The sequence below is a fragment of the Sorex fumeus genome, unplaced genomic scaffold (assembly GCF_029834395.1).
Source record: "Sorex fumeus unplaced genomic scaffold, SorFum_2.1 ptg000024l, whole genome shotgun sequence".
Taxonomy (NCBI): Eukaryota; Metazoa; Chordata; class Mammalia; order Eulipotyphla; family Soricidae; genus Sorex; species Sorex fumeus.
This window is the reverse complement of record NW_026606081.1, coordinates 36,993,330-37,065,418: the sequence shown is the minus strand read 5'-3', so window position 1 is coordinate 37,065,418 and position 72,089 is coordinate 36,993,330. Positions and strand designations below refer to the sequence as shown.

General features: G+C 42.5%; 1 protein-coding gene across 2 annotated transcripts; it reads left to right on the top strand.

Annotated features, from left to right (window-relative positions):
- The first annotated feature begins 30,059 nt into the window (after nucleotides 1–30,059).
- Nucleotides 30,060–62,123, top strand: AADAT (aminoadipate aminotransferase). Of its 2 annotated transcripts, none has more exons than XM_056114365.1 (13): nucleotides 30,060–30,370; nucleotides 30,637–30,805; nucleotides 32,312–32,444; nucleotides 35,153–35,227; nucleotides 40,935–41,144; nucleotides 44,397–44,462; nucleotides 46,284–46,366; nucleotides 47,444–47,540; nucleotides 50,848–50,909; nucleotides 52,848–52,912; nucleotides 55,445–55,551; nucleotides 60,921–61,022; nucleotides 61,751–62,123. In XM_056114365.1, the coding sequence occupies exons 1-13, from the start codon at nucleotides 30,226–30,228 to the stop codon at nucleotides 61,790–61,792; spliced, it is 1,356 nt and encodes a 451-aa protein (XP_055970340.1). In that variant the 5' UTR covers nucleotides 30,060–30,225; the 3' UTR covers nucleotides 61,793–62,123. The 2 variants fall into 2 exon arrangements, with proteins under 2 accessions (XP_055970340.1, XP_055970341.1); XM_056114366.1 differs by having other exon boundaries at nucleotides 30,061–30,292.
- Nucleotides 62,124–72,089: the final 9,966 nt, after the last annotated feature.

Genomic DNA, 72,089 nt, shown 5'->3' with positions numbered 1-72,089 from the left:
TAAAAGAATTGTCTGGTCTACATTCTTGGGTAGATAAAAAGACACTTTGTCCAGTCTTGGGGGATTTTCATTTTCTCTAAAGACATAAGAAACACATAAGGAAAGAAAAACATAAGGAAAGAAACGCATAAGGAAAGAAAGCTTTGTGTCTACATCAAAACATTTTGTACGCTGCATACAAAACACAAATTCAATGAATGTTCACCAGTGAATGAAGGAGCCAGAGCGATAGTACATCAGGTCATGCGTTTCCCTTGCACACTGCTGACCTGGGTTCAATCTCCAGCATCCCTGAAGGTCCCCCAAATACTGCAGGGCATAATTTCTCAGTGCAAAACCAGGAATCACCCCTAAAACAAAAAGGGAAAAAAAGAAAAAAAAACATTATATAAGCTATTCGGGAACTGGTAAAGTAAAAGAACCTGAAAGGAGGTCTAGGTCTGTTATACTGCAGAATCCTTTTCTTTAAAATGATGGGATCAAAGAGATAGTGCAGAGGGGAAGGTGCTCACTTTGCACTCAACAAACCCTGTTATATCTCTGGCACTGCACATGCCCCTCTCCAAGCACTGCCAGGGGTGATCCCTGAGCACAGAGCCTGTGAATAAGCCCTGAGTATTACCAGGTGTGACCCCAAAACGAAACAAAATCAAAAAAAGAGTTAAAAGGTGAAAAAGCAGGGTCTGGAGAAAGAGCAAGGGAGTTAAGGAGCGTTCCTTGAACGCAGCATTCCCTGTTTCCATCCCGGGCCCCACATGTGACCCCTGTCCCCAAATGATCTCTGCTCACAGCTGGGCACCGTCCTGGGGCCTTTGAGTGCTCTGGGCAATTCCCAGAGCCATAGGCTCAGTCCCTTGCCTTGAATCATGGGCTTATTTGGCCAAAAGTTGCTGGGAGGGAGTTCCAGGGAGCCCCACTTGGGAGCCCCTTCCCTTCAATCACAGTGCGGGGGCGGGGGGAAGAGCAAAAAAAGAATTTTATTTTTCAGAACAAAAATGTTGAAAAACACTAAAATGAAGAATACTAATGAATTCCTCTCCTTCAATCCTTCAATAGACAAGGAACCTGAAGCTTAGAGAATAAAGTTTAAGCAGAGATCATGGATTAGCAGGAGCTAGCAGAAACATCAGGGAAGGATGTTTCAACGCCAGGAAAAGATTCTGAAGCACTGTAATTCAAGAGCCCGGCTAAACTGGAAATAGCGGAACCTCAGAGCAAAAAGCAAGTGCAGGAGAGACACCTAGTGTTGGAGCAGAGAAGTGCTCCCATTCTGCTTCCTGAACCCTCAACAGTGAACCAGACATCTCCGCCCCTCCCCTCACAAGGGTACACATCCCGCCACTAACACCAAATCACGAATAACTTTGTCATTCCGCATCTCACTGGGATTCTATTTAAAAATGTTTAATAAAAATATAATTCAAAAAAATAAATAAATGAAGACGTCTCACCATTAAAAAAAAGTGAACCAGAATTGCGACTTCATTATTAAATACATTTCTGAGGGGTGAGCACTGTCTTTTACCTCCATACACTGAAACTAATCACCACAGCCTGTGCCACAATACAGAGTGCGGTTAAAATGATGTAGAAATTCCTCCAGGAAAAGGCTCTAGTGCAAACGGATGGCGTTCTACTCATAGTATCTACCAATTAGTAATTAAGTCCTTTCTGCATACTATACCCTGTGTAGCATGTATGAAATACATACCCTGTGTGAAAGGCTGTGCAAAGGCTTATCGCAAATCCTTTGGACATTATTATATAGAGATTCTATAAGAGGAAATGAAAGTTGGGAAGCCTACTTCTATAGCAGGCACTTTTCTCTCTCCTTTCTCTCTCTCTCTCTCTCTCTCTCTCTCTCTCTCTCTCTCTCTCTCATTATAGATTTAAACCCAGTTCTGTCCCCAAATTTTGGGGACTCTTCGTTAACACCCCTGTCTCTTGGGACCATTGAGCAAAGGAACTTTCTTGTGAAATTTCTGCATGAACCTTTAATTTACTGTTAGACAGTTCTCTTGCTCTCAAAGAGAAGGTTCTTATACTTCTCACCCTCCATTTAGCATATGCCAAACAACATTTTAACAACTTATCATTTTACCATCATTTAACTCTGTATTTATTTTCAAACAAAATATGTGATTGTTCATTCAAGTAAATCTCTTTAATTTTCCAAAGATAAATGAAAATTACTTAACATCAACTAAAGTCACAAAGTTTATTAGTGATACCACCTGGACAAAAAACACACAAGTAATCTCTTCTCTGCCTACAGATTTGTACTTCTTGCGGCTCTGCTGGGACTTTTCTGTCTATCCTCTCACCTTCTCTGTGATCCTGTCCAGCCCAACCTATGTAATTAAGTATGAAATAAGTCAAGTGTTCATTTGCCCCAGGCATATGCATATATCATTACCATGAGTTTTCTAAGACAAAGCACATTAGTTAGCTTTGGAAATAAGAGTAAAGAAATGAGTAAGACTGGCTGGTCTGAAGGATCTTAAATTTCAAGGAAAGGGGTAGCTCTGAAAATAGTGTCAAGGATGTAAAATCCCTCCAACAGCAATGGTGGGGTTTCAGTGAGAGAATTAAATCTAGACTTGAAGGACACTCATGATAAACTTCAAAGAGGCAGATGACATTTGAGCTAAATTATTACACACATGTCCTTCATCAGCTCCGGTGGGTGAGTTTTCTGATCACCTCCTTCCCTGTACTTCCTTTTGACCCCTGGGTATAATCACCCTCCAACAGCAGCTTCCTCCTCCTCATTCCCCACCCATCTGCAACAAACAGCCTCTTAGACTTCTCTGACAAGAAGTTACTCCCTAGCCATTGTAAGCTCCATTTTCTGGCACCATACTGAGTGTTTTGAGTTTTCTGCTATGTCACTCCATGGGTTTATAAGAGGCAGAATACAAAGAAGTGCGATATGAAAAGTCCCGTATGGAGTCACTCCGTGAGGTGGACGGGACTGACCAGGCTCAACTGGCATCGTGGGCCAATGTCAGCTTCCTTTTGAAAGGCCGCCTCGACACACACTAGACATTCTTTCCTTCACAGAAGTGCAGCTGATGGAGAAAGCCAAGAGCTGCTAGAAAGGAGAACACCCCAAGAGTGCTTCCAGTCAATGTCTGCCAGCACCCACACATTCAGCAACAGCCATAACAGACCCCTACAACTGCCAAGTGAAGCATTTTCCCTATTGTTCAATAAATCCCATTGTTGTCTGGGCACAAGATGTTCGCATGGACTAATGCCATCCTCATATTGCCAGTTCTCATTGGCTCTATTGCCGACATGCAGACTCACTGAGGAGTGAACAAAACCCAAACACAAGCACATCATTATACATTCGTTTATTTTTTTTTTGGCAGGAAGTGGTTTGGGGCACAATTGACAGTGCTCAGAAGCAGTTCCTGGCTCTGTGCTCAGCCGTGACCTTGGCAGAGCTTGAAGGACCACATGTAGTGCTGAGGCTCAAACCAAGGTAAGATGCATGCCAGGCAAATACTTTCCCAGATGATTCAAAAATTCCCATTTCTGCTTATAAATCTGAAGGAAATGCAATAGCAAATCTCAAAATATATAAGAATCTCATGCCCATTGTAGAATTATTTATAAAACTCAAGACATGGAAACAACCTAACTTCCCCATAACGAATGATGATAAATACATACATATATATAAGTATGTGTATATATATGTGTGTATACATATATATACATATATACATATATATGCCTTGAATATACAAGGTCACAAAATTGATCCCTGGCACCAAATACCCCCTGATGCCTAGCCAAGCACTTCCAGAGATGGCAACCCTGGGTCTGAGCAACACAGCATCACCAACCCAAGTCTTGAATAAACAATCCAGTTGTCTGAGTATTGTCAGGAGTGGCCTTCAGTTCCTCTGAGCACTGCTTTGAAGGCCCCTAAAATAGTTTTTTTTTACTAAATTTTTAGAAAAATAAAAATCCTTCATGATGATGTGGATTTTTCTTCCTCTCATGGATTTACCAAAATGAAAGCAAGTTTCCATTTTTTTTCTTAAAGAGCGTAATTGAAACTATTACTTTCATCAAATTTTTCATCAAGGGGATGGTGGAGCGATAGTACAGTGAGGAAGGCGTTTGCTTTGCACATGACCGACCCAGGTTCGATGCCCTGCATCCCATATGGTCCCCTGAGCATCTCCAGGAGTAATTCCTGAGTGCAAAGTTAGGAGTAAGGATGGAGTATTGCCGGGTGTGACCCAAAAAGAAAAAAAATTAAATCTAAAACAACTTGTGTGTAACAACTCACCTGCCGAATCAACAAGCCCTGAAAAATGGATGGCACTGGAGCATCAGGCCCATACTGGTTCGTCGCTGGCAGTTGGTGATGCAAGAGGGGGACAGGATCACCTCAAGTACGGGGCCCACCCCAGAAAAAAAATCCGCTGACGCTAAGGTGCAACAAGTAGGAAGGCCACTGCGGTGAGCCTGAAGCCTAGGGTTCAGGCCCAGGTGAAGCCACCACAGGTGTAGATCTTGGTGGTAGTAGCAAATATTCAAAGGAGAACTTTGAAGGCCGAAGTGTAGAAGGGTTCCATGTGAACAGCAGTTGAACATGGGTCAGTCGGTCCTGAGAGATGGGCGAACGCCATTCTAAGGGCAACAGGTGTTGGCACAGATGTGGCGAGAAAGGGACCCTCCTTCACTGCTGGTGGGAATGCCGACTGGTTCAGCCCTTTTGGTAAACAATATGGAAAATTCTCAAAAAATTAGAAATTGAGCTCCCACCTGACCCAGCAATACTACTCCTGGGAATATATCCCAGAAAGGCAAAAAAGTACAGTTGAAATGATATCTGCACTTCTATGTTTATTGCTGCAATGTTCACAATAACCAAAATCTGGAAAAAACCCAAATGCCCGAGAACAGATGACTGGTTAAAGAAACTTTGGTACATCTATACAATGGAGCACTATGCAGCTGTTAGAAAAGATGAAGTCACAAAATTTACATACAAGTGGTACTACATGGAAAGTACGCTAAGTGAAATGAATCAGAAAGAGAGGGACAGACGTAGAAAGATTGCATTCATCTGGGGAACATAAAGTAACAAAACAGGAGACTAACACCCAAGAATAGCCAAGATAAGTACCAAGAGGTTTACTCCATGGCTTGGAGGCCAGCCACACATGCTAGGGGAAAAGGCAACTCAGAGAAGGGAGCACCAAATAAAGGGTGTTGGGAGGATCCTCCCAGGAAGGGAGATGCATGCTGAAAGTAGACTATAGACTGAACATGATTGTCACTCAATGACTCTTTTTCAAACCACAGCACCCAAAAGGAGAGAGAGAACAAAAGGGAATGCCCTGCCACAGAGGTGGGGGGGAGAGGGGGATTGGGGGGTGGGAGGGATACTGGGATCACTGGTGGTGGAGAATGGGCACTGGTGGAGGGATGGATACTTGATCATTGTATAACTGAAACCCAAGCACAAAAAATCTGTAAGTCTACAACTGTACCTCATGGTGTTCCACTAATAAAAATTTTAAAAATAAAATAAAATCTCTCTGAAAAAAATATATAAAACAACTTTTCATCAAAAGGTATCTTACATGACAACATTAGTTACAACTCTCCAAATGTCCTGATCATTTTCCCTCCGTATCACTCGATCCTTGTTCCTCTGCTCTGGTTAACAACATACAGACAGGCTCAACCATCTGAACCCATCACCAGGCATCATGAACTGTAACTTTAGGCTGGATTCACCAATGCAGAGCCCCAGAAAAAGATCAAGAAGAATAAGGCGAGACTTTAGGGTGCCTTGCTGAATGTTTGGGCTGGCTGCCTTTTTAGCCCAACCCTGTACAGTCCCTGCTTGCCAGCCCTCTTACCCAACCATGTCTTTTCTTATTACAGAGTGAGGACTATAGAGTCATTATAGTGATTTCTCCATGTGCAAGCCAGACCTTTAGAAATACTGCAGATATTTTAGTATTCCGTTTACTTTTTAAAATATTTACACCTGAATTATACCTGAGGGGCCGGAACGACAGTAGAGCAGGTAGGGCATTTGCCTTGCGTCTGAGCCAGGTTTGATCTCCTACATCTCATACGGTCCCTCAAGGAACACCAGGAGTAATTCCTGTGTGCAGAGCCATGAGTGATCCCTGAGCATTTCTGGGTCTGAAATTCTCCCCAAAAAATCATAAAATAAAGAATTCTATCTGATATAACAAAGATGGGTTCCAACTTAGCATACTTTTGTTGCCACTATCAGATGGTTGTTAATATTGTGTGACTCTGCTAAAAAGGCAAAACAGAGACAGTGATCTGATGGACAGATTTCTGAGGTAGCTATCATAATTCCTTCATTTGGTTCAGTTGTCAAGTCTCTACAGGGCTTTGGACATGGATCATTGGGGTCGGAGAGAAGGGTGGACTCCCAGTAGCACTCAGGAGTTACTCCTGGCTCTGAATTCAGGAATTACTCCTGGCAATACTCAGGGACCATATAGGATATTAGGGATTGAACTTAGGTCAGTCACGTGCAAAGCGGAAACAATAGATCTGGCCTTGGACCCAGGTCATTTTTGAACCATTAGCCCCAACTTTGTGATAGAATTACCCACTTTTCACTGGTGAAGGGGTGGGTGTTGGAACACTGTATGACTGAAACCCAGTCATGAACAACTTCATAACTATGAACAACTTTGTAACTATATGTCTCACGGTGATTCAATTTTTTAAAAAATAGAATTCTCACTTTCTTTTTTCACATAGTTGTGTAAAGATGGAATAGTAAAGTTGGCTTTTAGCTAGGCTTTAGGCAGAAAGGAACATCGAGTACTGGTCAGTGCCATTTAAAAGACATAACAAACATTCATGATAGACAGGAAATGGCGTTGTCAATACAACAGTTTGTGGGACAGTCCCTTCTGGTTTTTTGTCTGATGCTCATAAGATCTCCTGACATCTCTTTAGACCAAACACTGGAGCTATTTTCCTTGTTGCAAATCATGGTTAATGTACTAGCTTAATCATGAAGGGCAGTTGCCAAGTTCTGGGAGTATTTGTTACTATATGCCAAGCATTTGAAAGAGGGTGCACTGATTATTTACACTTAGTTGAGGCTTTATACCTGCACATATTTGTGTTTCTCTCACTCTTTCTTCTTCAGAAATCAGAGATCAGATATCAAAATAAGAGAACTTGAACCCTAGTAGGAGAGATGCTTTCCAATTTTCAGAGATTCAAGCAGATCTATGTTAAACCATGGCCAGGCTTCTATACAACAGAAGTTACTGTCTAGAGCAGGAGGAAGAACCACCATTAACAAAGTGAACTCTGCTGTGAGGGGTGATGTGACCCTACGCAAAATGTAGGACTTCTCTACATGGCCCACACTGACCTCTGTGGGGCCTGCCACATGGTCCACGCATGGTGAAAAGACATTCAAGGAATATTTCTGCCTGGAACAAGACAACGGCCTCCTGCCTTCCCAATTCTCAGAATCAGTATATTTATAATTTGTGCGTTGTGCTTAATCTATACGTTTAGTCTCAGGAGTTCTAGGAATATGACGAATGGAGACTCAGCCCATGTAAAGCACACAGCAGGAAATAACCAATTAGGTCAGTAAGGAAATTTATGAATGGCTTACAGAAATATGAGCAGATAGACAGAAGCCCCAAATATATTAAGCAATTTGAATACAAAGTAGACACAGGGAAAGCCCTACCTGGGCCCTGAGTTGGGAGAAGTGCTGTACACACCATGATGACTAAAATATGACCCTGCTTAAATGATTAATATAAAAATATTAAATATTTAAAATATTAAAATATTACCCACACAGAGGGAAAGTATAAACAGTCCCTGACAAGCCTTGACCCTTAACCAGGACATACGGCCCAGGGGGAAACAAGTATGTAGAAATAAATGGAAAGCATATAGAAAATGACACACTGAACCTTTGGCAAAGGATAAGGTGCAGCAGGCCATTGTGGTGTTGGTGAAATACAAAACAAAAAGTTGATCTTATCAGGCAAATTAGAACCTGGAATCAGTGTTGAAAAAAGAGTTGATTACAATTTAACGAGAAAGAATGATGGGACTCAGATATTCTGAAAACCTTAAAAAGGATCTTAGGATATAGAATAAAAAATATTATTGAAAATATAGTTAGATATAAATCAATGTCTAATGAACCCTTGGTGCTAATTTGACGCAATTTATGAGTTGTATTTGTGACCCGTGCATGCTATGCTTGAGTAACTATTTTTTTTTCCTTTTTGCTCTTTGGGTCACACCCGGCAATGCACAGGGGTTACTCCTGGTTCTGTACTCAGTAACTACTCCTAGCAGTGCTCGGGGGACCATATGGGATGCTGGGAATCAAACCTGAGTCGGCCACGTGCAAGGCAAACACCCTACCTCACTATGCTATCGCTCCAGCCCCAGCAAATTATTTTTAATTCTGTGCAACCACAACAAGCAAGAGTGAAAGCATCTTGCCTAATCTCCTTCTGTAATGAAGTCATAATTCAGATGCATATGTAGAAAATGGATATAAATATAGAAATGAAATGGAATGAAACAGATCTCCTTCAACACCTGAAAAAGTTTGTTCATGTTCTTTCGCAGACTCCACCAGCCCAACTTCAGGGGTCCTAAACCTTTGCACAGCTGGCCTGTGGCAGGGCCTCACCTGCCATTGATACATCCTATCCTTTACACCATTTGCTATGTTTTACACCAAGTCAAAGCCAAATCACGATGCACTAAATAAATTGTTTTCCCATATTTTAAATCCAAGTCAGATTTTTTTAAAACCTGATGTAATTTGGGAACTAAAGTGAACTGGAATTGAAACTGTCATGGTCTCTTCGAAACAGACTAAGATTTTAATCCCAATTCTACTATTTACCAGCAGCATTACGGGTCAGAGCATTTCACTTTACTGAGCCTTAAATTTATGATTGTGAAAACAAGACAAAATAAAATGTACTTAGGGAGCCAGAGTGAAAAGTAGGTAGGGCACTTGTCCTGTACCTGGTCACCTGGTTCGATCCCCAGGATCCCACATGGTCTTCTGAGCTTTACAGGAGTCATTCAAGAGTGCAGAGCCAAGAGTAAGTTCTGAGCACCACTGGACGTAACCAAAAAATAAATAACATTTTAAAAAATAAAATGTACTTAATTTCCAATCACAATGCCTGGTGTATTATAAGCAAGCTATAAAAATCAATCACCACTTGTTTTATTATATTTATAATGCTCAGCAAAAACTGATAATACCAATACCAGATCCAGAGAAATGATTTTTGCATTATAAATGCAGCAGATGCTTTGAAGCCCCTTGAAGAACTTCTTTTATGCTTTAAACCCATCCCCAAAAAAATGAGGATCAAGAGATCAATTTTACATAAATTCTTGCATAACATTCCCAAGAATATCAGCAAAGTCCATCTGACTCACTAGAATTTAATACTTGTGCCAATTACATTGGACAAGTCAGATATTGTGTTTCATAAGATAATGGGGAAAAAACAGAAACCAAAGAAATAGTCCTCAATAGATTATTTAATCAAAAACCTTAAGTGAAAATAATTTATTCTGCACTGTGTATAAAAATAATTAAAAAAAAAACTTGTGTAGAAAGAATTTAAATATGCTTGTTAGAATTCCCTTAGCTTCAAATATTCAAATGCATGGTGTCACCGTTTGACAGCATACTTTAAACTTTAAAAAGTAACAGAACAGGGCCAGAGAGGTAATACAGCAGGTAGGGCACTTGCCTTATATGTGGCCAAGCAGGGTTCAATCCCTGGCATTCCATATGGTACCCAGAGCCCCACCAAGAGTGATCCCTGAGCACAGAGCCAGGAGTCAGCCCTGACCACAGCCTGGTGTTGCCCAAAAAGCAAACAAACAAAAACTAATAAAACAGATTCTATTCTCCAAAGATTGCCTTGACTATATTTCCCATTCTACATATTCCTTTGCAAGGTGGTTTTACTCCATCAAGAGATCTTCATTGTCACATCTAAATGTGTCCTATGCTATTTTGATTAATTGAAATCAGAAATGATTTTGTTCTATTTTTTTAGTGTAAACATTACCTGGCCTGGAAGCTGCCATGTATAAAAATTCTAAATTTTATTGGTGAGATCATCATCCACATAAGAGATCAATGTTATATAGATTCTTTCATAATATTAATGTCCAGCATAACATTAATTCCTCCATAGCATTAATCAAAGTTGAAAATGAATCTATCTTCAGTTCCCATCAGACTACAACCCAGGAGACCCCAATAAGGAACTACCCCTTAATGCCAGTCAACCAAAGGACTATGAGGTATAATAGTAAGCTGCCTCGTAAGCCACAGTATTTTGAGTTTATTTATTAAACTTAGTGGCTAACCATATTCCACTTACAAAATGACCTTTCCCCTCTACATGACTGCATCTTACAATCTAATCACAATAAATATTTAGGAATTGTCTTAGATACTTGGCTCAAAATATGACTATTGAAAAGTCCCAATTATTTGAATGTCATTAGTCAATAATGTTATCTACATTAACTAACATGTCAGCAATTTCAGAAAGAAAAACAGCTTGATTTAATTAAAATATTCCATTAAGTGAATGAACTAAGTAATCAACAATAACAGACTAAATAAATTTAACTCCTAATTCTATAAACATAAGTAATAGGAACATGAGTAAATCATACCAGACCTATTCTCTCTGCATAATTATTGTTACACCTAGAAATTATTAATATTCTAAACATTTTCTCTCATTATAAAATCTAGTCATAAAAACATAAATAAATGTGATATTTTCTTGAAGCATAATTTCTTATGAGTTTGTTGAATAATGAATTTAGAGAAAGTACTACTCCATAGGAAGGCAAATAAACAGAAGGACTTTTTGTTGCCTGTGAGATACAAAGATTCCTTTTAGCTCCTCAAGCATTTAAATGCCACTGTGGGTATGTAAATACATTTGAAAAATGCATTTTGAACTACTTTCCATAATTCCAAAGATAAAACATAACCATTCTTTTTATCATGCCACAATTGTTATGCCTTTATCTTTGGTACTATGAGCATTGTGAGCATTTAAGAGTGCCAGACTATTTGTCATCAAAAGTAACCTGGGCTGGGGCTGAAGAGATGGTATAGCAGGTAGGGAATTTAGGAGTCCTAAGTCCTCCATTAACTTTGACCTATAAATACCGTAGAGCATTATAAAGAATAGGTTTCTGCACACAACTACTGAGAAGGTCCTAGAAATAGGGGAGATATTGATGCTATACCATCATTTAGACCTCCAATTGAAATATCCACCAGAGGTGCTCCAAGCTCAGATGATGCGAGTGACCATAACTCAAATAAAATCACCTACTACCAGGCCTGAGCCAACTGAACTGATGTTAGAGTAATTGCTTCTAAAGTTAGATAAATGGCCAGGGATATAGTACAGGATTGGTTCAAGGATATAATTGTATGAGTGGGACTCCAATTCAATGTCTAGCATCTTAAGGTCTCCCAGGAACTTCTAGGCATAGCCCTAGAGGCCGCTGAGCACTGTCACTGGATGATGCTGGTGGCCCTACAATACTGTGCCCTCAGCACACAGGACCTAAGGAGCACCATATCCTTAAGTCCACACATTTAGTCCTGCTCAGTGTGCTAGGAGTGACTCACAGATATCCTGGTCACTTCTTGGTAATATCCTCCCTCCACAATAAGAAATACTGGATAGAATGTAAAAGGTTGAGCTCTGATGTCATGAATGAGATGAAAACTTTGCAGTGGGGTTTGGGGGTGTGGTTCAGTGGCACAACATAATGTGAGGCTGTGAGTTCAAAGCTCAGCTCTGGCCCACATTGCTGAGTGAAATTCCAGAGACACTGCAGTTGAGCTCCCTGACATCAGAAGTGTGTGATCTCTCTTGCATCACAGCAAGTGTGTGGTCCCAGGGATCACAAAAATGGAAGAAAAGAGAGGGAAGAGAATGAAACATTTAAACTTTTTACGTGGCAACAGAGCCAGTAATCAAATTTAACAGAGTAAGGAAGAGGAAGGAGCTTGAAGAAAAGAAATGTATCTTACAATTATACAGCTGACTTTTTAAAAATGTGGAAGGTAGAGGAGACAGCTAGGGGTTAGGGCATATACCCTGCATTGCAACTGACTAGGATTCTATCCCTGGTACCGCATGATTTCCTGAATCTCACTAGTTTTGGCCCTGAACACAGTCAGACATGACCCTGGAACTGTGGATGGATTGGCTAAGCATTGCTGAGATCCAGGGTCCCTAAGAATGGCTTGGGAGAATCCCTCAAAGAAATAAATACATAAATTTTCTGAACATAGAGATTAAGGGAACTAACAAGCCTGAGGAGCAAAATATCTGAGGAGCCAGAGAGATAATACAGTGGGTAAGACTCTTATCTTGCCAGGTGGCTGACCCAGGTTTGATCCTGGGCATCCCATATGGTCCCCCGAGCACTGCCAGGAGTAATCCCTGAGCACAGAGCCAGGAGTTACCCCTGAGCACTGCTGGGTGTGCCCCCCAAACCAAAAATTAATTAATTAATTAAAAATAACTAAGTATAATATGACTCCACCCAAAATCGAATATATCCATAAACAGTTGATTAATAGATAGTTGTATGCTATTTTTATTCTTATTTTAAAGAAATAGAAAAGTAAAAGAGAGTAAATCCCACAGCTTCCTTCATATAAAGTTTTATATTGGTCCAGCTTTACAAATTCACAACTAAGTCTCTGAAGAGATGCAAGCCAAACCACAAAAACTTATGGGTGGGTACACTGATCTCTGGGTTGAGAACTTTGTGTACCCTCAGGAGGGAAGTGAGACAACTCCCCACACTGCTGAAACCTCAGAAGCCACACCACAATTTACAGCTGCCACCAGGCCACTGGCCTAACGCCACTCTTCTTGACTTATCTCTACAGAGACACCAAATGGATAAAAATCCCAGGGACACCAGTTTTCAGGCTGAGAATTCTGGGTAATTCTTGAGGAGAAGGGGGGGGATGCGCAACCTTCCCAAGCCTGGAACTTCTAGAAGCCCCAACAACCATCATGTAAACTCATTGACTCACTTACATAGATCATAGAGTTCCTGGGCATGCAGCTGCAAATATGGCCATATGACACCTCAAAATTCCACAATACCAACATCCCAGTAGGAGAACTAAATTAGATGAGAAAGTAACATAAAAATCAACTAAGGTCAATTAGCAAAAACCATAACACAGAAGGCTGAACTAACAACAAACAGCTCAGTAGCCCTCAGACAAGGATTTAATGACCCCATGGGGGCTGTACAAGTTTTCAAAAATTTTCTTTTACTGAAGTATTTTGGATAATTCCTTTAGCCATTTAGTTGTACAAACAATATAAAATCAGGGGACAAGAGGCTCAACAATAAATCTCTCGGAAGAGAGCACAGAACGATATGCCACAGAGATGACTCCAGACCCCCACACCAGGCTGTTTCATTCGGGGCAACCTAGAGGAGGGCGGGTGAGTTCCCTTTCCCACCCAATAGAGCCAGCCCCAGTAGCAAAAACTTCCAGTACTCAACCGCAACCTTGCTCACGGCCGGTCTCCACAGGCTCGGACAAACCTCACCCATGTGTGAATCTGCAGTAAAACCCAGGTATGCGGCATTGTGACTGAAAATTTCAGGCTCAATGGAGCTGGGAATGGGTGACCACCCCCCATGTCCCTCTGTTTCCTAAATCTTGACAGTAATGTCCACAAATGGCCTCTGGAGTCATATAATCTCATTAGCAGCCATGTACCAAGACCAATAATAAATCTCTTGGAAGACACAGACCAATATGCCACAGAGATGCCTCCAGACCCCACACCAGGCTGTTTCATTCCAGGTAACTTGGAGGGGGTGGGTGAGTTCTCACCCCACCCCAACGAAGCCAACCCCAGCAGCCAAAAACCTCTGGAACTCAATCACCACCATGCTCATGACTGCTCTCCACAAGGTCAAACTAGCCTCACTCATGATCACTTGATCACTTGACTTCCCATTAATTGTCGATTTGCTCGAGCGGGCGCCAGTAACATCTCCATTTGTCCCTGTCGCGTGCTAATGTAGTCCAATGGCATCTGTTCCTTCTAGGAACACGAATAGCCTAAAACCGATTGTTCATGATCTAGAGGAAGAAGTCTGATCATCTGATAGGTGGGCGGCCACGCGGTCTTTTGACATCCCGTGGAATCCAGTCGGTAACAGCTCTAGTCCAGCAGTCATCTTTAAATCTCATTACGTGACCAGTCAATCTGATTTTTGACGCCTTGGCAAATGAGACAGTGTCCCTGATTCTTGATCATCAAAGGAGGCCAAAATTCTGATTCTTTCTCTCATTTGAGTGAAACGTGATATTCCAAGCATAGCTCTTTCAATTCCTCTTTGGGAGACTCCAATAGCGTTCTCATCCTATTTGCATAGGGCCCAGGTCTCTGAGGCATATGTTAATGCAGGAAGAACAGTGAAATCAAAGAGATGTGCCCGGAGCCAGAGCTTCTTCATCCTCTTAGTTATTTCTTCGACGCTCTTGAAGGCATTCCAAGCCGCTCTCTTCCTCCTGTGCAGCTCGGGTACCAGGTCATTTGTCATGTTGACTTCTCGACCTAGGTACACATAACTTGCATTCAGAGATGGTCGTACTGTTGAGAGCAAATGGGGCATCAGGAATGAGGCTGTTTCTCATAAATATTGTCTTTGTAAGATTCATCTGTAGTCCGACCTTTCCACACTCACGGTCGAAGTCAGCCAGCATTTGTGCCGCTTGGCTAATGTTTGGTGTTATTAAAACAATGTCATCAGCAAAGCAGAGGTGGTGTAGTTGCCGACCATCTATCTTCATTCCTATTCCTTCCCATTCCAGTCATCTCATGATGTTCTCGATGGTGGCACTGAAGAGTTTCGGTGAAATGGTATCACCCCGCCGAACCCCTCTCTTGACATCGATGATTACTTCTTTGTAGAATGGTGAGATCCTGGTAGTGAATCCTCAATACAGCTCACAGAGGATCTTGATGTATTGGGCTTGAATGCCCTGATTGGCTAGGGCTTCAATGACCACTTCCATCTCAACAGAATCAAAGACCTTCTTTAAATCAATGAACGTTAAACAGAGCGGCATCTTGAACTCCCGAGAAACCTCAATGAGTTTGGTTATCGTGTGGATATGGTCAATGGTGCTGAATCCTTTGCGGAACCCGGCTTGCTCGCATGGTTGCCCTTCATCTAGTGTTCTGCCAATCCTATTCAGGATGACTCGAGTGAACAACTTGTAGATGACAGACAATAGGCAAATCGGGTGATAGGTGCCAATGTCATGGATATCTCCCTTCTTGTACAATAGTACAGTCCTGCTGGTTTTCCATTGGGACGGAACCTTGCATTCAGACAGGTAGCATGTGAAGAACTGAGCCAGCGTATTGATGAGTACTGACGGCAGGTTCTTCAGATGTTCAGGTCTGACCTTGTCTGGGCCAGGCGCTGTTCGTTTCTTTACTGACGAAATGGTGTGTCGAATTTCAGAAGGAAGAACATTTGGGAACAACATATCCATCCTGTGGAATTTGGTATGTTGGCAGGTGGACATGGCTATCAAAGAGATTTGAGTAGAAGTCACGGATAATCTTCTCCATTGCCCTTCTGGAAGATGTGATAGATCCATCAGGACATCAGAGGGCAGTCATCTTGGTCTTGTAGTTGGCGAAGGACAGGCGAGCATTACGAATACTTTTCCCGGCTTCTGCCGCATCTACCAGCACTTCTGCTCTTCTCTCTGAGGTCTTCCTTAATCGCATCTCTGCACTGCTTTGCGAGCTTGGACGTTCGCTTGCGGTTGCCTGAGGCATGCGCCAAAACACATTGGCGAATAAGCTCAAGAGTTTTTGAAGACAGGTGCTTTTTTGTGGCTATTTTTCTCTTGGCGTTCCTCGCACAATCATGGAGGTGCTGAACCAGTCGATTGTATTCCTCATCAATGTTGTCAGTGACGGCATCTTCCCATGTTGCCGCAATACTGCCAAAGAGCTCCCAGTTGGTGGTCATTCTGGGAGTTCTCTTCTTAAATTTTGCAGCCCTTTCTCCCTGCTCTGTGAAGTAGAATTTTGCACGAAGGAGACGGTGGTCCGATCCCGTTTGGAATTTTGGGACAACAGCGACATCGGTCAGGCAAAACCGTCAATTGAATATGATGTGGTCTATTTCCTCCACTACCTCCACTACCCAGCTGCCGCCATGCTCCAGAACACTTTCCAGACCGCGCAGCTGCAAAGCGGCTGTGCAACACATTATAAGACTCTATATACCCATCTTCCAGAATTTCCATACCATATTTGATAGGGTTCAAATATGGTTCGAACCATGGTAACACCTACAATGGTGATTAGAGGCCACCCCAAAAGCCTCTATCCCACTCGGAGATCCTGGCAAGCTACCAAGAGTATTCCACCCACATGGCAGTGCCTCACAAGCTATCGTTGTGTATTCAATATGTCAAAACCAGTAATTACAATGGGTCTCATTCACCTGACCCTGAAGGCTTCAACAATATGGCAGCATTGAGAAGGATGAAAAAGGAGAGGCCGATAAAATCTCAAGGCCAAACTAGGCTGCCACAACGAAGGAAGACAAAAATGATCATCTGTACTTTCAATGCACATATGCTAGCATCAGATGCATCCATCGAGGACCTGATGGTACAAGCGCGAATGATCAAGTACGACATCATTGGTCTGACCGAGACAAGAAGGCACCAATCTCATCACGCCGTTTTTGACACTGGAGAAGAATTTTTCCTCAGAACATGTGATAAAAGAGGTGTCGGAGGCGTTGGTGTCCTTGTCAACACAAACTTGGCCATGAGCATTGATTCATTAGAATGCCTAACAACCCGAATTGTACATTTACATTTGAATAGATGTGGCTCACTGCCAGCAGTTTCTATCTTCATTGTCTACGCACCAACATCCAATTATGATGAAGGAGAAATTGAGAAGTTCTACATGGAGCTGGAGAAATTCTATAAAGAAGACCACACCTTCTACAAGATCATTGTGGGTGATTTTAATGCCAAGATAGGACTGAGAAGATCAGCCAAAGAACTTCACATCAGGACCCATGGCCTAGAATGGAATGAACAGGGTGAGAGACTGTCTGAGTTCATCATGTTGACCAAGACCATCCATGGTAACTCAAGATTCCAGAAGGCCGAATCTAAACATTGGATGTGGATGTATCCTGGTGGACGATTCCAGCCTCATTCATGAATGAATCTATTCCTGGACTGCGGGGCCACAATTGCTTTACACCACTAATATACCAAGAGTAGCACACCACATTTGATGGGGTTTAAAGTAGAACCAATCTTAGGGGAATATATATATATATATATATGTATATATATATATATATATATATATTTGCACACAAGGCCAACCTTTAACAACATGCTAATAATCTCTTGTAGAGGGCTTAATGGAGGACCAAAGTGATAGCACAGGGGGTAGGGAATTTGCCTTGCACAAGACTGATCTGGGTTCAATCCCTGGCAACCCATATGGTCACCCAAGCACCACCAGTAGTAATTCCTGAGTGCAGAGCCAGGAGGAACCCTCGAGCACCGCTGGGTGAGACCCAAAAAGGAAAACAAAAAAGGTCTTAATAGCTCCTGGATGAAATACAACAATCTTCACACACTTTCTTCTAAGAAAAATTTTTTGGATCATTTTTAGCTGATAATTCATAAAAAGCAATACAAAATAAATTTCTTCAGTTCTGCTTTGGGGACAGGACTTGGGGATCAGGATGGAAACATTCAAAATATGGTGGTGGGGAGGTGTAATGTTGGTGGGATTGGTGTTCAAATATTAAATGAACAGTATAGGACTAAGTTCTATTATCTGTAGTCATAACAATAAAGTAAGCTATAGAAAAGAAGATGCTTATTAGAAGAAATAAACAGATAGTACCCCAACAGTATTGTAAGTATAAGTCGCCCATTCACCAAAGTCCATGTAAGTTCAAGCCCTGTTTTGTCAAAGGGTCAACTAAACATTTAAGTCTGATGCAAGAGATCTACAAAACTTCTCTGAGAAGAAAACTGCCTCAGGGAAAACCAACAAACACCAAGACACACTTAGTCCTGTATTCCTTGGTTTGAAGTCCAGACTAAAACTTTCTGAACCATTGTGCTCTCCAACCCACTCAACACTCAAATACTCACTATAACTTCTTCCTTGATCAAACGTCCCACTACCAAGCCTACGCAGAAACTCAATCACGGTTAGCTTCTTTATATTCTGCTCCATACTTGCTGGCTAAACCAAAATCTGGTTTTCTCAATCCTGGCCCCCTGAAGACATTTGTTTATCTGCAGTTCTCTTAAATAAAACCCTGTTCTTCAACTTGACTCACAGTTGGAAAATAATCGGCATGTATTTACACACACACACACACACACACACACACACAAATCTCACAGCTGCTTCCAAAAGTTCCTAGTTTCTCAAAGTCACCATCCAGTTAAAAAATTATCCCCAGGTCCTTCTCTCTGAGGCCCCTCCCCGCCCAACTGCCGCCATGAGCATGGTCACTCTCCATACACTCAGATTTGAGCCTCACCATGAAGTAAACTTATTCCTGACCATGACATTTCATACCTCATACCACTCATATTTCAAGAGAAGCACACCACATTAGATGGGATTTAAAGCAGAAGGCAACTAATCTTAGAGGGAAATATATTTTTATGAATACACACACATATATGTATATATATGTACATATATATACATATATATATACATATAAAGCTCACAAGGCTCAACCTTTAACAACATGTTAGTGATCTCTTATAGAAGGGCTGAATGGTCTCTGGGTGAAATACAACTGTCTTCACACACTCTCCCCTAAGGAAAGTTTTTTGGAGCATTTTCAGCAGTTTATTTATAACAAACAATACAAAACAATTTATTTTGGTTCTGCTTTGGGGCAGGGGTTGGGGTTCAGGAAATGACCAAAATATGGTAGTAGGAAGGTATAACGGTGATGGGATTGGTATTTGGATATTAATTCTAATAAAATATTGTAAACTACTTTATAAAAATAAAATTTTTAAAAAACTATCTCCATGCAGATCAAAACAACAATGAGATATCATTTCATACCACAGAGACTGGCCCACATCCAAAAGAACAAAAGCAACCAGTGCTGGCACAGATATGGTGAAAAAGGAACCCTCCTTCACTGCTGGTGGGAATGCCGACTGGCTCAACCCTTTTGGAAAACAGTATGGATGATTCTCAAAAAATTGGAAATTGAACTCCCATTTGACCCAGCAATACCACTTCTGGGAATATATCCCAGAGAGGCAAAAAAGTATAGTCGAAGTGACATCTGCAGTTGTTTGTTCATTGCAGCACTCTTTACAACAGCCAGAATCTGGAAAAAACCTGAGTGCCCAAGAACAGATGACTGGTTAAAGAAACTTTGTTACATCTTCACAATGGAGTACTATGCAGCTGTTAGAAAAGATGAAGTCATGAAATTTACATACAAGTGGTACTACATGGAAAGTATCATATTAAGCGAAATGAGTCAGAAAGAGAGGGATAGACATAGAAAGATTGCATTAATCTGGGGAACATAAAGTAACAAAATAGGAGACTAACACCCAAGAGTGGCCGGAATTAGTACCAGGAGGTTTGCTCCATGGCTTGGAGGCCAGCCACACATGCTAGGGGAAAAGGGAGCTCAGATAGAGAAGGGGGCACCAAATAAGGGGTGTTGGGAGGATCCTCCCAGCATGGGAGAAGCATGCTGAAAGTAGACTATAGACCAAACATGATTACCACTCATGCCTCTTTTGCAAACCACAACACCCAAAAGGAGAGAGAGAACAAAAGGGAATGCCCTGCCACAGAGGCAGGGTGGGATGGGAGGTGGGGGTGGGAGGGACACTGGAACCCGTGGTGGTGGGAAATGGGCACTGGTGGAGGGATGGGTATTTGATCATTGTGTAATTGAAATCCAAGCACAAAAATTTGTAAGTCTACAACTGTACTTCATGGAGCTTCACTAATAAAATTTAAAATAAAATAAAATAAAATAAAAAATTATCTTCAGCTATATCATCCCACCTCACTATACTCACTCCTTCTCACTCACCTTCAGTTCCTCAGCACACTCTCAAATATGTGTTTAATATGCAAAACACACAGGAGCAAGAACTACCTCTGCTGTGACAGAATATATTCCCAATGCCTAACATGGCCCTCGAGACTATAAAGTTCTCAGTAGTCACTTTTTAAAATAACACACAGAGATAATCAAATTTTCCCAAGTTACACTAAACCAAACCAGATCAGATAGATTCTTCCAGAAATCACAGTTTCAACTAAGAATATATTTTAACAGAGATAATGTTTGAAAGATCCAATCACCATTTATAACATTGTGTCTAGGGGGGACAAAATCTAGGGGGATAAAATCTTGTTTCATTCGATCAGCCAAACCGTAAACTTCCCCCACACACACACCCACAACCCCCACCAACTGCTTAGAAATGAGACGCTTTCTCTACTCAAAGTGTATGCATCAATCATGTTTGCCTTATCTCACCTTATCATTCAGAGTAAATAGTCAAGTTAAATATGTACACAGTGCATTCTCTGGGAATGCCTCATGAAACTGAAGATGTTTACTCTTTTGTGAGAAGATGGTAGTTCTTTTAAGTTTAAGCACAGGGAGGAGGATCAGGGTCATGAAATTATTCTCTGCAGAGTCAGAGAGAGAGGGGGAAAGAGAGAGAGTATAATGTGTAGGGTGCTTGTCTTGTACCCAGCCCTCCTGGGTTCGATCCCTAGCATCCCATATGGTCCCGGGAACACTTTCAAGAGTGATTCCCGAGTGCAGTGTCAGGAGCAACCCTGAGCACTGCTCAAAAAGCTACAGACACAAAAATCAGTTCTTTTAGTTCTAGCTTTTCCCCTTACATATTTCACTTATCCCCGAATACGCCATGTTTTATTCATCTAGGAAGTCATTTTTTGCAAATTCTTTTCCTGTTAGAGTTATTTCTTGCCTCACCCATTCTATCTTTGCCTACTTCTACCTACCACTTAGATCTCAGTTGAGATAACTCATCAATCATCTCATTCAAGTACCCAGACAGTGGCAGGGCTCCTTTCCAAGGCTGTGCACCTAACTAGACCCCCAGGGCAGCCGGTTTTCATCCTTGATCAGCGGGGGACAGGAATTGAGGCACATGGTGTGCAATGAAAGCTGATCCCTTCCAGGCACCCTCTGCTCATCTCATCCAGGTACCTGCCCGCCCGGTGGCAGGGCTCCTTCCCAGAGCTGCGGCTGCTAATGCGGCCGCGAGTTATTCTCCCCCTCCATATCCCATAAGAACCATAAATTACCCTCTTAGTTGAACTTTCACTGGGTTAGCTTAACTACCAGAAACACATTAGACAATAATAAATTAAGCCCACATGAATTAATACTGCATCATAAGTAGAATAGTAACAGTGAGCGTGAAGGGCTAAACCACACAGGTCACAGTGGTAAAGCAATGCAGAAGCCCACCAAGCTTACTTATTGAAGAGGCTAGCCCAGAAAACCCCAAAAGTAATGAAGTACTAAACAACCTCTCTGACGAGGAATTTAGAAAGGAGCTACTCAATATGCTTAGGGAGCTAAAAGAGACAACTCTTCTCAGAGGACTATCTTCCTATACCCAAGTATACATTCCCATGCTACTATGTATCACACTTGTGGCTTTCTTGCCAGCCTTACCCAGATCCTGCTAAACCAACGTCACACAGACATGCCTGACAAATATTTGTTGAATATTTTCCCTGGAGGCTTCAACTTGCTAAAATGAGCAGTACCTTGGGACAGAGAAAATAGCTCAGAGAACTGAGCAAATATGCTGCACATAGAAATATAGAAATCTGTATGTTCAGCCCCCGGTATCATATGATCCCCTGAATACCACAGGGAGTGACTCCCGAGCATAGTTCTGGGAGGAAGCCCAGGCACCACTGGGTGTAACCCCAAAACATACAAATACAAAAAGAACGGTATCTTGCTGATTATTTTTGTTCTTATTTCAACTGCTATTAGTGTTTTTTTGAAAGCAAAAGAAACAAAATTCACCAGGCCAGAAATTTCTATTTGGGGGGAGAGGATCACACCCGGCAATGCACAGGGGTTATTCCTGGCTTTGCACTCAGGAATTACTCCTGGCGGTGCTCAGGGGACCATATGGGTTGCTGGGAATCAAACCCAGGTTAGCCGCGTGCAAGACAAACGCCCTACCCACTGCACTATTGCTCCAACCTCAAAAATTCCTATTTCTTTTCTGAATGGAAATACATGTTCGGTAGGCAATATTACCACAACTCTTTACTATGTATAGGGGCAGGGGTTATCCTCAGAAGTGGTGCTCAGGAGGCAAGGGGTCTTCTTCAGTTATTGCTGGTGAACTTGGAAGTGGCTAACTGTGAGGGCTTAAGGAGGCTGCAGTGCTGAGTGTTACTTACCTGAGCAATGCTCAGGCTCCCCCAAGTTTATCGGGCACCATATAGTGCTGGGGATCTAACTAGGGTCAGCCTCATGTGAGGCAAGTGCCTTAGTCTATATCATCAGCCCTTCCCTAGAGATTTTAAACCCAGAATTAACACCAATTATGGGGGTATGGTGCTACCAGCAGGTCAATCTGTACCTGTGAAATGAGTGCATCAGCAGCCTGATGATGGCGCCTTCAGACTTCTAGATATCCCAAAATTACTGTTGTGCCCCTGGCCAGACCCCAAAATCTTGGGGCAAAGTTTACCAAGAAAGTAAACGGCCAAAAGTTAGGTATGTGGGAGACACACCCAAAACCACCTCCAGCTCAGCTATATAATTGGAGGCATGGCCTCTGTAGTTCCTGATCAGATTGGCTAATAGCCATGACCCCAGAGACTCAGAAATAAATCTCTAAACTCAACGACTTTTGGCAGAAATGCATCCGGTCCCTTCAATAGGTTACCGACACGGGCCACCCCAGGTGGGAATAGGTTTCATGCTTTGGCCTGTTCCCCCTGGGGCCCGGTAGCTGTCATCCTCCAGAGGCCACTGGACAGTCAGGTTTGGGCCCGCAGTGATGAGACATGTGGAGCCTAATGGGATGGGGGTGGAGCCGGCCCATTCCTCCCTGTCCCAACGAGACCCCAAGTTGCCACCCACGAATGGCCTCTCTGGCTCCTGATCAAGCTGCTTAACAGCCATGATCCCAGAGTCTCAGAAATAAATCTTGGAACCCAGCAGCTTTTGGCAGAAATGTGTCCAGTCCCTGCAGTAGGTTACCAGAGCTGGACCACCCCAGGTGGGAATAGGTTTTGTGCCTTGGCCTGTTCCCCCTAGCGGCCCAGTGGCCACTATCCTCCATAGACCACTGGACAGTCAGGTTGGGCCCACAGTGACGAGACATGCAGGGCCTCGTGGGATGGGGGTGGAGTCGGCCCTTTCCTCCCCATCCCAGCAAGACCCTGAGTCACCACCCACGAACAGCCTCTCTGGCTCCTGATCAAGCTGCTTAACAGCCATGATCCCAGAGACTCAGAAACAAATCACAGAACCCAGCAGCTTTTGGCAGAAATGCATCCAGACCGTGCAGTAGGTTAGTGTTGCCGGGTAACCCCAGGGGGGAAAGGGTGCTGTCCTTCTGCCTGCTCCCCCTTGGCGGTTTGGTGGCTGCCATCTTCCAGAGGCCATTGGACAGTCAGGTTTGGTCCCGCAGTGATGAGACACACAGGGCCTCACGGGATGGGGGTGGAACCTGCCCTTTCCTCCCCACCCCAGAGAGACCCCAAATCGCCACCCACGAACGGCCTCTCTGGCTCCTGATCAAGCTGTTTAATGCCCATGATCCCAGAGACTCAGAAACAAATCTTGGAACCCAGCAGGTTTTGGCAGAAATCCCTCCAGACTTAGTGTAAAAATTTCGGAATTTCAAAATCGTAGCCACTACTGTAGCCATGCAACATTATATGTTATTCATAACCAGCAATAGAAAACAAATTGTCGACTGTTGCCTTTTCAGCAGATCTAAGTGTTGGGGTGAAATCCCAAATAATAATGCTGGATCTGGCGTCAAAATACTGAATGTAATCAAAGTAGAGAGAGAGTAATGTGGAAATCATCTGCCCCACAGGTAGGGGGAAGGTGTGGGATGGGGGTACACTGGGGTTTTTGGTGGTGGAGAATGGGGACTGGTGAAGGTATGGGTGTTTCATTGTATGACTGAGACTTAAACCTGAAAGCTTTGTAACTGCTCTCACGTGAGTCAATAAATAAAATTATAAAAATAAAAAAATATAATTAACACCAATTAGGTTGACTGAATCAAGTTTACCTCTCTCAAACCACGGCTAGATTCTATAATGAATGTGTGGAATAAGGGAACAAAGCTCCTTTAAAATTATCACTCCCAGGGCTGTGGCAATAGTACAGTGGATAAGGTGTTTGCCTTGCATGCGGCCTACCCCAGTTTGATTCCCAGCATCCCATATGGTTTCCCCGAGCACTGCCAGGAGTAATTCCTGAGTGCAAAGCCAGGAATCACCCCTGTGCATCACTGGGTGTGACCCAAAAAAGCCAATCAATCAATCATTCAATAAAATTATCACTCCCTTCCCAAGCACCACCAGGTTTAAGCCTGCAGATCACCCAGAATTATTGAGAGTGACACCCCCAGGCCTCCTGCGAACTATTTGGGAGGTTCTCTCCAAAAGGAAATTCATTTTTTTCATTGATTAAAAAAAATTGCACTGGAATCACCCACATCCCAACTTGGGACATCAAATTCTTTCCTCTTGTCTCTTTCCTCACATGTCTCTCTTCTGTTTCTTTAGCAAAACCCTTTCCCCCACTCCCCCATCAAAAGTGAAAAAAAAAGTGGAATTTTGTGTGCCTTCTGTATGAAACAAGATGGTTTTTATTAAAACTTATTTAGAAAATGTGAGGGGAGAGAAACAGAGAAGAATCTGTTCAAGAGATAAGACAAGCTTCTCCCAAATGGAAATAAGTGAGCAAATAGAGCAAGATTTGTGTTCAAGGGAAAACACGGACAAGACAAGCAAGGTATAATGAAAATTTTTAATTAATTAAATGACTCACTTCAAGGTCCAAAGATATGGCCAGCAATAGAGTGCCTGCCTTGCATTTGTGGGGTGTCCAGTGAATTTATTCAATCTCACCCCAAATCCTGGGGTACAATTGCCGCCCTTCCTGACAACATCACAACTAATTTACACAGCCCAGCAGAATCTGCCCAGCCTCTGGGTGCTCCTCTCAGCAGCTCCTTGTTTGTTTGTTTGTTTTTGTTTTAAGGCCACATTCAGTGGGGCTCAGAGTTTATTCCTGGCTCTGTACTCTGGAATCACTCCTGGTAAACTCTGGAGGTCATATAGGGTTACAGGGATCTAACCCAGCTATGCACCATGCAAGGCAAGCACCCTACCTACTGTTCAACAGTTCTAGCCCTCGGCCGTTCATTTTAAATGGGAGAGTGACAAGGAGGGCAGCAGATAGCAGCCATTATCATTCCAGTCCTAAAGCTCGGAATAAGATCACTAGATACCATTGCCAGGTTCTACTTGACTTGCAAAGAAAAACTTTTCCCATGAATACTGCCCAGAGTGGCCCCCAAACACAAAATAATGATGATGACAATGATGATGGAGATAATCTGATATTATTGATGTCCTTATAAGAAGATGAAATTTTAAGGACGTTGATACATGGGAAAGGGTTCCCTAAGGACTCAGGGAGAAGACAACTCTTTGCAGCCATGGAGAAAATCCTTGGGAGAAACCAAACCTGCCGGCATCTTGGTCATGGACTTCACGCCTCCAGAAGTATAAGAAAAAAATAACTTCTAATGTCTTGACTAGTAAATCTGCCCTCTCATTGTTAGGGCAGGCCAGCAGGCTAATATCACAGTTGTTAAATTTATGGGAAACTTGTCACATAATATGTTTTTCCACCCCCCTTTTAATAAACACATGCATCCACTATGCCAAACCACCTCATCCAGACACAAAGTTTGGCCCTAGGTTCGCAAATAAGACTTTTGGCAAAAATCTCTTTGAATGTTTAGAGTTTCAAAACTTGACTTCCTCTTAAGTTATGGAAAAGCCTCTATAAATCTGTCATGTGAAAAACAGCTTTTTCTTTCTTTTTTTTTTTTTTTGCTTTTTGGATCACACCTGGCGATGCACAGGGGTTATTCCTGGCTCTGCACTCAGGAGTTACCCCTGGCAGTGCTCAGGGGACCATATAGGATGCTGGGAATCGAACCCAGGTCGGCGGCATGCAAGGCAAATGCCCTACCCGCTGTGCTATCTCTCCAGCCCCAAAACAAGCTTTTTCATGAGTGATCTTCTAAATTTTAAGTGACATGAGTAAAGAATGTCAGTTTGTCTCTTTGTGGCCTCTGATTTTGGACTATGAGCAAGATAGGAAGAGAAAGAAGAGAGAAAAACAAACACTTTGATTTCTAACCTAAATAAGAACCTCTGACCCAGGTAAATAACAATTACCTTCTCTCTATTTTCCTTAGCAGTTTATCCTACCTCTACTTCAGACTTGGGACTATGTGAACCTGTTAATCTTACTCTTTCAGTACTACTACTTATCAACCCCCCAATAATAAATAAATATTTTTTTTTAAAAATCAAAAAATTATAAAACAAAAAAAACAATAAAATAAGAAATAGTAAATAAATTCAAAATTGGATCCTTTTAGATCTTCAGTCTCCAGCTGCTGACTATCAGGTAAGGTCTCCCCAGCAGAGTCCTCGGCTAGTCCTCTCCCTAAACGGACGTCATTTTCTGCCTTGCATTTTCAAACATGATCTTCGGGAAGAAAAGCTCTCTCCTCCACTCAAGGGCCAGTTCTCTACCTGACCCAGATCATGACCCAACTTATGAAAACAATCAGGACCTTAGTCATCTCACACCAGAGCTTGGTAAATGAGAAGTTCAACACAGGGTTTTAATTTTTAGAAGCTGCATGTGACATAATGACTTGAGGAGCCTAAATCGTTCTAGTTTAGGTTCCTTGAATTTTAACTGGGTTCCTTAAATGTGGCCCCTTTGGCAGGGTCCACAGAGCTATTATAGCAGGTTGGGCACTTGCCTTGCACAGGGCCAACCTGGGTTTGATTCCAGGCATCCCATATGGTCCCTAGAGCACCACTAGGAGTGATTTCTAAGTGCAGAGCTAGGTGTAGCCCCTGAGCGATGTCAGGTGTGATCCAAAAACTTAAGAGAGAAAGAAAGAAAGAAAGAAAGAAAGGAAGAAAGAAAGAAAGAAAGAAAGAAATTTCTTGAATTCCACTGACTAAAAAGGAGATGATAGGAATAGTTCTGTATCTTTTTAAATACTCACATTTAATAAACTTTACACAAATTTCAGGTGTGGTTGTAAATATGACAGTGGAAACTAATTTCCAGAGGTTTTCTTGAGCCAGAGCTTCAAATTTCTTTCCCCAAACAGATTCCTACTACCAAAGAGTAGATGTTTCTTTGTAACATTTAGTCTCTAGTCACATTTAATCTCTAGTCACCTTTTGTTACTCATTTAGGCCTATAATTTATTTAAATGTATTTAGAGCTTTTGAATCCAATTTCTAGAAATTTTCAAAAAGCAAAACAAAAATAATAATAATCCCAGAAAGACCTTTAATTGTACTTATGAGTTGATTGAAGGTACAATTACCCTTAAAATTGCCAAATAGTTTTCTAAACACATCTGAGAGTTGAGTCCTTAAGATTTGCACAAGATCTTCCCATTGGGAAGATCTGTCCAGGATGGGAGATGCATGCTGAAGGTAGACTATAGACTGAACATGATTGCCACTCAATTCCTCTTTTGTAAACCACAACACCCAAAAGGAGAGAGAGAACAAAAGGGAGTGCCCTGCCACAGAGGCAGGGTGGGATGATAGGAGGATGGGGGGTGAGAGGGACACTGGGATTAGTGGTGGTGGAGAATGGGCACTGGTGGGGGGATGGATACTCGATCATTGTATAACTGAAACCCAAGCACAAAAATTTGTAAGTCTACAACTGTACCTCATGGTGTTTCACGAATAAAAATTTTTTAAAAAGATTTGCATAAGAAATCGCCACTGCACATAACTCCTAATGCTCTTACAATGAATGGGCCTCTGGGTTCATTCAGTCCTGCCAACAGCTCCGGGTAGAAACCTGATCCCAGGAGAGATAAGTCACTCATCCAGGACAGCCACTTTCTTTTTTTTTTTTAATTGCTATGCAGCTTGGTTGTTTGACTGTATTCATTAATATAACATAAATTGCTTAATTCTAGAGATTGTGCTCTTAATCACAGTCCTATACTATTTTTTATTTAGTAGAAGAATGAATGAGAATTTTTTTCTTTTTTTTCTTTTTTTTTTTCTTAAATTTTTACTAGTGAAACACCATGAGGTACACTTGTAGACTTACAAATTTTTGTGCTTGGGTTTCAATTATACAATGATCGAATACCCATCCCTTCACCAGTGCCCATTCTCCACCACCACCAGTCCCAGTATCCCTCCCACCCCCCACCTCCCATCCCACCCTACCTCTGTGGCAGGGCACTCCCTTTTGTTATCTCTCTCCTTTTGAGTGCTGTGGTTTGCAAAAGAGACATTGAGTGGCAATCTTGTTCGTCTATAGTCTACTCTCATCAGCATTTCCCATCCTGAAGGGCACCTCCCAACACCCTTTATTTGGTGCTCCCTTCTCTTTCTGAGCTGCCTTTTCCCCTAGCGTGTACGGGGAGTACAACCACTTTCACTGCAGTGTGCTAGTACAGATTTCACTACGCCTTTATTCTCTGGACCCAGATGAAAGCAGAGGGATGTCCTTAACCCGTCTACTATCTCTCTCTAGAAAACAGCCCATTGGCAGCGTGTCAGTACTCATCCAACAAGTCCTCAGATGTTTATGGAATCAATGAAAGCCCTTTAGGATGTGTTAAAACAAAACACACTTTCATACCCATTAGAGAAGAAAAGAATGACTGCCCCTCGCTCTCTTTGGAGTATGCACAGCGCTTTGCGTTCTTGATGACTGACTCAGGCAGGAGAAATCAGAGAGAAAACTGGGAGTCGGGTATTACGTAAGGGAAGAGGCCAAGGGGTCAGACTCAAAAGAGAGAAATCTCTGGATACACACTCCCTACCTAAGTTACACAGGAATGGTGAAAATTCAAGAGGAGGGGAGCCTAAAACATAGGCAGCCCTCGGAGTGATTCTTCCCAAACTGGATATGCTCCCTTCTCACGCTAACCTGTTCGGCCCTCAAAGTGGCTGTGGAACTCCTTGGAATCAAGGGCTGGGGGTTTGCGGGGAAGCCTGTTAAGATAAATCGGACGTGGACTTTGAGGAAAGGGCCGAGTTGAACGCAGAGACAGGCTGCATCTGGGCCGCTGCAATGGAGCAGAGACGCAGTGGGGCCTGCAAGGCAGACGAAAGGCAGAGTAAGTGCATCTGGCCCCGGGGTTTTGCAAGGCAGGCAAGAGTGGCAAAATATGTGCATCTAGGCCGCTGCAACGGAGCAAAGACGAGGTGGGAGTTTGCAAGGCAGGAGGAGCAAGGCCGACCGTGCACACGGGCCGTTGCAGTGTAGCAGAGCAGCCGCCAGGCGACATCCAAGCACACTCCCAGCTTCTAGCCCTCGCAGGGGCCCGCCGAAACCCACCGGGACCCACCCGGACGCTGGGCCGCGGCGACTCCCAGCCGCGCCGAGAGCGATTGTCTCCGAGTCCCGGCCAGCCCGCGTGTGGCGGTCGGCCCGCGTCCAGCACCTGGGGTGCCGAGTCGCTGACCCGGGCGGGCGGCCGGGCGTGCGCGGCGGGCGGCGATAGGCCGGCGGCGCGGGGCGGGAGCGGGCGCGGCGCGGGGAGGGCCAGCGCGCGGCTGGGGGCTCGCCGCAGGCAGCTCCGGACCCGCTCCCGCTCCAGCTCCCGCTCCCGCTCCCGCGCCCTCCCCGAGACCCGAGCCCGCGACCCGCCGAGTACTTAACGCAGCGACCCGGACGCAGCGGCTGGAAGGTGCGACTGGGGGATCCGACATGAACTACGCGCGCTTCCTCACGGCCACCAGCGCGGCCCGGAGGCCTTCGGCCATCCGCATCCTCAGTGAGTCAGACCTCCCGCGTGTCCTCGCCCGCGCCGGGGTCGCCCCGGCGCCCCCCGTGCCAGGTGCCCGCGAGGCCGGTAAGACACAAGGAGCCTGGGGCAGGGCCGGGCAGGAGCGGGCTGGGCTGGCCCGGCTGGTCGGGCCGCGGTTTGTACCCGCGATTCCTTTCTAGCTGGACTGCAGGAGCCAGAAGTCCCCGCCGGGCCGGGCAGCGGCGCCCGGGAAGTTGCCCGGCACGTGGCTTTCGGACCTGGTCCCGGGAGAGCACAAGGCGAGCCTGCCCGGAAAAGCCTGTCTGTCTAGCTTCTGGCTTCTCCATCGCGGTGTTTCTTGTCCGTTGCAGCCGAGTTGATGAACAGATCGCCCCCGTCTCTCATCTCCTTGGCTACCGGGTCGCCGAACCCCAACACTTTCCCTTTTAAATCGGCCGTCATCACCGTGGAGAACGGCAAGCCCATCCACTTCCAAGAGGGGAGCATGCACCGAGCCCTCCAGTATTCCCAGAGCGCCGGGTGGGTAGCCGTGCTGCGTTGTCTCCTTTGAGGGACTGAGGGGTGGAGGGGATGGGGCCGTGTTCTGAGACCCACTGATAAAGTCACTATGTCTTTACTTCTGAGGGGGTCCCCCGGATCCTGCAGAGCCAGGCAGGATCCCTGGGCTCAGAGCCGGGAGGAAGCCCTGAGCACAACCTGGTGTGGCCCAAAACAAGCCAAAAGAAAAGAATTAGGGAGCTTTGGGGAAGTTTTTACAGTAAGAACAGTAAGAATGTTGAATATTTAACTCTCCTTTGTGCTTTAGTGCCAATTTCTCAACTTAAAATGACCAAAGAAGACTTCTAAAGGGCGTCTAGGGGGAGAGACAGAAACAGAGACAGAGCACTAGGAGAAAGAGAAGCAACAAGTTAGGAAAAAGATGATGATGGAAGCAGCAATGTTAAGTCCTGGTACCATTTTATATTTTTACTAGTTTGGGGGCTCAGGGCTTCTGGCTCTGAACTCAAGGATCACTCCCGGTGGGGCTCTGGAGGCCATCTGGGGTGCTGAGGATCCAACCTAGGTTGGCCATGTGCAAGGCCTTACCCGCTGTCCTATCTCTCCAGTCTCCCAAAGATATTTCTTTTTCCTTTTTTTTTTGTTGTTGTTGTTGTTTTGTTTTGTTTTGTTTGAGGGTCAGACCACAGTGGTGCTCAGGGCTTATTACTGGCTCTACACTCAGGTATCACTCAGGGCCAACTTGGCAGACTAGGAATGAAACTGGGTCAGCCAGTGCATATAAGAAATATATCCAGCCCCCCCCCCCCAGATATAGTTCTTAAAGTCAAACTGGAACACATACCTAAAGATTTTTCTCTTGATGGTTTTCTTTTGATGAAGAAGAATTTGTATAGACATTTCTGTTGTCTATACATTCTGCTTTAGTAAAGCCTTTGTTGCACCACAATTGAAAAGTGTATATAGTGGCATAATCCATGTAATAGATAGTTTATATGAAATATATGCATATGCTTTTCTTTTCATGACACAAAGAACTTTTTTTAAAAAAAAAATTGATAGTCTATGGAACATTTCCAAAGGAGAACAGGGAATTGAATACACAGTGTTAAAGAAGGCCTATAGGGATTGGAATATAAAAGATGCATATTAAATCTCAGATTGTTTAATCACTAGCCAGTTGAAGGAGTGATAGTACAGTGGGTAGAACCGTTGCCATGGTCAACCCAAGTTCAGTTCCTGGCTTCACATATGGTCCCCTAAACACTGCCAAGAGTAATTCCTGAGTGTGGAGCCAAGTATGGCCCAAACCTCCCCCCACTCCCCAAAAAAAATCACTAGCGGATTGAGTTTATGTAAGTTTTCTTAACCATGAGAACTGTTGCCTTGTCTTTTAAGTAAGCATATTTATATTTATATTGGTAAAAATCATTTGTTGATAAAGTTCTTGGTGAAAAGCTACTATTTAGTTCCTGTCTACTACTATGATTTTAACTATCATAAATTGAAATATATTTTATGCTTTAGCATCCCAGAGCTATTATCCTGGATCAAAGCATTACAAATAAAATTGCATAATCCTCCCACTGTCAATTATCCAGCCAATGAAGGACAAATGGACATTTGTATCACAAATGGCAGCCAAGATGGCCTTTGCAAGGTAAGACTGAAAGGAAAGGCATCCCCACACTAAGAATCAAAGATGTTTTAAGCCAGAAATGTGGCTCAGTGACAGCACTTGCCTCACACTTGCAGGTAGGGGGGGAATGGAATTTGTGAATACAATGACCTGATACCTTACTTAACCACAAGAGGATCTTGTTTCATGAGTTATTGGTCTTCTCTCTTCTGTCTTTTCCAAACTACAAAAGGAGACTAAAAGGCCATTCGCCAGTTTGATTTTTCTGAAATGAATCATGTGATCACTGTTTATATCTCTATCTCTGCTATATTTGATCAATATCTGCCTCTCCCAAAAGCCATGAAGGTAAGATGAGATTTCAGTCACCTCTTCAAGTTTCCCCCTTAATTTTCTTGTTATTTCCACTTCATCTGTAATTTCAGGCCCGATCTCCCAGTCATCGTGATCACTGGAATCAGCTTCTTCCGAACCCCTGCTGATATTTTGACCTCTTAGGATTACATGTATTCTTCATGGCATCACTCATGGTGAATCCTTTGCTGAAGGCTCTCAATTGACTCTGCCCAGATCCAGCCAAGATCCCTCCTTTGGGCAGCTGTTGCCTCACAAAGTGTTTTGTCTCAAATAACGACTTTAACATTGAAATGATTCCTGATGGGGAGCAGAATGGATCCTATTATTGGGCAGCAATCAAGAAATAATATTACTTACTGGGGCTGGAGAGATAGTACTGCTTGCCCTGCATGCAGCCAAGCTGAGCCTGATTCCCCAGCACCCTATATGATCTCCTAATTCCGCCAGGAATGATCCCTGAGTGCAGAGCCAGGAATATTCTCTGAACACAGCCAGATGTGCTCCCCTCAAAAAAAAAGAAATAATATTACTCTCCTTATCCCTTCCATCACTCTTCACATGTCCATGAGAAGAAGCATTTTGAAAGGAATCTTCTTCTGAGCAGTAGTTCTCAATAATGGGCTTAAAATAATCAGCAATTTTTTATGTAATTTTTTATGTAATGTAATTTTTTACATTATAAAGTGATATGCTGGCACCCAACTTTGCTGTTATATATACAGGCAGAGGACACCTAAGGGCCCTAGGGATTTCAGAATGGAAAAGACAGTTCATTTCAGCTTGAAGTAACAAGTTACAGTAGGCCCTCAAAAGAAAGTCAGTCTGGCTGGAGCTATAGTACAGTGGGTAGGGCATTTGCCTTGCACACGGCTGAGCTGGGTTCGATTCCCAGCATCCCATTCGGTCCCCCAAGTACTGCCACGAGTAACTCCTGCTGGGTGTGACCCAAAAAGAAAAAAAAAAGTCAGTCTGTCCTCTGAAGCTTTGAATCCAAGCATTAACTTCTCTCTAGCTAGGAAAATTCTCAGTGAAATATTTCCAATCGAAGACTAGTTTGGTCTTTGGTGAAAATCTGTTGCTTTGTGTAGCCACTTTCATCAGAGATCTTAGATAAATGGGCTTCCAGAGAATTTGCTGCAGCTTCTCCATCACTTACTGATTTACCTTGTACTTTCATGCTATGGTGTTGATTTCTCTACTTGGACCTCACGGATCACTCCCTGCTGGCTTCAAACTTTCCTTCTGCAGTTTTCTCACCTCTCCACCTACAGAGAATTGAAGAGAGGTTGGGTCTTGCCCTGGATAAGGCTCTGGTGTAAGTAGTGCTTCTAGCCAGACCACTCACACTTTCCTGTATTGGCCCACAGCTTTCTCACTTTCTTTTTCTTTGAGGGTGTGAGTGGGGGGTTGATTTGTGATATTCAGGGATTACTCCTGGCTCTGCACTCAGGGATCACTCCTGGAGGTGCTTGGAGGACCATATGGGATGCTGGGATCAAACCAGGGTTAGCCTCATACAAGGCATATACCATACCTGCTATGCTATCTCCCTCCTGCCCCATAGTCTCACGTTCTTATCAGTCAGACATTCTATGGAGAACGATTTTTAATTTCCTTCAAGGACTCTTTCTCTGCATTTATATCTTAGGGGATTGTGTGGCCCAGATTTTGGTTTATTTCAGCTTCCAAACTGCCTTTCTTACCCTGGAGAGAGAATTGAAAAGGATGGTACACAGGATTTTGGCACACATTGAGGGATCTCCAGCACCCCATGGTCAGAGCAGTGACCTCTGAGCGCTAAGTCAGGAGTAGCTCTGGAGATCTGGATGTGATCCCTGTTTTTTAAATGCCTTCGTCACTGTTTAATCATTCCTAGTTTTTGATATCAAATGAGACATACCTCTTTCTTTCTCCTGAGTCTTCTAAGGCCACTGCAGGGCTACTTATTGGTCTAATTTCCGTATCATTGTCTCAGAAAATAGGTCTGGGAATAGGAAGGCAATGTGGAGATGACAGCATGTGGAAAAGTGAGACAACACTGAACACTAATTTCCCCACTTTCTATGGGCATAGTCCAGGTACCCCAAAACAATGACATTAGTTACATCAAAGATCACTGATCACAGCAGATTACTTCAAAAGACAAGAGCATCATGAAAACGTTTGAAAGACTGTGAGAATAACAACATATGACACAGAAATGCAAAGTGAGCAAGTGCTGCCGGGAGCTGCCGCTAATGGATTTTTTGGGAGCGGGGTAGCCTTCAATTTCCAAAAATTTATAGTGTTTGCAAAGTGCAATGAACAGAGGGAAGTACAGTCCAACAAAGCATGCTCGTACTGGCTAAACTAATCTATGCTTCTTTCATTAGATGTTTGAAATGATGGTTAACCCTGGAGATAACATCCTCTACAATGAACCAATTTATTCAGGAACACTTCAAGCTGTGAGTACACATTTTCACCAAAAGCACCTCTCTTATAACAAAGAAGAAGCAATCATTGCACCTCTAGAATCTGTCCCTGAAAATAACATAGTACCTTTCATCTGTGACTAGGAGAAGCTTTAATTATAGATGTGAAACATAGTAAGCGAATCTTCTGCTTTATGTATTTCTCTTTACAGAATGATAATTGCTAACACATACTTTTAATCATGTCCAGTTTTTTTAATATCCACTTGAAATGTGACTTAATTTACAAATTTTTTATTTTTTCATTACCATCTTTTATTATCATCTGTCTACATATTAAGTACCAATTTAACTTAGCTGTAAACTAATGTTATAATTAGGACTTTGCATTCCAGCATTAAATTAATGGGGCTATAATATCCAGAATAACAAATTTCATCATCTGTCTCTGCTGTGCAGCTCAGAACACATCACTGGGAGTTTGTTTGGGGGCAAATACAAGGTCCACACTGGAACAAGGCTAGCGAAGAGAGATTAGTATGAACAGAGAACTGGAAACCACAGCATGTTGAGAATGGTTATAGGAACTCTGGATATTTCCCCAAAAGAAATGGTGACACAATAGGAACTTAAACATTGCCTCAATCATATCTGAGTTATAAGGATTTTATTTGAACACATCCTTATGTTGATAAAACCAGGACCAGAGTAAGGAAATCACATGGAAAACTTTCAATTCAGTGTAACAATTTTCTAGCCATCAGCTCTACCTGTGTCCTTAAAAAAGTAAAGCATTGCCTCTCACTTCGAGTATTCAACATTATCATTGATTTTTACCTAACAAATATTGAAAAAATAAGTGTAGTTTAGAATAGGAAAATTGAATGAAATGACCTCATACACTATTGAATTGGCCTTTATGGATATTTTTTAAGCATTAACTAGTTTTAGAAAAAAGGAGTATTCTGTTAATATTCTTAAATAGGTACAATACTGGAGTGATATTTTAAATTTTATTTTATTTTTATAAAGTTGTTCACAATAATTGATTACATTCAATATTCCAACCCCAATCCCACCACCATTACACCTTCCCACCACCATATTTCAAATTATTCCGTCCCAACCCCCAAAGCCTGCAATCAGCATAATTTTTTAGGGATTGCTTTTTCCTGTGAACACTTTTATAAAGAAATTAAGAAACAATTCAATTTCTAATTCATCCAAAGGATAATACATCTGAGAATAAATATAACAAAAACAGTGAAAGCCTTGCAAATTAAAAATTATAAACCAGGGTGCAGAAAGGCTAGAGAGATAGTACAGCAGGTAGGGTGCTTGCCTTGCATACAGTCACCCCAGTTTCAATCTCAGCACTCCATGCAGGACCCCCAAGCTTTGTCAGGAGTGATCTCTGGGCACAAAGCCAGGAGTAAACTGAACACCACTGTGTGTGGTCCAAAACATACACACCAACAGGCCATAGGGATAGTACAGCAGGCAGGGCACTTACCTCGCACATGGCCAACCCAGGTTTGATCCCTATCAGCTCATATGGTCCCCTGAGCCCCAATAGGAGTGATCCCTGAGAGTAGACCCAGGAATAGGCCCTGAGTACCGCCAGGGATATCCCAAAACCCAAAGACAAAACAAAATAAAATTATTGAAAGAAATTCAAGAAGACCCAAATAAGTGTGGAGACATCAGCTATTTCACATATTCATTATTTAAAAGTAAAGTAAAGTAAAGGCCCTCCCGTTGATCATCGATTTGCTCGAGCGGGCCCAGTAATGTCTCCATTGGAGACTTTGTTGTTACTGTGTTTGGCATATTGAATACGTCACGGGGAGCTTGTCAGGGCGAGATACTCTCGGTAGCATGCCGGGCTCTCCGAGAGGGGCGGAGGAATCGAACTCGGGTCGGCCATGTTCATTATTTAGTTTAGTTTATTATTATTAGTTAATAGTATTTTTTTTTTTTGCTTTTTGGGTCATACCCGGCGATACTCAGGGGTTACTCCTGGCTCATGCACTCAGGAATTGCTCCTGGCGGTGCTCAGAGGATGATATGGGGTGCTGGTAATCGATCCTGTGTCGGTCATGTTGGCTGCATGCAAGGCAAACACCCGACCCGCTGTGCTATCACTCCAACCCTCCCCCTTTTTTTTTTAGTTAATTGTATTAAGATTAGCTGGAGCTATAGCACGGCAGGTAAGGCATTCGCCTTGCACGCAGGCAACATGGTCGACCCGAGTTCAATTCCTCTGCCTCTCTTGGAGAGCCCGGCAAGCTACCGAGAGTATCTCGCCCACACGGTAAGGCCTGGCAAGCTACCCGTGATGTATTTGATATGCCAAACACAGTAACAACAAAGTCTCACAATGGAGACATTACTGGGCCCGCTCGAACAAATTGATGAACAACGGGAGGACAGTGACAGTGACAGTATTAAGATATCAATACCACCAAAGAAATCTCTACAAAAATCCTGCAGCTTTTCAGAAATAGAAAATCCAGTCTTCAAAAACATGAAATTGGCAGAAATCCCAATAGCCAGAACAACCTGGTAAAACAACAACAAAGAGGGCTCACTTCCCAGCTTCAAAATGAACCACAAAGTTATGGTAATCAAAACGGTGTGGTAGTTATATAAGAAAGGACATGGACCAATGGAAGAGAATTGGGGGTCCAAAAGGTAACATATTTTTCTGTGGCTAACTGGTTGCAAAAAGGACATCTAAACTACTTCACAGCAAATGGTTCTGGGACAACTAGATTTCCACATGCAAAAGAAAGAATTGAGCCATTTGCACCATATAAAACTTTAGGTCAAGATAAGTCAAAAACAAAACCAAAGATTATAAACTCTTAGAATAAAACAGAAAGGCATATCCTCATGATCTTGAAGCTGACACCAAATTTTTAGATATGACATCAAAACACAGCCATGGCTATAATAGGTAAACAAGATTTCATCAAAACTTTGAAACTGTGAGCATCAAAGTACGTTTTAAAGATGGTGAAATGACAGGTTACATCCTTAGGCCCTCACATAGTTACCCAAGGATCACAGAGAATGACCCCACAACCCCATGAGCACTGCTTAGGAAACTTTTCCTGTCATCCAAATATTTTTAGTTAAAAAAGAAAGATTTGAATGTACATTTATCCAAAAAAGATATACAAATTGCCCAAAGGCCATAAAAAGATGCTGAAGGGGAGAGAGCAATAGTACAGTGGCTGGGGAATTTACCTTGCATGCAGCCGACCTGGGTTCAATCCCAGCATCCCATAGGGTCCCCTGATTACCTACAGGAGTAATTTTTGAGTGCAAAGCCAGGGATAACTCCTGGGCATTGCCAGGTATGGCCAAAGAGAAAGCAAAGTCATAGGGACATACAACTATTTACATAATAGGATGAGTATTCTTTGGTGGGGGTGGGGGGTTGAGGATTTGAGCCAGCCCCAGTGGTGCTTAGGGCTTACTTTTGGCTCTGAGTTCAGAGATCACTCCTGGCAAGCTTAGGGGACCATATGGAGATCTGGGGATCTAACCTGGGATAGACACATGCAAGGCAAGGCCCCTACCTGCTGTACTATTGCTCTGGCACCATGATTATTATTTTCTAATTAATAAAAACACAATTATTGGTGAAAAGTGAGAACTTGAAACCCTGTACACTACAGGCATAAATTCAGGGGCTGAAGCAATGGTGGGTAGGCCATTTTACTTGCATGTGGCTACCCCAACTTTAATCTCCAGCACCCCATATGATCCTTCAAGACTGCCAGGAGTGATCCCTCAGCACTGAGCCAGGATTAAGCCCTAAGCACCACTGGAAATGGCTAAAAAAATAATAATAACAAAATGTAAAATAATAAAGAATATTTTGTCAGTTCCTCCAAATATTAAACAGAATTTGCATATGAATCATCAATTCCAATCCTAGCATATATTTAAAAAGAATTGAAAACCTAGCCTTAAATAGTAGGACAGGTGTTTATTGCAGCATTATTCACCAGAGCCAAAAGGTAGCAGCAAATCAAGTATTCATTAGCAAATGAACAGATAAACAAACAAAATGTGGTCTATGCACACAATGGAATATTATTTGGCCATAAAAATGATCAAAGTTCAGATAAATGCTACAGAATGGATAAACTGTATAAACACTAGGCCAGAGACTAGAAAGATACTACAGTGGGTAGGTGCTTGCTTGACATGCAGCCTATCTGGGTTCTATTTTTAGTACCACATATGGTCACACACACACACTCTCCTCATGCCCCCAGTTTCACCAGGCATTATCTCTGAGCATAGAGCCAGGAGTAAGTCTTGTGCACTTCTGGGTGTGCCTGCCCTGCCAAAAAACATCATGAGGCCAAATGAAAGAAATCAGATACAAAAGGAGAAAAGCTGTAGGATCTTATCTATATTAGAATAGGATTCTTAGAGACAAATTTATAGAAACAGATTTGAGGTTACAGCAGAACAGAATGGGAAGTATCCCTTAATAAATACAGAGATTATTTGAGATCATTAAGTATCTTAAAAATTTAATAATGACTTGATAAATTTGATAGTGATTATATATGTACACATTGTGAATATAATTGTCACTGAATCATACCTTTTTAAAAAGTGAGTTTTTGATATGTGTATTTTACAACAATTTTTAAAACTTAAGTAAAGTAACTTTTTTTTAAGAATTAGATTCTAGGGGCCAAAGCGATTATATGGTGAATAGGGTATTTGCCTTGCACATGGTCAAGCTGCGTTTGATCCCCAGCATCTCACATGGTCCCCCAAGCACCTCCAGGAGTAATTCCTGAGTGCAGAGCCTGAAGTAACCCCTGAGCATCATCAGATGTTGCCCAAAAACCAAAAAAAGAATAAGATTCTAATTTTTATTATTTTCATAGATACTTAAGACTTACAGATATTCTGTCTATAAATATAAAATTTTGTCTATTAAGATATGCACACACACACATGCACACACACACACACACACACACACACACACACGGTGTCTATTACCCAAACGGAACCACATGCCAGGCTATGAAGAAATATGCTGAAAAGCAATGTATGTCTATTTTATGGTCTGATGGTGACTTATTTTGCTTATAGTGACTAGACTTTTAAAATCTAAATCTTTCAAATGTTTTAGAGCTAGGGTCTGGATTATTCCTTCCTGGGTGCATCATTTTATATTTAACTGCAAAAGAAAAGTGTGAAATTTTTTTTCTGAGAACCTCACCCCACTCTTGATTTTTCTTGAATAATGTCTTACCATTTTGTTCATCCAAGAATAAGATTCCACTCTAAATATGTATATACATATATATCCAAATATATAAATATATAAACATATATATATGTAAAAAATATGTCTGTAAACAAGGCAGCTACTTTCTAGTTCAGCCTTAGTATTTGGTAAATTATCGAAATACTTAAACACTCCTTGGTAAGTTTCTACTTGGAACTTCAATCCCTCAAACTGCAGGGGCCAGAGCAACATATAGCACCAATCCTGACATGTAGGAGCCACATAGCATGCAGGACAGCACCAGAATTACAACATACATCCTCAGCCCTACAGAAAAGAGAGCTGAGTGCAGTTTTCCATGTTGAAGGGTGTAAATGCTAACATTCTCCAAGGTTGAAGAACCAATGGTGCTTATATTTTGAACTCATGTTTGAATCTTGGACTTGCTTTCTTCCATGTGCTCAATAGCTACAACCGCTAGGTTGCAACTTTATTAATGTCGCCAGTGACAAACAGGGGATTATTCCAGAGTCCCTCAAAGAAGTACTTTCCAAATGGAAGCCGGAAGATGCCAGGAATCCCAACAAAAACACCCCCAAATTTCTGTATACAGTCCCAAATGGCAACAACCCTACTGGAGACTCTTTCACAGTTAACCGCAAAAAGGAAATCTATGAGGTAAAGATTATGCAATGTGGCATTATCCTCTTGTCTCTTTTTTGTCTTGTCAAAAGAGTTCTCTGAAAGTTTCCTTACTTATGCTCAGGAGTTACTCCTGGCTCTGCACTCAGGAATTATTCCTGGGAGTGCTCAGGGGACCATATGGAATGCCAGGAATCGAACCCGCATCAGCCACCTTTCCCACTGTACTATCACTCCAGACCCTAGCCTCTTGCTTTCGAGGAAGATTATTTTTCAGTGAAAAAAATTCATGTTAGGACCCTATGCAAAGGGTCGTAACAAGTAATTACTAATCCTTTGCTAATTATCAGGTTTTACCTGTAATTGATTTTTTTATAAAATATATATTTATCATATATATATGATTTGGGAAGAGCAGTAGCACAGTAGGTACAGCCTTGCACATGACCACCCCAAGTTTGTCCCTTGAGCTACCAGGAGTGATCCCTGAGCAGAGAGCCAGAAGTAACCCCTGAGCATCACCAGGTATGCCCCCAAAACCAAAAGATTAAATGAATAAATAATTATGACTCTTGGCCAGAAATATAATTCAGTGGTAGAGTACATACTTTGCATGTATGAGACCCTGGTTTCAACATCTGGCAGCAAAAAAAACTGAAAATAAATCACATTCTTGCATTGGTAATCTCTTAACAAGGCTATAAAATATTAGAACCATTTGACTTTAATTACTGTATCTGCAGTTTCAAATTTTTTTCCTCTTTTTCTCCTCCTCATCATGTAAGATTGCAAAGGAATTCTTTAAAAACAAGAAGCATGGGGCCAAAATTAGAGAGTAAGAAGGATTGTACCTGCTACAAAGGCAGGGGGTGGGGTGTGGTGGGGGTGTCGGGAGGGATATTGGGAACAATGGTGGTGGAAAATGTGCACTGGTGGAGGGATGGGTGCTCCAGCATTGTGTGACTGAAACGTAATCAGGCAAGTTTGTTATTGTATCTCACGGTGATCCAGTAAAACTTATTTTAAAAAAATAAACAAGAAGCATGGGGCAAAGGTTGGACACTTGCCTGGCATATGGTTCACTGACCAGGGTTCACTCCCGGGCACTTCATGTGCCCTCCCTGCCCCCAGCCTTGGAGCCTTATCAGATGTGATCCGTGAGTGCAGAGTCAGTGAGTGAGTGAATGCTGGGTCACACTACTGGGTGTGACCCAAAAACTGGGGGGAGGGGAAGCATGCTTCTTTATCTTTTGCAAAATCTCTTTTAGGTACCTGTGCTTGTGTTTTTAAATAGAAACATTTTTTAAAGCAGCGAACACATACTGAGCTATACAGAACTATTTGAAAAATATGAGAGGAATGCGCCCTTATTTTGTAAAATATCTTTCATGGCCCTGATAGAGATGCCTAGCTTTTCACTATAAATGGCCTTTTTTACTGGGGTAGGACAGAGTAGCAGGAATAGAGGCCAATGTCTTATAAATGCAAAGTGTATATTCCACTATTGAACAACCCAGCCAGCTCCTACAAACAGCCGTTTTTAAATAAGTACCAATAAGTAATAAGCCCATGTTTAAAAAAACATAGAATTTAATCAGGTGTGGGAACATAAGAATTTAGGCAATTCGTTTTAAATAACTACATATGTAATTCTTTTTCAAAATATAGTTTTTTGTTTTGTTTTGCTTTTTGGGTCACACCTGGTGATGCACAGAGGTTACCCCAGGCTCTGCACTCAGAAATTACTCTTGGCAGTGCTCAGGGGAACATATAAGATGCTGGGGATCAGACCTGGGTTGGCCATGTGCAAGACAAACACCCTACCCACTGTACTATCGCTCCAGTCCAAAAATATGTTTTATTCTTAGTTCACACACTCCTGGGCTCTGAGCTGAACTTACACCCACTCCCTAATCAGCCTCCTCAGGGCTGTAAACTCCATTCTTTGTTGGAAACTGCCTTCCCATCAACTCCAGACTTCTGTGTCCAACATCCCACATAAATGCGGAACACACATTCAGACTCCACAGGGCCAAACAGAATTCTTTATTGTGTCCAGTCGCACTCCAAAAACACCACTCACACTTTCCAGTTATCTTCTATTCTTCATTTTCACCTCTTCTTCCCCAGTCTCTCCCTCTAGCTCATTCATCCTGTGGAATCCACCACCAAATTTACCCAAATCTACCATCCTCATTATCTGTCTTCTCAGTCGCCACCTTTCTCTCTTACCTGCATTTTCCTCTGGGTCCCTGATGCATTTCACTCTGAATAACTAACCATCCCATCTCCAGACCATTGTGAGTCTGAGCTTTTGTTGACTGACACGTAAATTTAAAGCTAGTTAAGAAATCCTCTTATTGAATAGTACAGCGAGTAAGGCGCTTGCCGAACCCAGGCCGACCTATCCCCAGCGTCCCCTACCTATGGTCCTCCAAGCCCTTTAGGAGTGATTCTGAGTGCAAAGTCAGGAGTAACAACACATGAGTGGTTGTGGCCCAAAAACCAAAAAAAAAAAAAAAAAAAAAAAAAAAAAAAACTAGAAGAAAAAGTTCTCCTATTTATATCTGCCTTGTAGAGCTGTGGGACCTGGTAGTCTATCCTCAGGCCTTATTATCAGTTCTGCTGCAGCCACACTGGCCCATTTTTCTGTCTCTCTGACATATTTTTTTTCATTAATTGTCCCTCAATAGAGAATATTTCTCCCCTGGTATTTGTACAAGAGCCTTCTTACTGTCAATCTGAATTCTCATGTTACCTGGTCAAAATGAGTCCTCATTGAGTCCAACGTCCAGTGAGTCCAACCCAAACAGCTATTCTACCCTGTCACTGTCTCATATTCTGCTTAGCCTAGACATCGCACCCCATTTCATGTTTCTTCTGTTCATGACTGGCTTATGTCATATCTTTTTCCTGCTGTTTCCACAAGAACCAGAGACTTTAGTGCCTATGGTCTCTTTATCCTCAATGTCAAAGACAACCCATACTCACTGGCTTCTTAAAGAACCAAGTGGTCAGGGTTGGAAAGATAGCACAGCAGGTAGGGCGTTTGCCTTGCACATGGCCAGCCTGGATTCAATTCCCAGCATCCCATATGGTCCCCTGAGCACTTCCAGGAGTAACTCCTGAGTGCAGAGCCAGGAGTAACCCCTGTGCATCACCGGGTATGACCCAAAAAGAAAAAAAAAGAAAGAACCAAGTGGTCATATGAATGAGTACAAAGAATGAGGAGTCCCAATATTCTGGATAGCTCTTAAGGTACAAATAATCTATTTTGACCTTTTTCAGCTTGCACAAAAATATGACTTTCTCATCATCGAAGATGACCCCTACTATTTTCTCCAGTTTAATAAGGTAAGTGACTATGTGAACTACCTCATTGTGGAAGATGAATTATTGTTAAATGATTGCACCGCAGCTGATTTTGGCCTAACTGCTGGTCCACCTTTGCATTCACGATCACGATCACAACCATCCTGTTATTCGTTGATTCCTCGAGCAGGCCCCAGTAACGTCTCCTTCGTCCTAGCCCTGAGGTTATTTTTTTAAAAAGTGCCATATTCAAGGCTCTTTCAGGGTTAGGAGAATGAGACCCATCATTGTTACTGGTATTTGGCACATTGGGTACACCACGGGGAGTTTGCCAGACTCTGCCATGTGAGCAGGTTACATTCGGTAGCCTGCCAGTTTGTCCAATTTAATGCATTCAAAATTAAACAAATGAGGGCCTAGAGCTATAGTGTAGTGGGTAGGGCACTTATCTTGCATGTCCTGACCTAAGTTTGATTTCTGCCATTCCATATGGTTCCCCAAGCTTAGGAATTATTTCTGAGAGCAGAACCAGGTGTGGCCTGAAAATTAAAATTAGAAAAATTTAAACAAATGAGTATTAATTAGTTATTATTTCAGGCTAGTCTTGCAGTTTTATCAAGTCTTTATCATGGTGAAGTCTTTAGTTCCATAGGTACTATCCACTTGTGGCATTTCTGGTCTCTCCATAACTTGCCTCTAGAACCGTAGCTGTTTGTCCGAACCATGCCTGTGAGCAAACAGGGTGAATCTTGTTGAAACCTCAAATCCTCTTTCATTACTCTGTCATTATCATATGAGGGTGAAATAGGTTTCCTCCTGAGTGTCAGCTTCGGCCTCTTAGTCATGGCTTACTGGAAGCATGTTTGGGGAAAGAATCTGGAAGTTGTATTCAAGATGAAGGAGAAAGGGGCTGTAACTGTTTGGACTGGAGCGATAGCACAGCAGTAGGGCATTTGCCTTGCACGCAGCCTACATGGCCGGCCAGAGTTCAATTCCTCCGCCCCTCTCAGAGAGCCCAGCAAGCTACCAAGAGTATCTCGCCCCATGGCAAAGCCTGGCAAGCTACCCATGACGTATTCGATGTGCTAAACACAGTAACAATTCTCATAATGTTTTTTTTAATTATTATAAGTCTCACAGTGTTACTGGGCCCGCTCAAGCAAATTGATGAACAAGAGGACAGTGGCAGTGACAGTTATTGTTAAAGGACCTGTGTTGTCTCCCTAAACCAGTGTTTCTCAAGGTGGGCAGTGCCAACCCTCAGGAAGCGCTGAACTTATTCAGGGAGCTAAGGGGGTGGTGGTAGCCTGGAGCACAGTTGAGGGCCATTGTTTGATCATGTACTTAGATCATGTACATATAGGTTTTAGATGGAGCAAAGGAGGGCTTGCACAATGGAGTGATTGTTTTCTATAAAAGGGGTGGTAGCCAAATAAGCTTGGGAGCCTCTACTCCAAATTATCCTGATGCTCTTCATTCTGATTTTGTCTAATCTAGTATTCCTTGATTCCTTCCTCCTAAATCTGTCAATCTTGGATTTCATCCCTTGAGGCAAGAAGAGCTTGTCTGAGATTTCTGTCAATTCAATTTGATATATCCCCCCATGATTCCTTAATCATGCTATCTTGAGTAAAACAGAAAACCTCTGTGTGTGTGTGTGTGTGTGTGTGTGTGTGTGTGTGTGTGTGGACAGAAAAGAGGCAAATACACATGAAAGAGCATCTTTCTGTTTCTGGTTTAATTTTAAAGGCAACAGGTGCTTGTGCCACTATTATCCAAATCCACTTTCTCTCCATTCCCTACACAAATCACAGTGGCTAACAGCGACTTCTCAAACCAATAGTTTTGTTTTGTTTGTTTCAGCCGTGGGTGCCAACATTTCTTTCAATGGACACTGATGGCCGAGTCATCAGGGCTGACTCACTTTCAAAAGTCCTCTCCTCTGGGTAAGTTCTGTTCTAATTTAAGGCTAAATGGCCCTGGGTGGGGGGGCGGGGAGGAGGGGAGAAGGGGACAGGAGGGACAAATCCTCAATATCTATTATTCCAAACTGTTATAGTCATTCTTTTAAATGTTATTTTATTAAAGCACGTGATTTACAAAGTTATTCATAGTTGGGTTTTAGACATACTATGTTCCAATGATCGAACCTGAACCTGAAGTGATAGTACAGCGGATAGGGCATTTGCCTTGCACACGGCCCACCCAGGTTCGATTTCCAGCATCCCATGTGGTCCCACGAGCACTGCCAGGAGTAATTCCTGCGTGCATGAGCCAGGAGTGACTCCTGTGTATCACCCAAAAAGAAAAAAAATAGACATACAACGTTCCAGCCCTGAGCCCGGCACCAGGGTCCCCAGTTTTCCTCTCCTACCCACATTTTCATCTCCAGCCTGCCCTCTAGAGAGACTCTGTTTTAAGTTTGGTTATTAAGTTTGGGTCTCATGATTTCAGTGTTGTTGATTTGTGGTCTGGCATTATAGTCATTTAGTTTGTTTATCTTGCATCGCTTCAGACAAGGGTTTAATTATTAACATGATTACTACGTCTCGTCTGCCTTCAAGTACTCCAAGGTAGCTTGAGCTCATAGAGAGGCTGGTTAGCTTTCTGGTTTCGCACATGAAGAACAGTTAGCAAGATGTGTTCAGACTGATGTATTTTAACTGTCTAAAAATTTTTGTGTGTCTTTTTTGTGTCATACCCAGCTATGTTCAGGGGTTACTCCTGGCTCTGCACTCAGGAATTAATCCTGATGATACTCAGGGGACCATATGGGGTGCCAGGATCGAACCTGAGTCGGCCAGATGTAAGGCTAACACCCTGTCCACTGCACAATGGCTCTGGCCCATCATCTAAATTTTAATTTGCTTTTCAAATTAAGTACAGTTCCTTTTTTAAGCGTGTTTTCATTGTTTAGGTTCACTGTCTTCTGTAAACCACCCTCTTAATGAAATCAGTAAGGTGAACTATAGTCAATTGTTAATGCAGGATTGGATAATGCCTCTTTTTTTTTTTTCATGTAGGTTGAGAGTAGGGTTTCTAACTGGCCCAAAACCCTTAATAGAAAGAATTATTTTACACACTCAAGTGTCAACAGTACACAGCAGCACTTTTTCACAGGTAAGGACAATTGAGGAAGTCGGAGGACATTCATCTGCTTTATCAGATCAGAATAGAAAGTAGATGTTGTCAAAAAAAGACTGAGTGAAGGGTTAAAGTAGAAGGCAACCAATCTTGATTAAAAAATATATATATTATATATAATGTATATACATATGTATATATTACACACAAAGCTCAACCTGTAACAACATGTTAGTAATCTCTTAAATAAAAACTTAATGTCTCCAGGGTAAGATAAAATAATCTTTACACACTTTCGTCTAAGGAAACTTTTTTGGATCATTTTTAGAGGATCATTCATAACAAGGGCTGGAGCAATAGCACAGCGGTAGGGCGTTTGCCTTACAAGCGGCCAACATGGCCGACCGGAGTTCGATTCCTCCGCCCCTCGGAGAGCCCGGCAAACTACCGAGAGTATCTCACCCTCATGGCAAAGCCTGGCAAGCTACCCGTGACACATTCGATATGCCAAACACAGTAACAAGTCTCATGATGGAGACATTACTGGGCCCGCTCGAGCAAATCGATGAACAACGGGAGGACCGTGATTCATAACAAGCAAAATATATTATTTAGAATCCAAACAAATTACTTCGTATCTGCCTTCAGGGCAGGTGTGGGTGTTAGTGGGAAAATTTGAAATAATGGTGGTGACGAGGTGTAATGGTGGTGGGACTGGTGTTGGAATATTGAATGTAATAAATTATTGTGAACAACTCTATGTAGCACTGTAGCAGGTTCTCCCGTTGTTCATCAATTTGCTTGAGCAGGCCCAATAACGTCTCCATTATGAGACTTGTTGTTACTGTGTTTGGCATATTGAATACGTCACAGGTAGCTTGCCAGGCTTTGCCATGTGGGCGAGATACTCTTGGTAGCTTACCAGGCTCTCCGAGAGGGGCTGAAGAATCAAACCCAGCAAATGCCCTACCGCTGTGCTATCACTCCAGCCATGAACAACTCTATAAAAATTAAAATTTTTTAAAAAGACTGAGTGAAGGCAGCCAATGGAGAGAGAAATAACCAATGGAGATGTCCAGTACAAGCTAACTTAGACAGACACAGTCGCTGTTTACTCTAAAAGGCTCATGAGGAGCCAAAGAAATGCAAGAGCCTCACAGTCAGCCAGTCCCACTTCAATCTCTAGTACCACGTGGTCCCTGAGCATTGCCAGGATCAGGATATCACAGGTAACCCTATACACTTCGAGGCCCCTCTCAGGGAACTAAGAAAATCACCCCGAGGGGGGCCCTGGAGCTTCATGAATACTGCTTGGGAAGCCCCTAAAAGCAATCATTAGAAATAAAAGCACTGAAGCACTGTCCTCTCATTGTTCATTGACTTGCTCCAGCAGCAGCGACCCAGTAACATCGCCATTGTGAGACTTTTTGTTACTATGTTTGGCATATTGAATACATCATGGGTAGCTTGCCAGGCTTTGCCGTATGGGCGAGATACTCTCAGTAGCTTGCCGGGCTCTCCGAGAGGGGCAGAAGAATTGAACCCAGCTCAGCCGGGCTGGTGGCTTGCAAGGCAAACGCCTTCCGGCTGTGTTATCACTCTAGCCACGGGGGTGTAACTCAGAAATAAAAGGCACATGAGAATTTATTAACCTGGTGTTATTTTGTTCACACCAAACTCCTTGAGAGTCAATATACTTTATTTAGATTTTGTCCCAAGTACCTAGCCCGGGAAATCTGTAAAAACTTTGTTGAACAGAACAAAATAGAACTGGGCTTGCAACAGTCATCTAACTGAAGCGGTGTTTTCTTGAACTCTGACGAGAGAACAAAGATTCCAAACTGCCATTTGCTGCATTTAATGTGCTAAATTCTCCTAAATACACCGGTTGGAATGTACTATTGGTGGGGGCAGAGGGGAAGAGGGTGGGATTGATCCACACCAGAGGTTACTCAGGACTTACTCCAGGTTCTTTGCTCAGGGACTACTACTGGAAGACCAAGAGGACCATATGGGGTGCCTAGAATCAAACCCTAGTTGGTAGTGTGCAAGGCAAGAGCCCTACCTGTGGTACTATTGCTCCTGCCCCTGGAATGTATTTTTATTGAAGTAAATAAACATTCATTTTGGAAGATATATAAGCTTCCCCCGAGCTTTGAAGAATTACTGAATTCATCCCTAATGAAATCTTGAGACCCAAATCTCAGATGTTGAATCTGGTATTGCTATCTAAGAACCATACATGCGTTAATAAATTTATAAAAACTCTGCATGAAATCAGGACATCTGTGGTCTGGAGAGACAGCTCAACAGACTGAGGTCATGCTTTGCATCTCGGAGGTGCAGGAAGCCTGAATTCAATTCCAGGCGACACAGGGTCCCCCAAACTCAACACAGAATCACTTCTGAGCACAGACCCAGGAGTAGCCCCTGAGGACCACCAGGTGTGCCCTCCCAAATTAGGACACTTGTTTGAAATTCTGCATTCCATAAATAAAGGTATCCTTATGTTTTATCATAAGGGGAATTTTTCTATCTGTTGTCAACCAAACCATTCATTTATAACATTGAGAACTTCTATTTTTGATTTTTTTAAAATTTCCCACTGAAATATTATGTAACTGTATACTTAATTAAAGACATGGATCTGGAGCTGACCAGCCTAACTCAAATCAAATTTCTGTGACAAACTACGTGTCCTTAGGAAAGTTCACTTTTCTGGGCCCAGAGTGCTAGTACTGTGGGTAGGGCACTTACCTTGCACAAGGCAGACTTGGGTTCAATTCCCGACAGCCCATATGCGCCCCAACAGGAGTGAGCCCTGAATGCAGAGCAGAATGTAAGCACTGCTGTGTATGGCCCAACAAACAAAACAACAAAATAGCTCTTCTGCTTTGGCTTCCTTGTCAGTAAAATGCAAAAGAAGCCAGAACAATAGTACAGTGGGGAGGCTGTTTGCTTTGCATTCGGCCAACCTGGGTTCGATCAGCACCCCTTAAGGTCTTCAAGCACTGCCAGGAGTAATTCCTGAGTGAAAAGCCAGAAGTAACCCCTGAGCATCACCTGGTGAGGCTCAAAACCAATTGAAAAAATCCCCAAAACTTAAACTACCTGACAATGATAAATAGGATTATGAAAACCAAATAGGCTAAAATATGTTACTGTTGTACCATTATTTCAGGGAGACAGCGGAGTACTGAATAAATGCTTGTTATTGTTAATAATTACATTTGTTACAAATCATTATGCATGATTATTTACATGTGATTGAGAATGTTTTGGCAAAAAAAAATTTTTTTTGAAGGATGAACTGTAACATTTGCTATTGTTTTATCTATTTCAGATTCTTGTATCAGAGCTTCTCCACCAGTGGGGTCAAGAGGGCTTCCTGGCTCACATAGACAGGTACTGAAGCATTTGTTAAGGCTGAACCTTAAACAACATGTTAATGATCTCTTATTGAAGGGTTTAATGGCCCCTAGGTGAAATACAACAACCTCCACTCTCTTTCCTCTAAGGATACTTTTTTGTATCATTTTCAGCGGTTTTTCATAACAAACAATATAAAATATATTTATTTGGGTTCTGCTTTGGGGCTGGGATTGGGGTTCAGAATGGGAACATCTGAATTATGATGGTGGGAAGTTGTAATGGTGGTGGGATTGGTGTCTGAATATCAAATGTAATGAAATATTGTGAACTACTTTATAAAATTAAAAAAATTAAAGGGGTTAGAGAGATAGCACAGCGGGTAGGGCGTTTGCCTTGCACACAGCCATCCTGGGTTCGATTCCCAGCATTCCATATGGTCCCCCGAGCACCACCAGAAGTAATTTCTGAGTACATGAACCAGGAGTAACCCCTGTGCATCGCTGTTTGTGACCCAAAAAGCAAAAAAAAAAATTTAAATGAATAAATGTTTGTGAACATTATAGGAGCCAAGTATAATATAGGGTGTTGATTTCTTATTCTTCCTTCCCAAGTACCCTAAGATAGACAATAGGAACAGTTTTTTAGAAGCAAAAAGTGCATTTGTTTTAATAGAAAGTCTAAAAAGTCTTCTCAGGAGCATCCAAGGTCCATTTTGATAGTAGCCTACTTAAGGTAATCTGAAATGTCTATCAGATTGGGACTCACTTCTTGATTTAGAGGGTTGCTTATCAAACACCTACATTTTATTTAATAATTAGTAACTCTGAGGGAGAGGAACTGGATCAAACACAGATGAGTGAGAATATAGTTTACCTAATAATCCTCTGTTGGTGCACACGATTAATTAATAATGCAAACAGTGCTACATCCTAGGTCACTTACAAACAAGGGGGAAATGTAATACCTATATTCCCAAGCCAGATTATTCATGTCAATAGTATTTTCTTTGATCTCAAGTGTTCTCCTGCCCTGCAACTGGAAATCATTATCTGGACCACTCTTCATCAAAGTGGGAAATTCCCGGTCCTAGAAAAATCCAGAGGTTACCGTAGTATCCTGCAGTGTGATTGGGAGAACACTTTTTGTTTGCTTCCTCAAAGAAGGCCAATTTCCTGAAAGGTGCTGGATAATTTTATTTCTGAAAAAGGGGTGGTCGGCCAAATGAGTAAGTCTGGGAAACTGAATAAATACAAAAATTGATTTCGCTACTTGTGGTGGAATTGTATTTGGGGTTCCATATTTGATAAAGGAATGGGCTTTGCTCTATTAATTTACACCTCAAATAATTCTGCTGCAGGGGCCAAAGTGATAGTACAGTGGGTAGGACTTGCCTTGCATGCTGCAACTCCAGGTTCAATGCTCGGTATCCCAGGTAGTCTTCCGAGAACCACCGGGAGTGAACCCTGACAGTAGATCCAGAAGTAAGCTCTGAGGCACTGATGCTTATGGCCCCAAAACGAAAAAAAGGGGGGGGGTGAAGTGCTGCAGTAATTTATTAGGTTTTGGGTTTTTTGTTTGTTTGTTTGTTTTTTGGTTTTGGGGTTTTTTTGTTTGTTTGGTTTGTTTGTTTGTTTTCTTTTTGGATCACACTCCGCGATGCACAGGGGTTACTCCTGGCTCTGCTCTCAGGAATTACACCTGGCTGTGCTTGGGAGACCATATGGGATGCTGGGAATCGAACCCAGGTCAGCCATGTGCAAGGCAAATGCCCTACCCGCTGTGCTATTGCTCCAGCCCCCGCTGCAGTATTTTAAAGTTTACCATCAGACAGGTCAAATAAGCATGTTTTTGCCCTGCCTTATTTATATTTCAGTCAAGCTAGAATACATTTTCTTATAGATGATTTCAGAGTTTTTGAATTTCTTCAAGTCATGTACTAAACACATCCATTTCATTGTTTTCTTCTCCCAGGGTTACTGACTTCTACAGGACCCAGAAGGACGCACTATTGGCAGCCGCAGACAAGTGGCTAAGTGGTATGTGAGAAATAATAGCAACTATAAGTAGGTTGTGAGCACTATACAGGAGTGTTAATCCTGCAAGAAACAAACAAGAGTCCAGGGCTATTCTTGACATGAAAATATTACCCTGTCAATGTATTAGAAGTTTGTGGGGTTTGGGGCACACCCAGAGATGCTCAGACATTACTCCTGGCTTTGCACTCAGGAATTATTCCTGATGGGCTCAGGGGACCATATGGGATGGCGAGGGATCAAACCCAGATCAGCCACATGCAAGGCAAGAGCCCTACCCACTGTACTATCACTCTACCTCTTTCCTGTCAAGATATAAGAAGTTCAAAATCTACCTAATTCTATCTCTCAGCATCAAAAAGTTTTGATTTTGGGGGCAAGTGCGATAGTACAATAGGTAGGGCATTTGGCAGCCATCCCAGGCTCAATCCTAGGTATTCCATATGATCCCCCAACTCTGCCAGAAGTAATTCTTGAGTGCAGAGCCAGGAGTAACTCCTAGGCATGTACCACCAGGTGTAATCCAACAGCCCCCTCCCAAAAAATGTGACTTTTGAAAGAGATCATTAACCAAAAATCTATCAGTGATAATTTAATGCAAAAGACCAACTAAATACAAACGGTTTTAGACTTATCTCAGAATTTTGTCCCAGATAAAAGAGGAAATGTCAAAAATATAATACATTTCTTTTCTAACTAGACTAATGACAAAATTGTAAAAATCTAAGGTGTTTCTCATATTGCAAAGTATTTACTTTCTAATCACTATCCTCATTATTTGTCATTATTATCTATTGCTTATTTGATTGCAGTATGGCTTAAAGACAGTTAGTGGTTGGAGAGATAGTCCAATAGGTAGGGCACTTGCCTTGCACACATCTGACACAGGTTCAAGCCCCGGTACCACATATGGTCCCCCCAACCTGCCAGGAGTGATCCCTGAGTACAGAGTCAGGAGTATGCCCTGAGCACCTGGGCACTGCTGGGTTTGGTCCAAAATGAATTCCCACAAAAAAAGTGATTTAATTATTTCATTAAATAGGAATTTGATATAAAAAAAGAAATATCAATTTTTGTTGGTGTTGTTTTTTGGGTCACACCCGGCAATGCACAGGGGTTACTCCTGGCTCTGCACTCATGAATCATTCCTGGCGATGCTTGGGGAACCATATGAGATGCTGGGGATCGAATCCAGGTCAGCCGCATACAAGGCAAACGCCCTACCCACTATACTATCACTCTATCCCCAGAAATATCAATTTTTATTGTTGATTTTGTTCCCTAGTAAGTCAGTAAAAATAGGACTCACCTGGTACAGCAGGTAAGGCACTTACCTTGCATGCAGCTGACCTGGGTTCAATCCCAGCATCCTATATAGTACCCCTCCCCACAGCATTGCCAGAAATGATCCCTTAGCATAGAGCCAAGATAAGCCCTGAACACCACCAGGGTGGCCCAAACACCCAAGAAAACAATAGATTTGTCTTTTAGATGAGTACTAGTCTATCTCTTTGTAGAGTGGAGTTAAGGAAGACTTGAATCAATAGCAGGTTGTTTCATTGTTTTTAGTTAGATAATTAAATCAAAACAATCATCTTTCTTGATTTTTCTTTTTTTTTTTTGTTTTGTTTTGGGGGGCCACACCCAGTAGTGTCCCACGTTAATCCAGGTAGTCCACGTCCAAGGCAAATGTGATTTTTTCTATTTTAACATTTAAGTGGAACATAAAGCCTACAAATGCACCTGGAAAACTTGAATTTTAAGTCCTTCTTTATAAAATCAGCTATTTTCTGATAAAAATTCTAATCCACTAGACTCCTAAACAAGTACATATATGATAGAATTGATTGATAGATGGATGAATGGATAGGATAAAGGATTGATTGTGGAGCTGGAGCTATAGCACAGTGGGTAGGGCATTTGCCTTGCACACTGCTGACCCAGGTTCGATTCCCAGCATCCCATATGGTTCCCCAAGCACCACCAGGAGTAATTGCTGAGTGCAAAGCCAGGGGTAACCCCTGTACATTGCCGGGTGTGACCCCCCCAAAATTTTTCTTAATGGATAGGATTGATTAAAATACAGCTCAGGCACTCTCCTCACTGCCTGGAGACATCAACATGAATATTGTAAATTACAAGTAGTTCTCTTCTGCTTTATCCTCCCTGTGTTGAAATAAAAACTCAGAACATCAATTTTCATTAGTCTGTAAAATTAAATCTATTTTAAATGCTCTCAGTTGGGACTAGAGAGAGAGGGCCCAGAGGGCAGGAGTGTGTGCACACAGCACACCCAGGTCAAGCCCCTGGTACCACATGGACCCTGTGTGCCACTGGGAGCAAACCCCAAGCACCCATCTGGGAGTAGACCCTGAGCACTGCCAGTGGGGACCAAAAAACAAAACTAATAAGAGTGATGTTATCACTGCAGGAACTTGCTTGAAAATTTCTAGTTCACAGTTACTGCTATTCTATCACTATGTAATATTTACGAGTTAGTCAAAAATGGCTTATGAGACATTCCCTTGTTTGTAGGTTTGGCAGAATGGAATGATCCCACTGCTGGAATGTTTGTATGGTTTAAAATTAAGGGCATTTCTGATGCAAGACAACTGATTGAAGAAAAAGCCTATAAGAAAGAGGTAAGAAGGGAAGAGAGGAGAGTGATAGTTTTTCCTTTCGTTCTTAGTCAAAAAAAATGGCAAGAGATGTTTATAATTGCCCAGCATCTAACTAATGTTTTAATATCAAAGATGTTTTCTCACTGCTAAAAATAACAATAGATTTTTTTTTTTTAGTTACATGATTCTTCTTCTTGTCTAAATCAATAAATGTGCAGAGATTCACCTCACTACTGGTTAGTTTAGTAAAACCATAGCACAGATATGAAGCCACATTATTTGGCTTAAATCCCAGTTTCAGCCCTTGCTATATATGTGATTTTGGGTCAGTTATCCTCCCAAGATAAAGGTAAAGGTAAAGGCCCTCCCGTTGATCATCGATTTGCTCGAGCGGGCCCAGTAACGTCTCCATTGGAGACTTTGTTGTTACTGTGTCTGGCATATCGAATACTCTCGGTAACTTGCCGGGCTCTCCGAGAGGGGCGGAGGAATCGAACTCGGGTCGGCCATGTTGGCTGTGTGCAAGGCAGACGCCCTACCCGCTGTGCTATTCATCTATAAAAGAGAGATCATAAAAATCCTCCTCAGAGGCTGGAGTGATAGCACAGCAGGTAGAACGATTGCCTTGCTCTCGGCCAACCTGGGTTCAATCCCCAGAATACCATATGGTCCCCCAAGCATCGCCAGGAGTGATTTCTGAGTGCTGAGCCAGGAATAATCCCTAAGCATTGCTGGGTGTGACCCAAAAAGCTAAAAAATAAATGTTAAAAAAAATCCCCCTCAGGATTGCTATAATGAGTCATAAGCTAATATGCATGAAGCACCTGGCACATAGTAAATGACTCTAAGTATTAGCCACTCACATGTACAATAAAAGGAACGTTTTCTAATTATTAGAGTAAAATATATTTATGATAGAAAAGTTGTAAAAGGCTTACATGTGTAATAAATTATTAAATAATCTCTACTTTCACTTGACAGGGTTAAAAACCATATAGAAAAGTTTATGTTCTTCTTTTCTACTTAAAATGAGCCCATCAGTATTTCTGTTGGGTCATTTTTCTCTGCACTTAAAGCTAAGTTTACTTAAAATATCATTATGGATCTCGATTTAATAAAGAACACTAAATATTTTTCTGTGTAGCGTTCCAGTTTGCCACATAAATGATCCTTTCTCCATTAACAAAGTCCTTTATCAATGCTGTCAGTCCTTTGTCAACACTAGGGTATTGGATCTTAGTTCCTAGGTTCACTTTGGCCTGGAAGCAACAAATAGAAAAGTAAAGATTGATGAATATTGTATGACACCATTCTAGTCCACAAGAAACCAGGTCATATTGGGAAGTGGTTCTCAATGGCTGATCAGGTGACAGGTGGGAAAGGGTTGAAAGTTACTAGTTTTATCAGATTGTGAAGATGGACCACGTGATGGAACATATACCTCGAGTGTTCAAGGCCCTACATTCTCTCTCTAGTAACACATGTACCCCCTCAGCTCCCTTGGGTGTGGCCATGATAGTCCTGCCATTATCTTCTCTAGCAAAACTCAGCTGGCCATGGCCTTACGGCCCCTGACAAGCACTGCCCAGTGTGCCCTTACAAAGAAATAGGGAGGGGCTGGAGCAATAGCACAGCGGGTAGGGCGTTTGCCTTGCACATGGCCGACCCCAGTTCGATTCCTAGCATCCCATATGGTCCCCTGAGCACCACTAGGAGTAATTCCTGAGTGCAGAGCCAGGAGTAACCCCTTTGCAGTGCTGGGTGTGACCCAAAAAGAAAAAGGGGGAAAAAATGAATAGGGACACCACCAAGGTAAAGAAGAGGCGTTTTTTTTCCCTTTTGGCTTTTTGGGTCACACCCAGGCTCTGCTATCAGGAATTATTCCTGGTGGTACTGCAAGACCATATGGGATGCCGGGGATCAAACTCAAGTCAGCCACATGCACGGCAAATGCCTTCCCCTCTGTACTATCACTCTGGCCCTGAGCAGAGGCTTTGTGACATTTTGGTTTTCAACCTTTTTCCACCAGCAGACCAGTGGAAAATAGAAGACTTGCTTTGTAGGAAGGCAGAAATGAAAAGCGTTGTTTGTCATAAGACCGTGTAGCAGTACTGTTGGTGATAGAAAACTTGGAAGAAAACTTGGAAAAAGCTTACACGTGTAATAAAATTATTAAATCATTCCTACAGTTACTTCTCAAGGTTAAAAACTATATAGACAAGTTTACATACTTTTTCACTTAAAACGAGCCCCTCAGTGTTTGCTTTAGGTCACTACACGATCAGGGAGGCATACCCTGCCATGCGTTAGGCCACGATTGTTGTTGTTGTTGTTGTTGTTGTTGTTGTTGTTGTTGTTTGGCTTCTTGGGTCACATCTGGCGACGCTCAGAGGTTACTCCTGGCTCTGCACTCAGGAATCACTCCTGACGGTACTATATGGGATACTGGGAGTCGAACCTGGGTTGACCGTGTGTGAAGCAAACACCATACCCATTGTGCTTTCGCTCCAATCCCCAAAATCATTTTTTTTTTAAGGACTAACAGGAAATTACTGTGGGCTAGCAGTTGAACACAGCTGCTCTGGAGGTTAAATGTGACCCTCTAGACCTCTCATGGGACCTGGCACTGACTCTGCCACCTTAGGAAGCCACTTGATCCTCTGCAACCAGCTTACAGGGCAGAACTCATGCTCCATGAGTTGTTCTAACCCTAGTCATGGCATATAGCAGGTACTTAGTAAGTACAATGCCAACTTATTTCAAAGCAGTACATCTTAGTGCAATAAAAAAATTTAATAGTTTCTTTGCTTTTCAGTCAATTCCATTATCACTTAATGCTGCTAGGGACTTTTTATCTCTGATCTAGATGGTAGGGATATAGACTTCCTGTTTTGTAGTTTTTTTTCCATACTTTCCATGTTTATTCCATAAATTCTACTCTTTGAGCCTTTTTTAAAATAGTCTCCAGATTTATCATGGTTTTTAAAACCCGACTGAGCTCTGACTTTGGGCCATTTACAAAGAGATTATTACCTCTCCTTTTCTTACAGTAATTTGATTTTAGCAAATCCCCTCATTTCCCCACTCTGTTGGGAGAAACAATTTCCATTTTGTTGTTAAAAGTGGAGCACAAAGGAAGGAAGGAAGGAAGGAAGGAAGGAAGGAAGGAAGGAAGGAAGGAAGGAAGGAAGGAAGGAAGAAGAAAGAAGGGAGGGAAGGGAAGGGAAGGGAAGGGAAGGGAAGGGAAGGGAAGGGAAGGGAAGGGAAGGGAAGGGAAGGGAAGGGAAGGGAAGAAGGGAAGGGGCAGGGAAGGAATTCTTGCTTGAAATCTTTCCTCCAGGGGACCACCAAATCATTTCCCTCGCATCTCTCATAGCACAGTGCCCAGGTCTACCAACTGCAACAAGAATTTCTTTGCTGGTTTTTGAATATCATGGCTTTAGGAAATACAATCCACATTGTACCCATCCCTCCACCAGTGCTCATTCTCCACCACCAATGATCCCAGTGGCCTCCCACCCCCCCACCCCATGCCCCCACCCCACCCCGCCTTTGTGGCAGGGCATTCCCTTTTTAAGCATTGATTTTTTAAGGCACCTTGTACTCTTCAAACCTCTAGCTTCAGACTTAAGAAAATATTTTAACAGTGTAAAATCAGAAAATAAAGGAAGCAACTTTTCTATTTCAAAAAAAAATACAATCCACATTGACTTGTAACTCAACATCAGGCATTTAAAGCTGTGACCCACAAGGGAATGCTGCTCCCACAGCGATTCTCTTCCTTCCGTTTATCTCCAGCCTGAATTCCCTGGTGGTGGGTCTATGGAAGGAGCCGAGTGGATCACCCATGAGAATATACAGTCAGGGCAAGCCTATAAGTAGCTTTTCATCCACTGATCAGAAGTGGGCTCCATGGCACCTGGACCTAGAACGCAGCAGCGAAATCAAGTGTGCAGAAGGAATACAGTCTGCCACTACCAGCTATCACTTAATGTTTTGGGGGTTGTATTGGGTTTTTTTGTTTTGTCTTTGGGGGCCACACCAGTCATGCCCAGGGATTATTCCTGGCTCTGTGCTCAGGAATCAGTCCTGGCAGGCTCGGAGGACCATATTGTGTGCCAGGGACTAACCCTGGGTCATCTCCAGGCAAGGCAAATGCCCTGCGCCCCCTTACCTGCCTTACTATAGCTCCTGCCCCTGCTCAATATTTGCATTCCTTCACTTTATATATGATCATTTTTCATCTCCTGTGAGCTTGGAGTTCAGTAATTCTTCCTATCTCGGGGACTTTAACATCTATGTCTTTTCCCAAAAAATACTCTTCCTTTCCCTTTTGTTTGGTTAGTAGCCACTTAGCTTTTAGGTCCCCTTTTTAACATTTACTGGTTGGATAACTTTTTATTTTTTCTTTTTGGATCACACCTGATGATGCACAGGGGTTACTCCTGGCTTTGCACTCAGGAATTACTCCTGGCAGTGCTCAGGGGACCATATGGAATGCTAGAAATCGAACCCGGGTCGGCCGCATGCAAGGCAAATGCCCTACCTGCTGTACTATTGCTCCAGTCCCCCGTTTGGATAACTTTTAAAAATGTATCTCATTAGTTGAGCTTACATGACTTCTCACACTGGGCCTAACATTTGCTCGTGTTGATTATCACCATTTCTCTTTTATACACTGTCCTTGTCAGCAAGAATTTCAGTGTTTTTCTTCTCAATTGCTGCTTCTCAAATTCTTTACTTGTAGAGACTAGATGCCATTGGACTTGTTTATTCTAAATATTTTTCCCTTTTGGATTGTAGCCTTGTTTATAGTATGATATGCATAATTTAGAAACTTGATTTTTCTCATTGAAGTCTTTAATTGTTTTTAAACTTTAAAAAGTCCTTTTCTGGGTCTGGAGCGATAGTACAGCAGGTAAGGCATTTGCCTTACTGTGGCCAACCTAGTTTCAATCCTCAGCATCCCATATGGTCACCTGAGCACCTGAGCACCTCAGCCAGGAGTGATTCCTGAGTGCAGAGCCAGGAGTAACCCCTGAGTGTTGCTGGGTGTGACCCAAAAAGAAAAAAAATAAATCCTTTCCTGGCCTAGAAAAACAATACAATGGGTATTCCTTCTCCTTCAAAATATTCTTGGTTAGTAGCTACTTGGTTAGTGGCATGCAGCCGACCTGGATTCAATCCCCAGCATCCCATATAGTACCCTGAGCACCGCCAGGAGTGATTCCTGAGTGAAAAGCCAGAAATAACCCCTGAGTATCACCAGGAATGATCCTAACCCCACCCCCACCCCCAAATAAAAATCGTTCCCCCTCTGACATGAGATTTAACTAGACTTTCTTTCATTGTGCCCTTAACTCTCACTTCTTTTCCATAAACTGTTTTAGGTACTGATGGTTCCTGGCAATGTTTTCTACAATGATAGGTCAGTTCCCTGTCCTTACTTTAGAGCATCCTTCTCCTTAGCTTCTCCGGAACAGCTGGATTTGGTAAGTAGAACACTCTCCAGAGTGACACTGATAGCAAAAGTCAGCAAGAGTCAAGTTAGCATGAGACCAAAACGATGGGAAAGGAGAAAACAAATTACTGAGAACCATGGGTTTGAGAAACCAAACAAAAGTGCCATCTATTTATCTATTAAACAGTGCCATTACCCTTGAGAAGAATGTTTTCTTCTTTTCTTTTCTTGTGTCATTATACACTTATTTCATATGTTACTTCTGCTTTTATTTGTGAATGGAGTTGTGCAATTAATTAAAACTATGTAGAATGCATAAACAGGTTAAAGATTAAAAAAATAATCATGTATATGGTGGAGAAAACAAAATAATGATGGTGAAATATATTCTGGAAGGACTTGAAAGATAGCAACAGTGGATAGGGCACTTACTTTGCATAAAAGCAGCCAGGGTTCGATCCTCAGCACCCTATGATCCTTGAGCCCAATCATAGTTGATCCCTGAGCACAGAGCCAGGAGTAATCCCTAAGCACAGTCAGATATGATCCAAGAACCAAAAAAAAAAAAACCTGAAAGTATGATATGCTTACATTCACATAATCAGTGCATTGATGGTATCCTATCTAAATAAAACTGATGTTAAATTGAGTTTTCCTTACTTCAGCCTAAGATCAATACTCTGAATATTTTTTAAGTTATGATTAACTTCCCTAAGTAGCACCTGGATCTCATTAATTCTTATTTTTTTGTTATTTTAGGCCTGCCAAAGAGTAGCCCAACTTATAAAAGAAAGTGTGTGAAGAAGTTAAAGTCAACTCATAGAATTAAAGTATTGATGGATTTTTCAGATAAATCATTTTTGATTTATCAGGAAGAAATGATGATTGGGGTTAGAATTTCAGATTGAATTTCATCAAGTATGTCCTATCTATAATAAAATTTAAACAATTTTAAATTTATCAGATTTCCTTATATATTTATAATCTGCTAAGACCTTTTGATAAGTTTTCAACTTGCAAAATACCACTTTTATTCTGAACTTTATAAAGAATTCTGTGGGTGTTTTGTAATTAATTACCCAAATTTTTATTTGATACTGTCATTTTACAATAAATTATTTTGAAAGTAAATTTTAAATTGTGTATAATATAACTTCTCTCTTTTTACAAAAAATTAATAACAAAAGGCTATTGTAAAAAACTGTTGCCATTTGACCATCATAAATGATTTTCATTAACAATGCCATAGAAATTACATCTTCCCACAGAAATCCCTTTAAAATCAAATTCTAAAATTAAATACATCTAAAGATATCATACCTAAGAGGAGAGATCAAGGATTTAGAAACTATTGCTATATTGTATTTTCATAATACTACAGAACTTACAAAATCATTCTTACCCATTATATAATCTAAATCCACTATACAACTTTCAGATAGCATTGCTTCACTTAATATTGCTTCATTATAACAATGATGAAGAGAAAAGCTTGATTCCCAGTATGAACCCTGTGTGGTATTTGTATACCTATATATGTCGGGGGGGGGGGGGTGTCAGTTACCCTGGTTTCCTTCCACATCCCCATGGTGGATCTCAGGAGCAGTAAAGACAGTATAGTGGGTAGGGTACTTGCTTTGCATGCAGCCAACACAGCTTCGGCCTTTGGCACCCCATACAGTCTCCTGAGACTGCCAGGAATGATCCCTGAAGTGCAGAGCCAGGAGTAAGCTCTGAACACCACCAGGTGTGGCATCCAAACAAAACAATGAGAAAGCTGAGATGGTGGATCTCAGCTTTCCAATTTGGTGTGTGTGTGTGTGTTTGTGTGTGTATGTGTGAGTGTAATACCCTGTATTGGTGTGTGTACCCTGTGATTGTGTATGTTTGTGTGTGTGTCCTATAACAGGTGTGTGTGTGTGTGTGTGTGTGTGTATGCATGTGAGCATACAAACAGTGATCGAATGATGTCCAGGGTTTGTCCCATCTGGTACCCTGAGCTGAAATAAGCATGTTGGAAAATAAACACATTCAGATAATCCTTGAAGATTTTAAGCATTTGGGTATTTACTTAGAAATTTGGTGAATTTTTTTTTACCATAAATATGCATTCAGAACTTAACTCTTGTTTTTGTCAATTAACCAAGAATAACAGTGATTTTATTATATGTTGTTTCACATATAGTCATAATTTCCAAGAAAATATCAACAGTGTTATATGAGGATTTGCTGTACTTACAACTTCTTAAATAATTTTATCATCGTCCTTGTCACCTATTAAGACACTTTTCTCCCATCTGATAACTAAATTAACACATGCTCATTTAAACATTTTTTTATTTGCTCTTTTTGTTTTGGGGCCATACCCATTAATGCTTAAGATTTACTTCTGGTGGTGCTCAGGGGACCATATGGGATGGCAGGGATTGAACCCAGGTCAGCTGTGTACAAGGCAAGTACTTACTGCACTATCTCTCCAGTCCCTAAACTCTGCTGAACAATTTAGCATGTATAAAGATTAAAGTAAAAGTCATGAGAACTGGATTCAATCCCCAGTGCCACAAAAGATGGGAGCGGGGAGGGAGCTTGGTGCTCAGTGAAAGAAACCTAGGCTAAAATAAAAAGATACCCTACTGAATGGAAGGAAGTATTCACAAAGAATACATCAGATAAGGGATTAATATCAGGATTTTGGGAACATATTTTGCACGCCAACAAACCTGAGTTCCATCTTCCATTCCATATAGTCTCCTGAGCCATAAGCAAACCCCTGGGACAGAACCAGAAATAGTTCCTGAGCACCTCCAGGTGTGACTCCAAAACTAAACAATTAATTCACATAGCTCAACAACAGTAACCCAATTAAAAATAGGAAGAAGTGAAAGACTTTCCTGAATGAAGACGTGCAGATAACCAGTAGGCACATGGGGAAAAAGTGCTAATCAACTTACTATCAGGGAAAGGCAAATCAAAATGATGATGCGATATCATGTCACCCCAGTGAAAAATGGCATCAGAAAGATCAGAAACGACACATAAATGAACCTCAGACCCAAGCAACTTGCTACAGAGATGGCCCTGGACTTTGCAACAGGCCCTTTTCCACTGGGCTGCTCCAGAAGGAGGCAGGTGCCGTCCCTCCGCGTGCCCTTTAGGAGCCCTGGTAGCTGCCATTCTCTAGAAGTCAGCATCAAGCTCCAGGAATGAGTGGCGGTGGCAGCAGATGCCAAGCCTCAAGGAACAGGGGAGGAGTGGGCCCTTCTCCTTCCCCCAGCCCCGATGGAATTACAAGATGACACCACATAGGGCCACCATCTACTTAAGTTGCCACAGGGTCATGACACAAACGAACTTCGAACTCAAGCAATTTGCTGCAGCGATCTCTTCAGACCCTAATTATTAAAATTTTAGAATTCCTAGAGCATTATATTGTATCCCTAATAAGCAATACAAAACACATTGTCCAGCATTGCCTTTTTGGCAGGTATGAGTGGTGGTGAGACTGGTCTCTAAATGTCAAAGGTAACTAAAGTAGAAAAAGAGAGTATTATGCAAATTGTCTGCCACACAGGCAGGGGGAGGGGGGATACTGGGGATTTTGGTGATAGAAAATGTACACTGGTGAAGGGATGGCTGTTTGATGACTGTATGATCAAAGGGCAAACATGAAAGCTTTCTTATTGTACCTCACGGTGAATCAATAAAAAAAAAGAAAAAAATCAGAAACAACCAGTTGTTATTGGGAATGCAACAAAAAAAAAGAACTGCCAGGGCTGGTAAAGGTAAAGGTAAAGGCCCTCCCGTTGATCGTCGATTTGCTCGAGCGGGCCCAGTAACGTCTCCATTGGAGACTTTGTTGTTACTGTGTCTGGCATATCGAATACTCTCGGTAGCTTGTCGGGCTCTCCGAGGGCTGGAGTGATAGAATAGCGGGTAGGGCATTTTGCCTTGCACGTGACCAACCTGGGTTCGATTCCCAGCATCTCATATGGTCCCCCGAACACCGCCAAGAGTAATTCCTGAGTGCATGAGCCAGGAGTAACCCCTGTACATCACCAGGTGTGACCCAAAATAAATAAATAAATAAATATATAAATAGAAGAACTGTGCAGTCACTCTTGGTAGGAATGTTACCTGTGGAGAGCTCTCACAAAATTTGGAATTGAACTTGCATGGGACCCATTGACTCCAATCCTTGCTATCTACCCCCCAAACACAAAAACAATAACTTGAAAAGACACAAGCACAACTATGTTCATTGTTGTACTGAGGACAACAACCAGCATCTGAAACTACCCCAAATTTCCAATGACAGATGATGGATGAAGACATGGTGGCTGGAGGGTTAGATCAAAGCACCACCCAAGGACCAACTTTCCCCAATAAGTCCTCGGATCCCCAAGGAGTGGTGATCTGGCCCAAAGCAGTTCTATGGGGTGGAGGGAATCCAAAGGGCTCACTGGGGTGTGTTTAAGAGTGAATGGGAGGGCCGGAGCGATAGTACAGTGGGGAGGACATTTGCCTTGCATGTGGCCAACCAGGGTTCAATCCCAGCATCTCATATGATCTCCTGAGCACTACCAGGAGTAATTCCTGAGTGTAGAGTCAGGAGTAACCCCTGAGCATTGCAAGATGTGACACAAAAAGCCAAAATAATAATTAAAAAAATTTAAAGAGTGAATGAGAGGGAATAAAGGCACAGTGAGTAGGGTGCTTGCTTGGCTTGTAGCAGACTCAGACTTGATCCCCAGCACCCCATATGGCCCCCATGGCCCTCCAGGAGTGATCCCTGTGAATAGAAGCAGGAATAAGCCCTGAGCACTGCTGGGTGTGGCCTCTACAACACCAAAAAGAAAAGTGAATCGGAAGAAAACCTTCGTTCCCAGCTCTATTCATCATTAAACGCCTGGTGATAGACAGGAAGTGGAAAAAGTCATAAACCCGGTCCTGAGGTTGCAGGTGAGGTTTTAATTCCCCTCTGTGGTTATATTGATTAAAAAATAAACATGTCCTCTTTCTAGCAAAATTAAAATAACGATTAAATGTTCCAGCCATGGATCTGCACTGGTGTAAAGCTGACCCAGAAACTCAGATATGGGAAAAAAAAAAAACAAAAACACCAAAAACCACCAAACTCCTCAGAAATCCTACTAAGCCCCAGAGCATTTTCCCACCACTTCCTCCTTCCCAGGAATAGCAAATGCTGCCTTGTCTGGACTGTTCCCAAGCTTCAGCTACTGCACACTGGGAAATGAGAAGGTGTCCTCAGGTCAACAGAAGGACTGCAGGAAGGGCACCAGGTAATGAACTTGAATACAGTAGATGAGGTGTAATGGGTTCTTTCAAGTCCTGCTGACAGGCTAGGGCCCCTAGTAAGGGAGATAATGAAATGCCTATGTAAGGGGCACCCAGGCTGCAGGATTCTCTTTGATCCTATGCTCTGGGGTCCTCTCTTTGACCTATCCCGTCCCCCGGCAGATGGCAGGAACAGCTGCAGTCCTCACCCCCGTGCAAATAGCTAGAGAACAAAGCAAAGGCGAAAGCACTGAGAGCAGCAAGAAGGAGAGCACAGAGCACTGGGGACAGGGCAGTAGGCCATCCAGAGCACCAGCCATCGAGGGGACGAGGCCAGTGAGAAAATGACAGAGCAACACAGGGATGGATGGGAGATATGCAGGGCGGCTGCCTAGAAAGACCCTTCCCAAGAGTGGGCCTGGATTGGTACCTGGGATACCCAGATTCTCTTCCCCAGGGCCATCTTCCCAACTTAAACCCAAAGGGGAGTGCTCCCTGGCCCCCTGGTTAAGAAAATATAAAAAGTGGAGCCGGAGCAATAGCACAGCAGGTAGGGCATTTGCCTTACATGCAGCCAACCTGAGTTCAATCCCCAGCATCCTATATGGTCCCCTGAGCACCACCAGGAATAATTTCTGAGTGCAGAGCCAGGGGTAACCCCTGAGCATTGCAGGGTGTGACCCAAAAAGAAAAAAGAAAAAAAGAAAATGTAAAAAGATAGCTTCACCTCTCCAGAAAACCCCATGTCCCAGCTTTTCAGTCCTTCCTTTGCCTTTCCCAAATAACGTTTCCACTCACTTACCCCTTTCTTCTCCCTCCTCTTTTCTTCAGTCTTAACTGCCTGAGGACAGGAATGTGAGTGGGTTCTGAGAAAGTCAACAGGAGGTGGGCAAGGACAGAGAACATCAAGGAACCAAATTCAACCTTCTTAAAGTCCTTAAGTAACTATAACTTGCGCAACACCCGGAGTTTTGAATTCTAACTTTACATACAGTAACTCAAGGACCTACACTCAGGGTCAGCCAGTTTCACAGGAACATGGACCACCTGAAAAAATCTTTTTCAGAATGAAATGTTTCTGCAATAGTGGCATGCAGCAAGAGTTTGTTGAAATATCAACACTCCTTGCATGAAGGAGTGATGAGCCAAGTAGCCAAACCACAGTCAGCAACACTGAAATCACAGCAGCCAAACTTTAACAACCAAACTTAAAGGTGCCTGCCAAGATGCTAGCGAGGGCTGCGGTGGGGGTGATCAGGAGAGGGAATTTGGGGACACTAGTGGTGGGAAATTGACACCAGTCATGAGAGCAGTGATGGAACATTGTATGTCAAATACCCAACTATGAATCACTTTGTAGCTTATGGCGCTTTAATAAAACAAAACGTGGGGGGAAAGAAAAAGAAACGGCTGGAACAATAGTACGGCGGGTACGGTGCTTACCTTGTATGCAGCCGACCTGGGTTCAATCCCTGGCATCCCATATGGTCCTGAAGCACCACCAGGAGTAATTCCTGAGTGCAGAGCCAGTAGTAACTGCTAAGCCTTGCTAGGTGTCACCCATAAAACAATTTAAAATAATAATAAATAAAATAACATTTTCAAAATCAAAAAATAAAGGATGAACATGCACTTGATGGCTCAAGCCGTAGTCACCGCATTTGCATTTGGAAGGTCCTGTGTTTTATCCGTGGAGTCAGATGCCTCACCAAGAACTATCAAGTATGGCTCAGATGGGCACCAGAGTCACTGGGTATGCCCCCCCACCCCAAAATTCCTTTAAAATATGAACAGAGCTTGGCAAATGCTTGATTTGCCCTGGGAACAGCATTTCCTCAGGAGAAACAGAGACCTATCCAAATCCTGTACCCCAACACTACTAAAATTGGTGGGAAACACTGAGAAACTCCGAGCACGTGAGGCTTTTTAGCTCTAGAAGGGCAAAAGAGAAAGAAGTCTTCACTTGATCACTTGATCACTTGACTTCCCCTTAATCGTCGATTTGCTCAAGCGGGCGCCAGTAACGTCTCCATTTGTCTCTGTTGCGTGCTAGTGTAGCCCAATGGCCTCTGTTCGTTCTAGAAACAAGAAGTCTTGGGGTATCCAAATGTGACCTTTACCTGTTCTGGTGAGGGGCGCGACCCGGAAACTTTAGCGAACTGCTCTGGACAGAGGCACTTTTCCTCAATTTGGCTTCCCCACACCTCTCCCAGGTGGAGGGAAATCTCAAAAATCTATGGAATATTGGTTTCTATAATGTCTTCCTATATACTCCCATTCTGTAGGAAAAAGTGACAAGACTATTCGAAATGTAAAGTGAAGTAATAAACGCTGGCCACCAGGTGGCAGGGTTGCCTCATGATGCTTTCTTCAGACAGTTTCCCAAAAGGACTGCAGTAAATTTTTGATCCTGACATGGTATTTAAGATGTCCCCAGATATTTCAGATTTTCCAAGAATTATGAAGACAAAAATATTTACTCATAATATATCTTATAGTTATAGGAAGAAAAGAAGGAAGGAAGGAAGGAAGGAAGGAAGGGAGGGAGGGAGGGAGGGAGGGAGGGAGGGAGGGAGGGAGGGAAGGAGGGAGGAAGGAAGGGAGGGAGGAAGGAAGGGAGAAAGCAAGCAAGCAAGCAAGCAAGAAAGAAAGAAAGAGGAAAAGAAAGAGGGAAGGAAAGAGAAAGAAAGAGGGAAGGAAGAGAGAAGCCTCCTGCCTTCAAGGCTTTGGCTTTGGGGGGCTTTATTGTTTGTTTTTTACTTTGGGGGTTGTTGGTTTGGGGCCACACCCCGCAATGCTCAGCAGTTACTCCTGGATCTGCATTCGGGAATCATTCCTGGCAAATATTCAGTGGAGCACTTGGAATGCCAGGGATCAAACCCAGGTTGGCCTCATGCAAGGCCAGCAGCCTCCCTGCTGTTCTATCACTCCAGCCCCGTGGGGGTATATTGACATTGTTGCAGAGGCAAAAGCAGCTGAGCTTAAGTGCCTAGAAGCTTTCTCCAATTCCTGTGTCATATCTTGTTGAATCTTCTATTAATGATAAACAAGAATAGGGAATCACTTCAGGTCAACAAATAATAATTTCATGAAGACAGTGCTTCTCAGGCTAACAACACTCTTAATGATCATATATATACACATCCCAGGATTGCGTATATATTCCAAACAAAAACTGGAGTTACCAAAGGCAAAAAAGCAGCCAGCTTCATCTGCAGATCATGAGGAGTCACCTGGGCATTTGGCACACATTAACTTGATTAGCCAACACCACCTCATCGCACAGCAAGACCCAGACATTCCCACATTTATTCCTCAAGATTACAAAATCAATACACATAAATCTATTGCGTTTCTTTTTCTATTTTCTTTCTTTGGGTTTTTTATTTTTTGTTTGTTGTTGTTGTTGTTTGGGTCATACCTGGCACTTCTCAGAGGTAACTCCTGCCTCTGCTGGGGGACCACATGGGATGCCAGGGATCAAATCCAGGTCGGCTGCATGCAAGGCGAATGCCCTACCTGCTGTACTATCGCTCTGACCCCTCTATTGCGTTTCTATATATGGACAATGAGTCAGAGAAAATGGAAATTAAGAGAACAATCTCATTTATAATTACAATCCAAAATATATAAGCTATAAGTATGTATGTAGCACTGTAGCACTGCCCTCCCGCTCATCGATTTGCTTGAGCAGGCCCGGTAATGTCTCTATTGTGAGAATTGTTGTTACTGTGTTCGGCATTATCGAATATGTCACAGGTAACTTGCCAGACTTTGCCATGCAGGCGAGATACTCTTGGTAGCTTGCTGGGCTCTCCGAGAGGGACGGAGAAATCGAACCCAGGTCAGCCACGTGTAAGGCAAACGCCCTACCCACTGTGCTGTCGCTCCAGCCCTAGTAATGCACACCAACCAAAATACTGATAAAATGTGCCAAATTTTACAACAAAAGGGCCAGGTGTATGAAATGGAGCAAAGTAACCCTTTTCAGTAAGTGCTGCTGAGAAAACTGGTTCACTTCATACAAGAAAATAAAACTAGAGCCCAATTTCGCACTAGACACACAACTTCATTTTAAATGATCTCTGACCTGTATTTATAAAATACACTGAAGAAAACAGAAAGAGCTCTCCTCAAAGAAGAGTGCAAGAAGGTGACTCCACTGGCAAGGAAAATAAACCAGCAGAAATAAACAAATGGGAACATAGCAAACTAAAAAGGGTTTGCATGGCAAAAGAAATCAGGCTATCTGTAGAATCGATGTTTTAAAAAGCAATTCAATCTAGCTGATGACTTTTGAAATAACAACTCCCTTGAATACCGAGTTAGCATGAGACCTCACTCTCTAAAGAGGGCCCCTATTGTGAACAAGAGTGAGTTAAAAAAGAGATCTTAAAGATTTAAGGGGGCATCTTTATGGGGAATTGTTGCAAGCAAATAGATGGGGGGTGGTGGTAATGAGGGGGTGTTGTTTGGTTTGGATTTTGTTTGTTTGGGGGCCACACTCAGCTGTGCTCAGGGCTGGCTCCTGGCTCTACCCTCAGGGGTGAAGGGGGGGCCCCTCTGGGGACCATACGGGATGCCTGATCAAACCCAAGGCAAAGCACCCTACCCCTCTGTATTATCTCTCCACTGTATTATCTCATCTCCCTGGCCCAATTAAGGAGTTTCTAGGGAATAATAAATCTAAGGAGAAATTGCCTAACCCTGAAGTAGCCCAAAGGCTTAAGGACCTCGGAGATGGTGGAACCAGGCAAGGGTGGGCTCCTTAAAAAAGGAGACTCTAAAAGTCCTGATAAGAATGTGAAAGGGACCTTCAAGAGTGCAGGACTTTCTCTGGGGCAACATCCAGATTAGTTTTTGATTGTTTGGGGCCACACCCAGCAATCCCTAGGATTTACTCCAGGCTCTGCACTCTGGAATTATTCCATCTTAGGCTGGACCAGATGGGATTCCTTTGAATTCAGGTCAGTCATGTGCAAGGCAAGTGCCATACCTGCTGTTCTATCTCCCCAGTCACTGATTAACATATATATATATATATTCTCTCATATATGTATATATATTCTCTCACATATGTATATGTATTCTCTCATATATGTATATATATTCTCTCTTCTGACTTTTGTTCAACAAAAACTATTATACTCCACTAAATATATATATATATATATATATATATTTATATTACAGACAAAAATGAATGGGAGAAAATACTCAAATCCAAAAAATGGCTACTATTCAAGATATATACAAAGCACTCATACAGATTAACAACAAACTATCAAAAACATAGCAGTCAGGGCACTTGTCTCACACACAGCCAACCTGGTTTCAATCCTTGAACACCACCTGGAATGATCCAGGAGTGAGCACAGAGCCAGGAACAAGCCCAGAACACAACGGGGTATGCCCCCAACCCCCACAAAAATCAGTGCGGTCAAAACACTCTTATTCATTATTCATTGTTGGTGAGATTATTGTCTGGTTCAGCCTTTATAAAAACGGTTTGGTGACTTCTCAAATTAATAACAGAACTTCCATAGGACCCAGTATTATACACCTAGACGTCTACCCAAGAATACTAAACACTAATCTGCAAGAATAAATGCACACCTGGGCCAGAGTAATAGTATAGTGGTAGAGCGTTTACCTAACACACATGGTTGAACCTGGTTCGATCCCTGATGTCCCATAAGATCCCCTGAACCCCACCAGGAGTCATCCCTGAGCACAGAGCCAAGAGTAAGTCCTGAGCACCACTGGGTATGACCCAAAAAACAAAAAACAAAAACAGATAAAC

Coding starts and splice junctions, on each gene's coding strand:
- AADAT (XM_056114365.1), top strand. CDS start 30,226: ATGAACTACGCGCGCTTCCTCACGGCCACCAGCGCGGCCCGGAGGCCT. Junction 41,145..44,396: donor GCAAAAAGGAAATCTATGAG/GTAAAGATTATG, acceptor GACCTTTTTCAG/CTTGCACAAAAATATGACTT. Junction 55,552..60,920: donor AAAAAGCCTATAAGAAAGAG/GTAAGAAGGGAA, acceptor AAACTGTTTTAG/GTACTGATGGTTCCTGGCAA.